Source organism: Gorilla gorilla, chromosome 20, assembly GCF_029281585.2.
Source record: "Gorilla gorilla gorilla isolate KB3781 chromosome 20, NHGRI_mGorGor1-v2.1_pri, whole genome shotgun sequence".
Lineage (NCBI taxonomy): Eukaryota > Metazoa > Chordata > Mammalia > Primates > Hominidae > Gorilla > Gorilla gorilla.
Genome location: NC_073244.2, coordinates 39,293,504 through 39,365,592, shown reverse-complemented (window position 1 = coordinate 39,365,592; position 72,089 = coordinate 39,293,504).

Sequence of the window (72,089 nt, the reverse complement as noted above, 5' to 3'; positions counted from 1 at the left end):
TCTTCACTACTTTAAATATATGAAAAGACCAAAATGACATTTGGGTGTGGCTGTTGAGACATCTGTCATTTAGTTCTTCTTCCTGTTTTGGTATCTACCTCTTCACTCTGAAGTTTTAAAGGTTTCTCTTTGTCCTTAATATTCCCAAATATCAATGTAATATTTCTTAAACTCTTGGCTTCAAGCAATACTCCCACCTTGGCCTCCCAGAGTGCTGGGATTATAGACGTGAGCCACCACACTCAGCCTATATTTTTCTATGTGAATTTTTAAAAATCTTTCCTTATTGGCACTCTGTGAGTTCTTTCAATATATCATCATATGGTCTTGAACATTTCCTTTATTCCTGGAAATTTTCAGTCATTTTTTTTTTTTTGCAGAAAGTATTCCCTCTTCTCCTTTTTCTTTTGTCTCTCCAGGTAGGACTTCTGTGCTATGTATGTTGATTCTTCTAATTCTGTGCCCCACATCCTGTAATTTTTACATTTTGCATCCCTATCCCTTTTCTAAGAGTCTGAGTCAGTGGTTCTCAAACTTGGCTGCACGTTAAAATGACCAGGGGAACGTTTACAGTTTCATACCCCAAGCTACTTACTCAGAAGCTCTCTGACAGTAAGGACCAAAGTGTAAGTACTTTTTAAAGCTCCCAGATCCCTCCAGTATGCAGTCAAGGCTGAGAACCATATCACTGCTTCTCAGACTTTACTGTGCATACACTTCACCCAGGAGTAGTGTTAAAGGCACATTCTAACTCAGGCGGTCTGGGGTGAGTTCCCAGGGGATGCTGATCAATGGGTCTTATTTTGGAGAAACACATGGCCTTCTGACTCACTGCCCCCTCTGCTCTACCATCAGCCCATCTATTGAGCTCTATATTTCCATCATTCTCATTTCCATTCTCCAAATTTCTAATTAGATCTTGTTTATAATGGCTTAGTCAGTAGCCTTTCATATGTTTTTGTGTTTATTTATTATGCTTGTCATAAATTATTCTGAATATCAACGATAAACAAAGCTGGACACTGATTAAAGTGGTGAGGCCAGATTTTAATCAGCAATAACTATCGCAGTAGGGAAAAGAGTTCCGCAAGAACTGAACGATTCTTTGATTTGTGCAGAGGGGAACGGGTGTTTTAAGAGACAGAGAGGGCATAGGGATGGGAAAGCAGAAGCTTAGCAGAGTTAGGGAAGTGAAAAATGCAGACTTTGTGTAAATGCAACTAGGTCATCTGTGGCTGAGGCTGGCAGTTACTGAGGTAGGATCCTGTCCTTCCTCAGAGAGCAGGAGACAGAAGCTCTATATTGTCTTCAGGTGTTGGCTGAAAAAAACAGTAAATCTTTTTGGCAGACTTGAGTTTTCTCAGGCAGGCACTTTAAGCGGGCCCAGGGTCATCCTAGGGATATGGCCTTGAGCTGTTAGAAACCCTGTGAACAGGCTGGGCACAGTGGCTCACACTTATAATCCCAGCACTTTGGGAGGCCAAGGCTGGAGGATCACCTGAGGTCAGGAGTTCGAGACCAGCCTGGCCAACGTGGCAAAACCCCGTCTCTACTAAAAATACAAAAATTAGCCATGCATGGTGGTGGGTGCCTGTAATCCCAGCTACTGGGGAGGCTAAGGCAGGAGAATTGCTTGAACTCGGGAGGCAGAGGTTGCAGTGAGCCGAGATCGTGCCATTGCACTCCAGCCTGGGGGACAGAGCAAGACTCCATCCCCCCCCCCCCCAAAAAAAAAGAAAAGAAAAAAGAAACCCTGTGAATGTTTGGTTGAGGCCTGGACGAGAAGAGGGTTCAGAGGAGCCTGGCTGGAGATTGGCTGAGGAGAGAGGCTTTGTCAGTGGAGTGCAGGTTGTTGGGTGTCATACTCTTTCTTTTATGGAGGAACATCCTTCGGTGTCTCGTTATCTTTCCTCCCAGAGTTCATATTTCCCTGGGGTAATCAGCCACCTTGGCTGCTAAGTGAATACCATGGAGTATATATTGGGCTAAAGCCCAAGCCCTAGCTCATGTCTCTTCTGGTAAATTTAGCAAGGGGGTGGTAGGAGGACTAGGGGCAGGCGATTTAGGAGGAGAAGGGGTGGTGCTTTGTGGTAGAGATGGCCCAGGCTTATCAGCCCCATTCTCCCTTTGACTTCCCACCTTATCTTATTAAAGTCTCGGCACTTTTGTCCTAGCCCCTCTCCGTTTCAAGAGCTGTCATCCGTGGCTGTAATCACCCAAACCTGAGGAGCAGGAGGGAGGTGGGCTGGGGAAGCGGGGAATGCACAAGGCCTGCTGGTCTACCTGCATCTGGCTCTGTCTCCTCCCACCCAGCCAGGCTCCTTGTCACGAGTGCCTCACCACTACCACTGCGAGACAGAAAATATCCCAGCAAGAATAAATGGACAGGCACAGACCACCCAGAGAAAGGCTGGCAAAAAAAAATAGCCGTCCGTGACCTGTCCCTGAAAATGACACCTAGTCCTTTGGGCTGCTGTCTCTCTCACGTCGGGACCCAAACTTCTGTGTTTCCTGGATGTCTGTCAGTTTCTCCTTCAGTGTTTCAGGTCCATCAACCCTAATCTCACAGCATCTGTAGATGCGGTTTCAGGTGGGGGAGCCAACAGCCTGCATGAGGTCCCCAGCCCATCAAGACTTCCCAGGGACCTGTCTCCGTGTGGGCCCAGCCTGACTTGGTGCAGGCAGCCTTCACAGGAGCTGTCACTGCAGCCATAATCCCAACCATTGCCACCAGCTCTGGAAACAGTGGTGACAGCAACAGTAGAGGTTCAGCCTCCACTTTCATGGAGCTTACAGATGGGTCAGGGAGACAGCCAGGCAATTGTGATCGCATATAGTGAATACTAGGAGGGTGTTACGGGAGCACAGAGTAGGGGCTTGAGTCCCAGGTGTGTGCATATGCGTGTGTGGGTAGTTATTGTGAATGTCAAGGAAGACTTGCCTGAAAAGGGTGACATCACAGCTCATGCCTGAAGGATGATTTACAGGGGAGTCTTCTAGGTAGGGAAAGTGGCACAGGAGGTGAGAAAGAGTACAGTTTGGTAAACCAGAAGGAGTAGGTAGGGCCAGGATTCAACTGTGGCAGGTGAGGCTGGAACATGTGAGTGCAGGGCAGATCATGTCTTTATTTTAACTTCTGGTATCTGTTAACCATGGATCTTTTGCACTGATTTTGATTTTTTAAAAAATATTGCATTAAAATAACATTTGTCTTGATCACTGAGTTTTTTGTTGCCCCTTTTAATTTTGCCCCTGAGGCGAGTGCTTCCCTTGCCTTACCCTAATCCTGGTAGGTGGGTGTGGTTGCAGCATAGATGTCAGAGAGGGGTGAGTGAAGAAAGATGAGGCTGCCAGGTGGAGTGGAGGCCAGGACATGAGGGCCTGCATGCCTTGCTAAAGATTTTGGACTTGACTGGGTGTGGTGGCTCATGTCTGTAGTCCCAGCACTTTGGGAGGCTAAATCAGGAGGATCACTTGAGCCAGGAGTTTGAGACTGGTCTGGGCAACATGGTGAAACCCTGTCTCTACAAAAAATAAAAAAGCCAGGCATGGTGGCGCACACCTATAGCTCCAGATGCTCAGGAGGCTGAGGTGGGAGGATCGCTTGCACCTCAGAGGGCTGTGATTGTGCCACTGCACTACAGCCTGGGTGACAAGTGAGACCCTGTCTCAGGAAAAAAAAAAAAAAAAGTATTTGGACTTTATATCTCAACTCTGCTGAAAGCTTCCAGTGGTAATGCATGGCTGCCCTTGAAGCTGAATTTGGCTTTGTGAAAACCAGGTTGGTTGTAAGGGGTTGGAGGGAGCAGCCTGGAGAAAACTGCTTTCCTCTTCCACCAACTGCCTCCCAAGGGGGCATTTGCTCCACACTCGGGCAGCCCAGCTGTCTGGCCTTGGATGTCACAGCCCCTGCCAGAACCTGAGAGTCAATCTTCTCACCACCCATTCTCCTGCTACGTGCAGCAGGTGGATGCAAGACTAGCTCATTGATTAACAGGTCGTTGGGGCTCATCTTTCCCATGCTGCATTTTATGTTGCTGAGGGCCTGTTAAAAGAATATCAATGACATTGTTAATGTAGCAATCAGGATCTTCTGGGGGAACTGAAGCTTTAAGAATCAATAAAACATTAAAAAAGGTTAAACACTTTACTGGATAAGTCAGAACATATTCCTTAATGATAGAGCTTTGAGGGAAAATGGAATATGAAAAGACAAGGCAATATCACTTTGTAATGGGGAAACACTGCATAAAAAAAGATTACTTCCTCAGTCTGATACTTGGATTCAGTGTGTACACTGGTGAGGACTGCAGGTAGAATAGCGGGATGAGGCCTCTGCGGGGAGCGTAGTGAGGGGACTGAAAGAGAAGAATGCCAGGCAGAGTCCAGTGCTTTTGCTGGCTGTGTGACCCAGGGCAAACCACCCAATTTCTCTGAGCCTCAGTCTCTTCAGCTTATAGATTCTGCTCCTTATGGGGCTGTTTTGAAGATCTGATGAAATAAAGGGTTTCAAGTGTCAAATGCACATTAGAGTTTTTGTCTGTAATCACAGTGAGTAGTAATCTTAGGACAGAGCCTCTGCATTTGCAGAGGAATTAGAGAAAAACGCTGTGTGGTGACACAGCTGCAGCAGTGGGGGCTCCTCCTCCAGCACCTGCAACGGGGCTCTTGGTGAATAGGAATTTCTGCTTCCATGTATGTTCAGTAAGATTCCCTTGAATTCCTTATGCATTTCCATCTGTGGAACCTTCCTTACCCATTGAGTTCCTTCTCCCGGGAAGCACTCCTGTCTCTCCACTTCTGATTATGGTTTGCAAACCCCACCCATTCTTGGGGCCAGTTAAGGCATGGGAGTGGGCTATGCTCCTGCCCCTCTCTCCCAGCTCCCCGAAGCTGGGAGGGGCTTGAAACTGTAGATGCCTGACGGAACTGTCAGAATGACGTTTTAGTGGCATTAATTGGGAAATGTAAGTTTTCATCTCTGACTTCGACATGTGTAGCAGTTGTAAAATGTATTAGAAAATAAAACAACAACAACAAAAAACCTATGGGCGAGTTGGAAAAACCTCAACATCAGCAAGCCTTCAATTATGCTCTCAGAAGCACCTTCCTCTCCCAGAGAATTCATCCTTGTAAGTCTGTGAGGGCTGAGGCTGTGTGCTCTCCCACCTCCTCCGAGAAGCCCTTCCTGGCAATTCCAGCCCGCCGTGGCTTGTGAACTCTTCAGCCATCTGCTGTTTTTATTTCACAATTTAGCCTTAAAGGCGACATAATTCTGAATGCATCTTTAGTAGCTGTGTAAGCACCAGTCTTGGTTTTCTAAGGAGACCGAGTTCTCCAAAGGCAGGACTGCATCTTCTCTCATAAACCCCAAGGTGAGCCAGGCCAGGCCTCTCTAAGCACATGTTAACTGATGTCCTGAAAGGGTCACAAGCTTCCAATGGCTTTCCACTGGAAGAAGGTTCTGGAACTACTTTTCTAGTAGTTCCTATCACTCTGGGAATGCTGAGCGGCCTTGGGATGCCATCGCTGATGAAGAGGCTGCCTCTGATGTGGTAAGACAAATGGACATGGAGAGGCACCTGAGCTCCACTCCTAACAGGACAAGACAGAGAAGAACTGGGTCTGAAGTTGCAGAGCAGAGGGAGGAAAGGGGCACTTAGGAAGCGTCTCATTCTCAGGGAAGAAGGGCTTAGAGATGGGTCATCTGCACAGGCCAGGACGAGCCTCTGGGACACTGCTCAGCTCTGTTTGCTTCTGACTTAGGTCCCACTGGGCACCCTGGTTTGGGTGACTTTTTCAAAGTTAGGGCATGCTACCCCCTGGGGGTGGGGTGGACTTTTGCATTTGGAGAACACAAGGTGTGCAACCGTGAGAAAAAGACAAAAGTCCCTGCTGTGGTGGGGCTCACATTCCAGTGTGTGTGTGGCCAGAGGGAGCCAACAAGCAAACAAAAATGAAACAGGCAATTTCAGAGAGCTAAGAAGGAAATAGAGGAGACTAATGTTACTGTAATTGGAAGGTCAGCAGGCCATGGGCTGATGACTAGAGGCTGAGTCCTTTCTTTTCAAGAGAGAAAGGACATGGTGGGGAGCGGCCCAGGCCGTGTGGGATAAGAACTTGTCCGTTGTGCAAGGTGCTTGGATTTCACTTCAAGTGCAAAGGGAAGGCAGGTTGCCCTGATTGCTGAGTGGTGGAGGAGACAGGTGGGTGATGATGATGGCCAGGGCCTGGGCAACTACCTTTCTTCTTCCCCCAACTGGACCTGCCCCATCCACAGCCCCTGCCTCCCATGAGCCTTGCAGGAACTCCAGCTAGCGAGGGCTACAGAAGGCCTTGACCAAATCACCAAGCCCCAATTTCCAGCTTCCTCGTGTAAAATAGAACTGGCAATGGTGTCCCTCATAGGGTAGCTGTGAAGATGAGATGAGGGCACACGTGCACCAGAGATGGGGACAAGAAGTGCCTGATGCAGGTGTGGCCACTCGAGTCCACCCCCACATCAGGAGATTCTGGAATTAAGATGCACTTTACCCTTGTGTCATTTAAGGGAGAGTTTGCATGAGTTTTGAAAGCTCATCCCCAAATTGATGTCTTAGAGTTGAGGAAATCCAGTGTTATGGACCCAGCCTGCCCATGTTTACCTCCGTTCCCTAGCCCTCCTCCTGCCTTTTGGAATCTCACTGTCCCTCCAGTCCCTCCAGTCCCTCCTGTCCCTAGCAGCCCTCCCTCACTTCCCAGCCTTTGAAGGGCCACCTTTGTGTCCTGCCAGCTCAGAGAGCACTCACCTCCTGGGCTACCCAGTGTGAGAGGAGCCACGCAGCTACCACGGAGCAATACCCTGAGGATCGGGCCTCGTGCGTTTTTCTCTGTCTCACACCAACCCTGAGCCCCAGGTAGAGATGGAGAAGCCTTTGTGAGCCCTTACCTAGGTGAACATCCAGGGAACCATTCCCACCAGAAGCAGTGCCCTTGTCTAGAGCATCCTGGGAGCCATTTCTGTCAGAAGCAGTGCCCTCGTCTAGACTCTTTCTGATGCGTTGCCAGTCTCCCCAGCTCCCACTTGCCAGCCACACACTGTGAGGAGCAGCCTGGCTTCAGTGTCGGGCAGGGTGGGGCACCCTCCTTCCTTCGTGGGGAGCTGGCTCTGGCGATAGAGCAGTCCATGATGACCTCCTCCACCTGGCACGTGGGCTTGCTTTCACACTGGCACTCTCGTGTCTTTTCATGGCATCTATTAGGCATCATAACAAAGTACTGGGGAAAGGCCCCCTGGTGGGTGCTTGCCATCTCCTCCCACTATGTGTCCACAGAGACAGTGATTTGAAGATGCACTGTGGTAGCTCTCACTGAGGTTGACATAGTACCGAGCTCCCATTTGGTCAGGGATGGCTTCCTGCAGGAGAAAGTGGGTTTAGGAACAGAATCTTCATAGGTGGAGGATATAGAAGAAACCATGGAGAAGAAACTGCCTAGGCCTTAGGGAGCACAGAAAAGCTCATAGCAGTTCCTACTGCTGTTGGCAAGGGGTTGGGTAGATTTAATAGCACAGATACGGCTAGTGTCACCCACTTCTCGCCCTTCCTGCCTTGAATGTGGATATGTTAGCTGTTTTGGCAGCCATCCCGTGACCAGGAGCAATGACTGTTTGCTGGAAACTCTGCCCAGGGCTGTATCTAATCCTTACTGCAACCTTATAAAGCAGGAGCCATTGTCCACCCTATTTTACCAGTGAGGAAACTGAGATTCGGAAGTAGAACAGCACACAGGAATTAGATGGTAGAGATGGACTCTGAATCCAGTGTGGCCCATCTCAGTCAGTGTTGTTAACCGTGAGCCCTGCTCTTCTGAGAGGTGGGCCAGCAGAGGCCTCCCAGCATGCACTTCCCACCCTCACTGCCACGCTGCTCCGCGCCTTCTTTTCCTTCTCTGGGAACAGGGGCCCGGATGTGGAAAGCTTGCGGGGAGAGTGTGGGGGACCCCCTGTGAGGCTGATGTTTAATCACTTGTCTGTTTAGCACCGACGAGTCAGGGAGCAAATGTGGCCCTAGGTGTGTTGTTTTAATAATAAATCAGAGGTGAGTGCTCACGATTCTTTAATTATGTACATTTTCCTCAGAAAAAGTTTCAGGGCCCCAGCAGGTGCCTGCTCTCTGGGCCTCATTACTGTTGACAGAGCTAGGATTTATGCGCTCACAGTGGCTTGTGGCAAAATGTGCACAGGGCTGGGAGACCGCCCGTGTTTTCCCTGCTATTAAAATGTCACCTCGGGGTAAATAATATGTGTTAACACACCAGACACATCTCCCAGGTTTGTTTCTTTTACCTAGTCTGAAAATAATTAACAGCTTGCAACAACTTCCTAACTAAATGTAGTGAGTTATTTAGCCTTTCTAAAAAAAAAAAAAAAAAAAAAAAAAAAACTGACACATTTTCCCACCATTATTATTTCATCTCATTTAATTGTGAAGCCCACAGATTACTGAAATAAGAACAACTTGGTTTCAGTACTCCTGGGGTGTGTTTTCCCAAATCATTGTGTTCAGCACACTCTGACTGCATTGTAAGTTGTCGATGTGGCTGGAATCGGTGTGAGAAACATTTCTCTCTGGTGGCCTTATTAACACTCCTTGGTCAGTACTGGTTGTTTCCTGTCCTCCCTCTTTCAGTTGTCATGGCTGCTGGGGATATGCTCAGTGACAAACTAGAATTTGGTTCAACAGAACACCTGTTTCCAACCCCCTGTTTCTCACCTGCTTCTCTGCTATAGGGGCTGAAAGGGATATATAGTCAGTTTCCCAGAATTCCTTGCAGCTGTGTCATGGGATCTGGTTCTAATGTGATATAATGTGGTTGGTGGAAGGTTTCGGCAAAAGCTTTTGCTTTCCTGAAAGGAATTAGATAGGTAAAGCTGTCATCACCTCTTCCTCTTCTTTCTGCTTGTGTGTAAATGTGATGTTTGAGCTGCAGCAGCCATCCTGTGACCATGAGGCAAGACACATCTGGGAGAGCCACCACACTGAAGACAATGAAGTGGAAAGGAGCTTGGGTCTCTGATGACACCATTAAACAGCTAAACTGATGCTAGCAACTGCCTAACATGACACTTATTATGTAAGAAAAATAGGCTGGGCACGGTGACCCAAGCCTGTAATCCCAGCACTTTGGGAGGCTGCAGTGGGTGGATCATCTGAGGTCAGGAGTCGAGACCAGCCTGGCCAACATGGTGAAACCCATCTCTACTAAAAATACAAAATTAGCCGGATGTGGTGGCAGGCAGCTATAATCCCAGCGACTCGGGAGGCTGAGGCAGGAGAATTGCTTGAATCTGGGAGGCAGAGGTTGCAGGGAGCTGAGATCACACCATTGCACTCCAGCCTGGGCAAAAAGAGCAAAACTCTGTCTCAAAAAGAAAAAAAAAAAGGAAAAAGAATCTCATATATTTTAGCTATTGTAGTTGAGTTTTGCAGCTTAATACATTTCTCATTGATATGTATTTTATGGGAAAACATTTCTGGCTCAAGTGGTGACCAACCCAGCCCCAAGCTGCAAGATCTGGGCAGTTCTGAAGAGGAATCAATCTTATTTCTATTCTCCCTTCCTCCCTCCCTCCCTTCCTTTCTTTTTTCCTTCCTTTCTTCCTCCCTCTTTCCTTCTATCCACTCATTTACTCATTCATCTACCCAACACACATTGTTGTAGCACCTATAATGTGCTCTCTTGGTGCTGGGGGCAACAGTAGTAAATAAGAGAGAAGTCCCTGCTCTTCGGGAGCATGAGCTGTGTTAGAGGCCGATAATATAAGCACACATATAAGCAGGATGAACTCACAGTAGCAAGTGCTAATTGGAAGGTAAAACAGAGTGATGTGTTAGAGTGTAGGGGCAGGAGTGACAGCCCCACTTTAGACAGGGTAGTCAAGGAAGACCTTTCTGAGGAAGTGACATTTTTGCTGAGTACTGAATGACCATAATGAGCCAGTAATTTAAAAATCTTAGGGACTATGTTCCAGGCAGAAGGAAGAGCAACTGCAGAGTCCCCCAGGAGAGCAAAGTCCTGGCCTGGTGAAAGAAATGGAAGAAAGGCAGTGAGTCTGCAGAGTTATGAGTGGGGAGGCTGGGGCAGCCTCAAGCATGGAGAGAGGCAGAGGCAGGTCATGCAGGCCCCTGGAGGACGGAAGTCATTTCTCATCATAGCCCCAGAAGCCACAGAGACTTGCCATCAAGTGTGAGCCTCTGGTTGAATGGTGGGAGTAGGGAGGCCAGCATTGTTCTCTTGAGCCAAGCCGTGTTGACTGTCATGGTGCTCAAGGGGCCTACCTGGGGTTTCTGTCCCAGCAGAGCCCTGAGCGCCCAGTGACTCTGTGTTGGGCATCTTGGTCCCTGATCAATTCCTGGAGAAGATGCTGTGGAAAAGCTCACTGAAATTAGTTGGGACTCTTAAATTACAAGGGCTACAAAGCCAGTTTGAATTAGTTTAAACAGAAAAGGAATTTTTTGGAGGTACCTCTGTTAGCCCAACTGAAGAGTGAAGGAGCTAAGGTATTTATCCACCAACTACCCATGTATCTATGATGAAGATCAGCCTTGTGGGGCAGCTTTCAGCTTGCCTTGTTTGGCCAGAAAAAAATTTCAGGCAGAGTGTAGGGTGTTTGCAGAAAGCAACTTTCAGTTCTAGAGGTGGGAGTCAGGGGACGCTGTGGGGCACACAGCATCTGCCACAATGCTGATGGGCAAAACTTCTTTGCCTACTCTCCTCTGTGTGCTAACTGTGGAAGTGGATGACAGGACAGCAGTCCTGCGTGGCCGTGTGTTTTTACAATGGCATTCTTGTGTCTGTTGATTTGGCTGACTGCTCTAAGACAAGGATTGGTACATTTTTTTCATAAAGGATCAGGTAGTAAGTGTCTTAGATGGTGTGGGCCCCAGGTCTTTGCTATCCTAGCAGGAAGCAGCCATGGGCAGTGGGTAGAAGAATGGGTGTGGCTGTGATCCAGTAGAACTTATGCATGGAAACAGGCAGAGCCTTGGGTTTGATGCATGGGCTGTAGTTTGCCAACCCCTGTTTTGAACAGTCTCTGGGTTCCTTATGTGGGAGGTTAATAGCGGGGGTTCTACAAAAGGAGAATCCTTCTTCAAGTAAGGTGAAGAGGCTTCACTGTCAAGGGGTGGTAGGTGCATTCTGTGGATTGCAAGTTGGGGATGTGCAAGTGAACCCCTTTTACTGATGGTGATGGTGATAGTGGTGGGGGAAAGGTTTCTTGAAAGGTGAACTCTAAAGAAACCAAGCATCATTAGGGTCATTATAGACCAGTCCCTAAGGAGATGACTTTGACTCATGTGCTATTCCTTTTTAAAATTCCTTTCCAAATTCTCTGAAGAGTTGGGAGGCTATGGCCATAGTTTCTCCCATGGGCCTTCCAGGTCATCCATTACAGTATCCTTTTGTGACTCTCCCTGAAAGGAAAGGACTGATTTTCTGCTGACTGATATTCTGTTGAATTAACCATCTCCTTAAAGCCCTGAAACACTGGAAAGACTTGTATTTAACATATTTTGCACCTCATGACCTGCTTGCCTTTGGTCAACCTTTATGGGTTAAATCTGTCCATTGGAACTTGATATAATAACAAGCAACTATGGCCACAAAGGTGGGCAGGTTAGGGCCATCCCACCTGTGCTGGCCACCTGGCCATCAGTATCTTACAGAGATACGAACCAACCTTTTACAGATTCCAGCAGTGAAGTCAACATGTGGGTGGGTTTTGGATATGAGTATAGGAGACCAAAGCACCCCCATGCTAAGGGATGTTTGTTAGTTGCATGCCACACCGCCTAGTCCTGCCTGGCCATGGAGCCTAACAAGAGTTTAAAAACACTTGTTCTACTCATCTTGCATTTCCTTATCGATAGTGATTTATGGCTGTGCCTCAAACAACCCTGTCTCCCCTATATGACATATAAAATTGGGGAAATTTGGAATCTTCAAGGCATAATGTTGGGTATAAGTTATGGCGAGTACTGGAAAATCTGGAATAATTGGACATATCCAGAATTAATTGGCAGTATTATCAATCAAGAATATCAAAAAAACAGATCAGATTCTAGAAAATATTCCCCAGAAGCCCCTCCTGGACAGGTGGAGACAGAATTCATATGGTATTGGAGAGGATAGCATAACTGTGGGTGAGTCTCTGAGACAGGCTGGAGGCATTGTAATGGTGTTGACCAGTGCCTTGTGAAGGCTGTATTCCGTCAAGGTATGTAAAGCAAAAGACCATCTCATCAACAAATCCTGACCGAGTGCCTACTGTTTTCCAAGTGCTGGAGATACAGGAGTGAACACAATACAGTCCCTGCCCTCATGGAGCTCACATCCTATTGCAAGAGGCATCACACATACACCAGTGAGTTCAGGACAGTCCGATGGTGAACAGTTAGGCCGGTTAAGTCAGCTGGGGGTGAGGGAGCCCAGCAAGTTGCTTTTTATGTAACGTAGCCAGGGAAGGCCTTCCTGATGAGCTGCCATTTGAGCAGACACTGGAAGGAAGAGAGCAAGCACCTGGCTATCTTTGGAAGGATGGAGCCTGGCAGGGGGAGCAGCAGGTACTGGACACTGAGGAGCAAAGTGGGAGAGCACAGGGCCGGTGTGTCAGGCAGCAGGCAGGGTGCAGATCACACAGGGCCTCCGGGCCCTGGCCAGGAGTGTGCATGTCCTTGTAGGTGTAAAGGGAAGCCGATAGAGGGTTGACAGCCGGGAGTGGCACGGTTTCCTCTGTGTTTTAGGAGTTCCCTTGCAGCTGCCGCCTGGAGACCCAGCCACTTCAAAGTCTGGGAACCTGTTAGGTGGCCGTGAAATGACATTGATGAGCCATCACTGGGCCTGACCCAGGGTGGCAACTCTGGGGGGAATAAATGAAGTTTTGCAGCCAGAGCCCATGGGTTACTTGGTGATGGGATAGTTGTGTTGAGAGTAGAAAGAGGAGTCACGTGTGACCACAGGGCTCTTGGCCTGAGCAGTTGGGGATGGAGTTGCTGTTGACTGAGACCAGGAGAGATGGCGGGGAGAGCAGAGTAGGATTAGGAGCTCAGCAGTGGGAGTGCTGAGCTTGAGATGCAAATCAAGTGGGGATGCCAGCTTGGATGTCGGATATGTGATCTTGGAGTTCAGGGTGAGATGAAGCAGGGACCCCTTCTTTTAGGGGCCTGCAGACCCTAAGCATGGAAATAAAGGAAAATCCTGAGTTATTTCAAGAGAAATTTCAGACACCTAGCCTGGGGCTGGGTCTTCAGGAAGGGGTATGTGGATGTGAAAGAAGCCCCAGGAGTAAATAAGCAACTTGTTAAAATAAAAGTATATCGTAGCCTAAAACGGTAGCCCAGGAAGTTAAAGCTCCAGAGATGTTTGGTTTCACTATAGAAACTAAAGGCTGCTCCTTAACCTGTATCCCTGAGTTGTCCTTCAGAGGTGCCGACCCCACCTAACGAGTCCAGATGCACACAAGGGGGAAGTGAGAACTAAGCTTCATTGCTTTGTTTCTTCCTGGGGGGGCTTAAAGAAAATCACTCTTAGCCAGTTAACATGTTTCCAGTAACCCAAAATTTGTAAACAAAGCTTCTCTTCCTTAGCCAATTACAAAATCAGAAAATCTTTGACTCTACCTACAACCTATAAGCCCCCTACTTCAAGGTACATTACCTTTTTAAGCTTTAACCCGTGTAAAAACCTCCATGGTGTATTTGATTTATTATTTTGCCTGTAGCTTCTTTCCTGAAATTTACCCTGCCTTTAAAAACCCTCGCCTGCAAGCCGTCAGGGAGGCCAGGATTTCAGCAATAGCTGCCTGGTTGTCTTCACCTGGCACCCTGCAAGTAAGCATCTTTTTTTCTATCACTGCAAAAACCTCGCTGTGGGCACCACATCAGGCAAGTGGGCCTCAGTTTGGTTGTGACGAGGGAAGAGACCCAGAATGGAGATATGTATACAGGAGTCACCACTCCTCACACTCTTCTTTGTCTACGCTCACTGCCCGGTGAATCTCATCCAATTTCAAGGTTGTAAAACCCATCTACATAAGTCTTGTTCATTCTGATGTTTAGAAATCAGGAGTTGAAAAGTCTGTAATGCAGAGGTTCTCAAGAGAATTTTGCCCCAGGGGATATTTGGCAATAGTTGGAGACATCTTTGGTTGTCACCACTGGAGATGGGAGTGCTACTGCCATTTAGTGAGTGGAGACCACAGATGCTGGTGACCATCCTACAAGGTACAGTGCAACAGACCCCACCACAAAGAATTATCTGGCCCCAAGCCTCAATCCTGCCAAGGTTGAGAAACTGCTGTAAAAGAATCAGAGGAAGAATAGCCAAGGGGAGGGAGAGAGCCAAGATAGAATCTTCTCTGTGGCTTGGTCAGGGGCCTTACAAAGCTCCAGTTCCTACATAGAGGAGATCTTGGATCGATAACAGCTTGCACAAGTTCTAACCACCCAGGCCCCAATAAGCCTCAGTAAAGGTTTTCTGAATTGAATTGAATTTTATTCACTAATTCTAGCGCCAGACAGGATCACATCAAGTGTTGGGCAGCCTTTCCCACCTGCAGCGTGCTCCCCTGCGGGCCTGTGGCAGTCTCCCAAAGGGGCTTTCCCACCTGCAGCATGCTCCTCTGCAGGGCTGTGGCAGTCTCCCAAAGGGGCCTCCACTCTCTGTTCGTGCTTTCATTCATTTGCTCGTTCATTTCATGTTTTCACCTTGTGTCTCCTGTGTACCGGGCCCTGTGGTTGCCCGGTGCTATGGCTCAAAGCCTAAGTAAGATGAGGATGGCCCCTTCTCCACACAGCCTCCATTTTAGTGTGGAACACAGAACGTGTGAAAGCAGAGAAAACAGAGATGATGGGGAGCACTGTGGAGGTAACTCAGAGTGGGGCAGAGAATGACAAAAGCTGACAGGCTTTTGTCTGAGGAGGCAACATTTCAGCCAAATACAGAAAGACAAGAAGTCAGCCCCAAAACAGGGGAGTGTGTCCTGAAGATCTGGAGCTCCCGCTCCATGGGAGAGGGCTTGGCTGTTGAAAGGGAGAGAGATGGGCCCAGTGCAGTGCAAACCTAGAGTGTAAGCGAGACAAGAGCAGCAGGAAAGGAGGGTGGAGAGGCAGGTGGCGCCAGGCAGGCTGGGAGTCCAGGGGCACATGTGCTTACTCCACGACCAGGGTCCCAGCAGGTGTGTCTGAGCCTGGGGCTGGGTCTTCAGGAAGGGGTATGTGGATGTGAAAGAAAGTAGATTTTGGGGACTCCAAATTCACTATGCCAAAGGACAAGTTAAGCTTGGGAGCTGAGTCACCTATTCTGCCTTCTTTTTTATGTTCCCAAGCAGACAGCTGTAATTTCACATGCTTACTTTCTCTTCCTATTATTTTTTAAATGTTTAAAATTATTTATTAATGATTTTTTTAAATAAATAGAGTTGGAGTCTCACTATGTTGCCCCAGCTGGTCTCAAACTCCTGACATCAAGTGATCCTCTGCCCCCAGGAGACTCTCCCTCCTTGGCTTCCCAAAGCGCTGGGATTACAGGTGTGAGCCACGGCCTACATGCTTACTTTATCTTATGTGAAATGTGGATAATTGACTGTTTCTCTACCCATCTTTTCACATGTAAAATGTAGATTCACTGAGCACTAAGCAAAGCCTCATGAGCACACAACCACTGGCCTCACTGCCTACCCTCCCCCCTTTTTTCATCCCTCCTTCTCTTCTATCACTCTTTCCCCTTTAAATATTGAAGTCCTCAAAACCATCCTGAAAAAGCACAGGTCACAAATCCTACTGGGACTTGTGTTTCTTCTTCCCAGGTGCGTCCTCAACCTTGGCAAAATAAACCTCTGAATTTACTGAGACCTGTCTTGGTAACTTTTTGGGTTGCATGGGATGTGCAGGAAGGGCCAAGATGTAATGAGACGGAAGCCATTGTTCTCCCTGGCTCCAGGGTCCTCAGGACCACTAACCCCCTACATTTTGGGGGTTAGTTTTCTTTTGCATTGGCTTCTTCCAGGAGGGGCTAGGTGGCAACGACCCCTTGGAAATACGCATCTAAGCTGGCACTGTCTATACACACACCACTCTGAGGCCTCACCGTGCTCTGATTTTCACACACATTTCATCACACATTTGTTTTATAATCTCATGATACCACTGTAAATGCTCTAATTAGACAATGTGGAGTCTGCATGATTCCGTTAAGAGTATTTGAGTGAAAATAAAAAGGGAATTAACTATCTTAGTTGAAACTTCTAATTGCTTGTGGGAAGACAGAAAACAAAAATGCCCACCTACAGGGGTTGTTCAGATCTTAAGATTAAAGACGATATTTCACCAAGTCAGTAATGATCACTGCCAGGACAGATTTTCTTTTTCCCTTCAAAACAGAAGGAAGACAAATCGAATGAGACTTTCACAGTTTTTCCTTCTGTTGCCATGCCAGTGTCTGCAGGCCACTGGATGAAAGGCTCGATTGGTGCGTTGACTCTAATAGCCAAGCTCTGTACCATGCAAGTGAGCTGGCAGGGGCAGGGAGAGCTGGAAGGAGGAGTTTTTCAGTGACAGCCCAGGAGGGTTCTAATGTCACAAGCACTGCCACTTCCCTTTCAGCCCCTGTCCTCCCACCCCAGCTGTGGTCCTGGCTGCACTTGGGGGCTGGCTGGGGCAGGGTCTGTCCCAGCCATGAGGGTCCCATCCCTGCAGGGCTCCACACTCAGATGATGCACATCTCTCTGCGGCGGTTTCACGGATGCTCTGATGGAGAGTAAGAAGATGTTTACCCAGCAGCTCAGATTGACATTCCATTCTCGGCGTGCACTGCCTCAGGCACACCATGAATGCATACCCATTTTTACAAATTCTGTAACTAGCATGTAAGCATCAGCTATATAGATAATTTTTTTCCTATTTTTGGTCTTAAAAACTGTCTTTATTTGCTGAATTTTAAATATACCTCAAGGCGATGGAGGTGGGAATAACAGATGAAACAGGGCTGTCAAAATGTTGGTAATTATTGACATTGAGTAATGGGTATAAAAGGGTTCATTATACTCTGATACTTACATGTATTTGAAAATACTTATAAAAGGTGAACATAAAATAAATACACCACTGTGTTTTGCATCTATTCAGTTTTTATTCTAGAAAGCGGCCTCAGGCCCCTGAAAACCTATGAGGACAAAGTGTAAGATTTTTGCTGATAGAAATGAGGGAGAACTTTCTGGAAGACTGATGGGTGTCTTGGGAAGCATTCCAGCAAGGACTTTGAGATGGGCTGTGGGTGCCAAACAAGCATGGTCTCCATTTGATCTTTCCCACCTTGCTGCCTCCCCAAGGGCCTGATGCACCTGCAGATATTTCCCCAGTGGCTGCTGGGCTGGTGGGGACCCCTGGGGACATCATATCACAGGGCTGGGGACATCGTATCATGGGGCCCTGGCTCTTGCCACGTGCTCCTCCTGGAAAACTCACTCTCCTCATCCTGTACTCTGTGCACTGAAAATCCTCCTTGAAGCCTTCCTGACTACCTCAAGTGAAAGTGGCTATTTCCTCACCCTTTGGCCCTTTCTGATGATGCTGGTTTCTATTTGGTATTGGAATTGGCTGTAGGGCTCCTGGGTAGGTGGGTTCTGTTCTTCCCAGAGAGGGTGTTGTTACCCGAGGCCGGATTTGTGGTCTCCATGAACAGCCCCTGGATGCTGTCTCCTCTGGGCCCCGTTTCCAATATTGAGCTTTCCTAACCCCGCAGGGTAAAGGGCCAGTGGCCCTGCCCCTGCATGACCTGGAGCCAGCCTGCTCCCCTAAGCCTCACTCGCCTGAAGTTAAGATCCAGAACTGCCGGTCTGTCCAGCTGGAAAAGCCCGCATCTAACGGCCATGGTGCTCCCAGGCCTGGCTTCTTGGCTTGTTTTGCTGTATCTGGCATCCAGTCCTACTTCTCCTGATACATGCAGGAGGAAGGGCCCTTTCCTGGAGACACTCATGCCGCTGCCTGCTGTGACACTAATCGCCAAGGACACATCTGAGCACATCTAGCATGCGAGGGACTGGCAGCCCGGCCCGAATCCAGCTCCTCCCCAGGGCTGAGCTGTCAAAATCACAAACCTTTTGGTGGTGACAGGAAGCAGGTGAGGCCTCTTCCATTAGCGATCACTCTGCAGCATCAGGCAGAGACATTTTCCACTTTTAAGAGAATTTATCTGAGGCAGCTTTGGCATGTCCCGGGGGGAGGCTCAGGGACAACCCCTGGGAACAGGTCTTCATCCTCTCTTCCTTAGGCTCAAGGAATTAAATGACATTTTATTACTCCAATAAATATTTCAAGGGCTTCTTTTGTCTCCAGAAACAATAGAGGATGAGAAGAGGAGACACATCAATGTCTCCCTGCTGTCCCTTTGAGGGGCTGGTGGCTTGTGCAGGGTCCCCCTCAGAGCTGTTTAGGAGAGTTGCAGCCTAAAGTTGCTTCAGGCCAGGAGACATCACTGACCCCTGCTGTGGTCATCCTTGCTTTAAACCAGAAACAAAATTTGTCCCAGAGTGAGCTTGGCATACATGGAGCTAGTGATGGTGGGCCTCCTTTTTACTGCTGCATCCCTGTTTCAGAGAGGTTGACGTGTAAAAAAATGTGAGTCTTAGAATCAAAGACATGTGATAATGACATGCTCCCGGAAGTGTTATCAAGAGGCAGGAACAAGGGAAGGGTGCAGGGGACAGGCCCTAGGGAGGGAGAAGTGGTGTAGGCTGGAGTGGTCAGGCCAGGAAGGCTTCATGGAGGTGGTGGGCCCAGAACTGGGCTGTGACAAGTTCTGCATAGGAAGGGGCAGGGCAGAGGCACTGGCAGGGAGGTGGGAGCAGAGGGCACCTGGATTGCAGAGGACCAAGGCATGTGGAGTTCGTCTGGGCATCAGTGAGCAGCCCCTGAAGTTTCCAGCCTGGCAGTGCTAAAGGGAAAGATGTTTTAGGGAGAGTACTCTGAGTTTTAGAGAGAGACTGAGGCATAAGTTAACAGGAGGTTATGGAGGGAGCTGAGTGTTGGAAACAGAGAAGCAGTCTGGAGCTGGGGACAGGGTTGACAGCGGTGATGGAGGCTGAGAACATGAGATAGTGATGGGTCTCATCATGCCCACAGCCATGTCCCTGAGCAGCCTCTCTGCCTAGAGGTCTGGGCTTCAGTTACCTCAGAACCTTGTTCCCCACCCACTCACCAGTCCCAGGTCCACCATGGACCACTCCCAAAGCCCCTTGGGCATTCCACACCCTCCATATATAGGACAGCATGTTCCTGCAGTGGGTCCAAGCCTTCCAGACACAAAAGGACTGATGTGGGATAAGGGGCAACCAACGTCACTGGAAACTTCTTCTTCCAATGAAACTATGATAATGCTTCTCTCCTCTAGGGTGGCGCCTGGCTGCACCTAAGGTGGTCTGCAAAGGAGCAGAGATGCTTCCTCAGGCAGTACCCTTGCAATGAGTCCCCCCAGGAATATCCTGCACCACCCTGCAATCACTTCCCCCAAAGGTGACCCAGATATCTTCCTGGCACCAGCTAGAAACACAAGCTAATTCTCCAATGGGCTACCAGTCTAGGAGATGAGGAGAGGGGAAAGTCAAGATGGCTACTGGAGAGCTGGGCATCTAGAGAGGCTTCTAATGGAACAGAATGGAGCTCACGTGAGGGATGGCATGGTCAGGAGCCCACATGGTGCCCCTACAAGCCCTGAGACAGTGCTGTGTCCTCCAGATCAAGGCCACCTGAGGGTTGGTGCCAGCCCCAATGGTCCCCCCACCCTCAGGTCCCAGTGCCTTCCCAGGGAAACTTCCCTGCCTTTTTGTGTGGTGCAGGCGGCTTTCCGGTCCGTTGTGACTGAAGACAGATTTAGTTCACCCAGAGGCAAGAGCCGAGTGCTGATTAGCTGTGCTGTCCTGCCCACGAAGAAGGGGATGGAAGGTGTGCTAACTGCTGAATTTTAGGTGGAGTGTAAAATAAACATCTCTTTAAGTTTTGAAGGTTTAATGAGTCATAAGATTATTCCAAATTACTTGCTGCTCTAATATTCAGTTTCTACCTTTCCCAGTGGGCCGGGGTTCCATTCCTCCTAGTTGTAAGGACTCAAGTTCATTGATGGTAGGAGGTAGTAGTGATTTGTCAAGAACAGTTTCTCTCGAGGTATGTACCATATGAGCTTGTGTGTGCATGTGTGTATGAGTGTGTGTATAAGTATGTGTGTGTGTGTAAGGGTACAGCTTTGGGGGAGTGTTGTCCTCATACACACCACTGTTGGCCTGTTTAGAAAAGGTGAGGCAGTCGTAGCTGTGACCCTCCAGGTGGATTAGCCAGTCATGCCTTAACTGCCCCTGAAGGTGTTTGCAGACCCCGACCTGGAATGAAATGCCAGGCCTAGTGGTATAATGCCTGTTGCTAAATCAGGCCTTGAAAAATCCCTTCAGTCACCACCAGTATAGCATACAGGCTTTGTTTGTGCAGTGCTATAGGGCAATACCTGTGCACATGGTGCTGAGCCAAGCAAAGTCAGTAAGCAGCTGGTGGCCTCTTCCCCTGTGAGGCCCATTGAATTGCTCCAAGAGAGCAAGGAGATGGCTGTTTATCCTTGCAGAGTTTATGCCATTCCATTTTACTATAAGCATCTTGAATGTTAATTTGGATAATAGACTTGTTTCTTGATGTGAAGATCAAATAAGAGAGTGGAACCGCATCTTCCACACCGAGCTGGAGCCCGAGGTCAGAGCAGTGTGCTCCACTGTGAAGCGCTTAGCACAACATCTGGTACATGGTCCACACAGCCAGAAGCCGCATTAGCGTTACGGAAGAGGAGTGTGCATTTCCTCCATGCATGAATCATGGAACATCAGAGGTGGCAATGGCCTTAGAAGGAGGGCAGGAGATGAAAAGGGTTTTGACAGAAGCAAGACTCAGACCTGGGCCTCCTGGCTCCTGCCAGGCCTGGAAGCTGCCTCCTTTATGCCTGTTTGCCATTACCTTCAGGCCATTTGGTTGACATTCCCCACTTTGTTATGGATGAATATCAAAATGACTGCTCAGGGCTGTCACTTAGGGGGCCATTTTGATCTTCAGAGATGCTTTTTTACCAGGAAGACTTCCCCATACTGTTTTCTGGCATATGGCCTCAATGCTGACATCAGCTGCCATATTTTTACATCGGATCTGCTGCAAACGCTGATCGCCTGTTTACCCAGTCAGGCAACCATGTGCCTAATTCTTCCTAGAAGAAGGCCTTGAATATTCATGAGGAATATGCCTTCATGTATATCGCAGTTGCCTGGTCTGTCACTGCTGTTCTCTGCATGCAGTTATTAGTATTTGCTATTGACTGTATCAGCAGGTATTTGGCCTTGAAGCCTTAAAAAAATTCTATATTCCTAATGAACTGCCACAATTACAGTGGCCTGTATTTATTTCATTGGGATTGATTTCTCAAATGTCCATACGGTGGGAGAGTGGAGGGCAGACAAACTGAAAAGTATCTGAGGCAGTTCTCAATCAACTTAGAAGTTTATTTTGCCAAGGTTAAGGACATGCCTGGAAGAAAGGAATACAGAATCCCAAAAACAGTCTGTGGTCTGTGCCTTCTCCAAAGATAACCCTGAGGGCTTCACTATTTAAAGGGGAAAAGCAGGCTGGAGAGCCAAAAGGAAGAGCATGGTCACGTTACTGAATCCACATGTGGCAAGGGAAAAGGAGGAGTAGTGCAGGGAGTAGTCAGTCACAAGTCCTCTCTCGCTCAGTAAATCAGCAGTTTACATAAGAAAAGCCAATCTTTAACCTTTTTTCTGTAGCTCTGCTCAGGAACAAATGCAGAGGCCACTTCTTGCCTGTCTCAGCTTTCACCTTAATTTTTTCCTTATGGCAGAATGCATTGGGGTCCTGAGTCTTTTTTTTTTTCCACAAGACATAAGGTCCTCCTGTCTTAGAAACACTCCATCTCAATGAGAATTGCATTTTGTTTTTAATTTCGTGGATGTGTCTTTGTGGATTCTTACTTGGTTTTTTTGTTTTATTTTGTTTTGTTTTGTTGGAGTCAGTGTCTTGCTCTGTTGCCCAGGCTGGAGTGCGGTGGCAGGATCTCAGTTCATTGCAACCTCTGCCTCCCAGGTTCAAGTGATTTTTGTATCTCAGCCACCCGAGTAGCTAGGGCTACAGATGCACACGACCATGGCCCAGCCAATCTTTTGTGTTTTAAGTAGAGAGGGTTTTTGCCATGTTGGCCAGTCTAATCTAGAACTCCTGGCCTCAAGTGATCCGCTCCCCTCAGCCTCCCAAAGTGCTGGGATCACATGTGTGAGCCACCATGCCAGCCACTTGTTTTGCATTTGACTTCCTTGAGTCTCAGTTCATGAAAAACGGGCGTGTTACTTCAGATGCACATGCGTGTACGCACAGTCACATGTGGAGCTATGCGGACAGCCCCAACACACAGGATCAGGGAAGGTTTCCTAGGGGAAACCTTTGAATCCAAGAGAGGAGGGCAAATTGTGGCAGAAGAGGGAAGGCGATTTTATGTGCCTGCGATGAGATGAAAAAGCTCCAGTAGAAGACAATAGGAATGACTTAAGCTGGAATTTGGAGAAGACTAAGGGGGAGGCCTGGGGTGGGTGAGGGCGGGGGGTCATACAGTGTTTACCAAGAGCTTACCTGCTGGACTGACACAGATCCCAACTGGAACACTCACTGGCTGTGTCATCCTAGAAAGTGACCCTACCCCCACACCTCAGTTCCATCGTTGGTAGAGAATCGCTACCTCCCAGAGTTCTTCTGAGACCAAGTGAGGTGAGGGGAGCTGGGCACTAACAACTCAGCTCTTGCTCTGTGCCTGCTCCAGGTATTATTTGGGTGTGCGGTGCATCTCAGTATTGCAAATGGGAGTTTTCCAGACTCCACTCTGAATAGCAGTTAGAAAACAAAAAAATTCAGGGCTAGAAGTAGATTCATCACCTGAGGGTGTGAACCCCCTGTGGTCTCCTTCCTTCAGTTTCTCGGCATAATTCAGTGGTTTTGCAGCCTTCAGGGTGCTGTGGACAGCTGAAATTGCAGTTGGCGAGATCTCCCATCACCTAGTTAGCTTTCTCTATCTCTTCCCCCATACACAATAGTCAACACCACCGCTGCTTTCCCTCCAATTTTCTCCCAGACTGACTGCTTACCTGTCACGCCTGCTACTTTGCCCACCGCTGCTGACTCTCCACAGAGCTGGTGGAATGCATGGAACTCAAGAACAGGGCCCTTTCTTACCCCAGGGGGAAAAAAAGTCTCTTCTATTTGCTAATTTGCCTTGTTTCGGCTTCCCTCCTATCCTGCAAATTAGCAGGTCAGGCTGCTTTAAAAAAAGCTGGTGCATGGCCAGGTGTGGTGGCTGACGCTTGTAATCCCAGCACTTTGGATCATTTGAGGTCAGGAGTTCAACACCAGCCTGGCCAACATGGTGAAACCCTGTCTCTACTAAAAATACAAAAATTAGCTGGGCGTGTTGGCGCCCACCTGTAGTCCCAGCTACTCAGGAAGCTGAGGCAGGAGAATCACTTGAGCCTGGGAGGCGGAGGTTGCAGTGAGCCAAGATCGTGCCACTGCGCTCCAATCTGGGCGACAGAATGAGACCCTGTCTCAAAAAAAAAAAAAAAAAAAAAAAATGGTGGTGCAGATGCTAGTGCCATGAGGCTGCTTCTAACCCTCCTGTGGCTTCCCATGCCCTCAGTCATATACCTTGTTCTAAGGGCCCTGTGTGTCCTGCCCTGTCTGCCTCTCCCTTGCCCCCGCTTGAACTCACTCCTTTCCTGGCTCCTTCCAAAAGCTCTCTAGGCATATCTAGCTCCCTCCTGCCTGAACCCCTGCTGTTCCCTCTTCCTGAAACACTCTCTCTCACTTTTTGCCTGAGTAGTTTCTTCTCATTCTTCTTTCTTCCAGGGAGATAGGCCAGGAAAGGCTTTCTGAGCAAAGACTGTACTAGGTTCTTTTCATCCACGGTATATACAAATATATGCATAAATACAAATTGCGGCATGTTTAGTCGGACATGGGGCTCTCTGGCTAATCCACAGTTTTGATGAGAGCAGGAACTGTGTCTATTTCACTCTTACACTGTACTCCCCTGATCACAGGGCTGCCAGGAGCCCAGATGGTGCCTTTCTGCAAAGTGGACAAGGGCCCTTCCTCAGGACTCTTCATATATCTACTGGAACATTGTTTTAGTACACTTTTTTTTAGAACAAGGCACATTATTACCATCTGCTAGAAAATTAGAATAATAAATACAGCATTTTATGCTGTTGTGGTGTGACCCAGATATGGTATTTTTTCACAGTGCACAAATTGTACAACTGTACTCGGCAATCCTCCATATCACCTACCACAGTGTCTACATCATAATTAATATTTGTTGAGTAAATTAATTAGTTAATGGGAAAGCCCTGAGGCCAAGGGTAAGAACAATGGATTCAGAATCTGGCTGCCAGGGCTTTGGGGACAAAAGTCATCACTTGCTAGCTGGCCTTGGTGAAGTCAGTCACTGCTTGGAGCCTGTTTCTTTACCCGTAAGACAGGGTTCATGATCCCTGGCCTCCTCTTAGGTTTGCTGTGAAGGTCTAGCAAGATCACAGTGCAAAGTTAACATACTTGTCTTATGGGCCCTCAGTGTAGCAGCCCCAGTTGGTGCCCATGCTGCCTCCTGCCCTGTCTCTGCCTTCATTTGCAGGCTGCAAGCTTCTCACCTCAGGCCATCCAGGCTCTCAGTGGTTCTCAGGGATTTCTCCAAACTGTGTACTTACTCAGCCCTCAAGGGCAGGTGCAGGGTGGGAGTGGCTGTGGTTGGTGGGAGGGAATTGATATACCAGGGACAGCAGCTCTCCATGGGGATAGGACCTGTGGGTAAATGCCCCAGCCTCCCATATCTTAGAGGGATGAGTCTGAGGTGTTTTCTCTACAGCTCCCCAGACAGTCCCTGGCAGGATGGAGCCTCAGTTTCCCACAGTGGCAACGAACCCAGCAGACCCACCGTAGCTTCTCTCCCTTTCCTTCCTCACCCTCTGCACTTCTTATTCCAGCTTCCTGGGATCAAATTCTAAAGAAACCAACTATACCCAAGTCCTCAGCTCAGTTCTACTTTCAGGAGAACATTAATAACACCCATATCCTAGAGAATCAAGTTGGGTTTTTTCCATTATCTTCTGCTAGAATACCCTGAGGAAGCAGCTGCAATTCCAGCCTAGTCTCTGGAATAACAGGGACCTTGGGGATGGATCAATATCCAGAAGAGGGTGCACAGATGGTGTGGCCCACAGGGATTCTGGGGCTGGGGTTGGGGGAGAGGGGGCAGAGATGAGGAGCAGGGTTAAGGGCAGGGCCTGAGAGACACCATCCTAATGGTTCTGCCCTCAGGAGAGGGCTGCCAGCTGCTCCAGGACAGCCCATTGTTTCAGCTGAGAGAGGCGACAGTGCTCCCTGGAGTGCCGACTGGTCTGCCCATTTCTTCTTGAATTTTTGTATTAGCTATTGCCACAGAAATGCTACATAGCAAAGCAACCCAAAAGCCACTGGCTCGAAACCCCAGCCACTGGTTCCTGCAGTTCACGTGGCTGGCACTGAGCTCTGGCAGGACAGCTCTTCTCTAAGTCTCTCCCTTCCCAGGTGATGGTAGAGGCACAGGCTGAGAAGCTCCACCATACAAGTGTAGCATGTGGGCCATGCTTGCCAGTGTCTCATTGGCCAGAACAAGTCACGTGACTGCATCCAACATCAGGGAATTTCCTTTTGCCCCTAGGCAGATGTGATGCAAAAATGTGGACACAGGAAAGGGGAAGAACTGGAACGCTTATGCATTCCACCACGTGCATGGGGAGGGTCTCCAGTAGTAAAACCTATTTTCTTCCAAGTGTCTGTACTTTCTGGGCATCTAACAGTGACATGAACAGTGCCAGTGAGCAACCTCTGCCTTTAGACTTCGGGTTCCAACTTAAAGCTAACCTGGCGAAGTCTGCTTCTTCTACACTTAGCCTCGCCTCTGTTCGGTTTTTTGTTTGTTTGTTTGCTATTTGTTTTTAGAGCTGGGGTCTCTTTGTTGCCCAGGCTGGGGTGTTGTGGGGCACGATTACACTTCACTGCAGTCTCAGCCTTGGGTTCGAGCAATCGTCCAACCTTAGTCTTCTGAATAGCTGGGACTACATGTGCCTGCCCTCACACCCATCTCTTTTAAAAAAAAAATTTGTAGATATGGGGTCTTGCTGTGTTGTCCCGGCTGCTCTTAAACTCCTGGCCTCAAGCGATCCTCCCACTTCAACCTCCCAAAGTGCTGGGATTGCAGGCGTGAGCCACCCCACCTGGTCTCTTGCATCTGTTTAGCGTAACCCATCAGCCTGAGGTGCAGGTGCAGTTCTTTCCTCTTCATTTCTGAGCATTTACCTGTCTAGCCTGGCAGGGAAGCCCAGTGCTTCCCGATGGCCTAACCCAGCTTCATTTAGAGTCCAAGGCGGCAGCAGGAGTCTCCTGTCAGTCACTGCCGTGCTTCCTCCTCTCAGAGAGAAAACACTGGGCCCAGGTGGCCTTCTTTTCCTGATGTCCTAGAACTGATCCTCCCACCCCACCGCTAGTCTGGACTCAGCTCATTTGCGGTTCTCTTCTGGGGCCCTGAGGCTCAGTGAGGACCATCCAAACCCCCCAGAGTTTCTCGTCATGTCAGAGCTCCAGAAGGAGGAGTTGGTCTTGATGCTTTTCCTCCCTGGAGGTTCCTTGGCTCCTTTGCAAATGTGTCCTCCTCCCCCACTCCTCCCCTTCCGCTCCAGGGGCACGATGCCACCAAATGTCCTATCCCACTTTTGCTGGTGCCCCCACCTTCCACTGCATGCCAGAGGGGGCCGCTCACGTGACACTTCTCAGAGAGACCTGCTCTAAGGTGACATTCTTCCACCCAGCCTGAGAAGCTGCTGGCAGCTTTTTTTGAAAATAAAATCACTTTTCATTCCACCCTGTTGGTACATTTGTTTATGTTTTCTGTTTAAGGTTGTGTTTGAGCTCAGGGCCTTGGGTGAGAAAAAGCTGGAGAATTCTAGGCCTGGATATCCCCTGGGGCCTGTTCTGCTGTGACTCTCCATGACTCTGCTGTGAGAAAGAATCCTTTCCCTCATTTTCCTGCCATCCTTCACAGGCCGGGGCTGGACTCACCTTGGGGGTGTGGTTGACCCCACATGTGCACAGCTGCCCTCTGTCCCTGTGCTGAGTTTCAAACATTGCTTACCCTGCAGCTGGCTTTAAAAAGCATCATAAATTTCAGGCTGGTGGGAGGAGAAGGAGGAGGCATGGCTGGGGGAACTTCAAAGCTATAAACATTTAGGCATCTGCGGCTGATTTAAGAGCATTCCAATTTAGCAGCTGTCTTGGCACAGCTGGCTACCCTGGTGCACAGTACCATTGAGCAAAGAATATATTTAATATGATTTATGCAAGCATTGCCACAGAAAGTTTCTAACCAAAATATGGCCTTAAAGTGAGTGGACAGAGGCCAACAGTGAGTGAAGCTTGTGGCATGGCTTGGGGCTTAGTGTCCCCATCACCTTTGAAGCTGTGTGTGAGGGGTGGGGTGGGGGGGCACGTGTTTAGCAAAATTGTCTCAAAATTATAAAGACAATTAGTTTGGTGTGCCTGAAGGTCAAACTCCATTTTCAACTTCCTTCTCTCCCAGGCACCTACTGTTCATCCTATTTTCTACTACATTCTTTTGCTTATTTGTCCATCCATCCATCCATCCTTCCATCCATCCATCCATCCAACTGTCCATCCATCCATCCATCCATCCATCCATCCGTCCATCCAAACATCCACCCAGGACTAAGTGACTGCATTGTGCTGGATGCTGGAGTAGTGTAGGCCCACCCTCAGGAGCTTGCATTTTATCAGATGCAGCAGATGCTGCCAGTGCACCACCCATATCCCGTTGGCCCACACCAGAGGCCACCAGCAGTTTCCATGCTTACTGATGCCATCCTATCTTGAACACTTGTGTCTCTGTCAGAGCACTTTCTCTGCCATTAATGCTTATGGCCTGTGGCCCATGGGGCTCAGCCCAAAAAGGCTGGGAGGTTAAGAGAGTAATCTTCAGTCAATACAGGATGGGAATGGGTGGCAATAGCCCCCAGACATATTGTGAGGGTTTGAATCCAGATTCTTTGGCCCTTGGTACCTTGTCAGGATAATTCTGAAGTGTGTTCTACAGAGTTCTTAAATGTTCAGTAGTTTGAATATTTGTTCCCCCAGATCTCATGTTGAAATGTAACCCCCAGTGTTGGGGGTGAGGCCTGGTGGGAGGTGATTGGATCATGGGGATGGATTTCTCATGAATGGTTTAGCACCATCCTCTTGGTGCCCTCCTCGCAATAATGAGTGAGCGCTCATGAGATCTCGCTGTTTAAAAGTGTGTGACACCTCCCCACCTTCATGATTCCACTCCCACCAGGTGGGACACCTGCTCCCCTTTTGCTTTCCACCATGAGTGGAAGCTTCCTGGGGCCTCACCAGAAGCAAATCCTGGCACCATGTTTCCAGCACAGACTGCAGAACCATAAGCCAAATAAACCTCTCACCTTATAAATGACCCAGCCTCAGGTATTGCTTTATAGCAATGCAGAAATGGCCTCATATAGCAGGTTCCCAGCAGGACTTAGCCAGTCACCACAGTGGTAACCTGTTCACTGTCACCCACTCATTCATCACAGTTATAACCTTTTCACTGTCACCCACTCACTCACCAGAGTGGGAACCTGTTCACTGTCACCCACTCACCACAGTGGGAACCTGTTCACTGTCACCCACTCACCACAGTGGGAACCTGTTCACTGTCACCCACTCACCACAGTGGGAACCTGTTCACTGTCACCCACTCACTCACCACAGTGGGAACCTTTTCACTGTCACCCACTCACTCACCACAGTGGGAACCTGTTCACTGTCACCCACTCACCACAGTGGGAACCTGTTCACTGTCACCCACTCACTCACCACAGTGGAAACCTGTTCACTGTCACCCACTCACCACAGTGAGAACCTGTTCACTGTCACCCACTCACTCACCACAGTGGGAACCTGTTCACTGTCACCCACTCACCACAGTGGGAACCTGTTCACTGTCACCCACTCACTCACCACAGTGGAAACCTGTTCACTGTCACCCACTCACCACAGTGAGAACCTGTTCACTGTCACCCACTCATTCATCACAGTTATAACCTGTTCACTGTCATCCACTCATTCACCACAGTGGGAACCTGTTCACTGTCACCCACTCACCAGAGTGGGAACCTGTTCACTGTCACCCACTCACTCACCAGAGTGGAAACCTGTTCACTGTCACCCACTCAGCACAGTGGGAACCTGTTCACTGTCACCCACTCAGCACAGTGGGAACCTGTTCACTGTCACCCACTCACTCCCCACAGTGGGAACCTGTTCACTGTCAGCCACTCATTGGCCTTTCTTGCTTGCTCATCTTACCTCCGCATGCCTTCATTGAGATTCTTGGGATTGCCTCTAAATTTAACTGCCTGCCCATGAGTTCTTGTCTCAGAGTCTGCTTTGGGGGACTCTAAGCTAAGACAAAAGACGGGCATCTAAAATTTCTTTCACCTGTCTCCTTTGCTAGATTCTATGTTTCCTGAACCTTATGTCTTACCTTTTCATAGATTACCCCCTCATTGTGGGGAGCACAAGCTCTGCTAGCTTGCTCAGGAGGCGTGTCTCATTTGTGCATATTTGAAGGCATTTAATTTCTGAAAGAATCTTAAGTCTACCCTAATATTTGTTTGATAGGTTGGTTGTATATAGAATTCTAGAATTGTCTTTTGGAATTTTAAAGATATGTATTAGTTTATTCTCACACTGCCATAAAGAACGACCGGGGAATGGGTAATTTATTTAAAAAAAAAGGTATTTAATTGGCTCATAGTTATGCATGCTATATAGGAAGCATGGCTGAGGAGGCCTCAGGAAACTTACAGTCAAGGTGAAAGGCAAAGGGGAAGCCGGCCTGTCTTACATGGAAGGAGCAGGAGGAAGGGAGAGAGCGAAGGGGAAGGTTCCACATGCTTTGGACAACCAGATTTCATGAGAACTCTATCATGAGACAGCAGTAGGGGAATGGTGCTAAACCACTAGCTACCACCCCCAAGATCCAATCACCTCCCACCAGGCTCCACCTCCAACACTAGAGATTACAACTCAATATGAGGTTTGAGTGGGGATGCAGACTGAAACTGTATCAACACTGCTTTGTCTTAAGGTTCTAGTGTTGTGGTTGGGGACTTTAAGGCCGTTTTGTGCCTGGCCGAGTGTGTACTAGTGTGTCCTGTGGCTGCTGCTGGTTAGGCACAGAAGCATCTCCTGAGCAATGCTAGTTGTCAGGAAGTTGGGAACAGCCTGCTTGCAAGGATCTGGGTGACTGCTGCAGTGTGAACACCAAGGCAACTCCTGCTACGTCTTTTTCTGGTCTCTTTGTTCTGTTCTTTATTGACCAATTGTTTAAAAATTCCTTTGCCACTGTTATCCTCTTTGAAGGATCATAGTTTCCAAATTTTACTTTGTTTTGTTTTATTTTATTTTATTTTGAGATGGAGTCTTGCTCTGTCACCCAGGCTGGAGTGCAACGGTGCAATATTGGCTTACTCCAAACTCCCCCTCCTGGGTTCAAGTGATTCTCCTGCCTCAGCCTCCCCAGTAGCTGGGATTACAGGTGCCCGCCACCACGCCTGACTAATATTTGTATGTTTAGTAGAGATGGGATTTCGCCATGTTGGCCAGGCTGGTCTTGAATTCTTGACCTCAGGTGATCCTCCTGCCTCGGCCTCCCAAAGTGCTGGGATTACAGGCATGAGCCACCAACCCTGGCCTTCCAAATTTAATTTTTTTAAATGTGGATTTGTGGATTTGCTTTGATTAAGTACTAATTCTCCATGACATGTCATTTAAATGGCACCTAGGGCTTATGGTGAAAAGTAGGTGATTCCTAGTGCAGCTTCTGCTTCCAGTCCTTGTGCATCTTTCAGACATGCCCTATGGGTGTGCAAGCATGTCGATGTGTGTTCCTTAAGAAGAAACATACAAAAACCAACTCAGCCCCAAACTATTGCATAGGTTACCATGCCTCGCAGGTTGTCTGTCCTTCTGGAGTTTGCATTTTCATGCAGGAAGATGCCATTTAGCCTGATGCCATGGGAGTCAAGGTGCTATGGGAGTCAGGCAAAGCCTGTCTGAGAAGTTGAGGCCTGAAGGGAGACAGGAACTAACATCGGGGAACTGGCTTGAGCTCCAGAGAGAACAAGAGCCAGGTTTGAGGGCTCGAGGAAGCAGAGAGGGGGCCATATAAGGTGAAGATATGGAAGCTGGAGAGATGGACAAGGGTTGGATTCTGGGGGGCTTGAATGTGTGGGCATGCCTGGCAGCCTTTTCTTTTTGCAGATAAAAGCAGTGAATTGCATCATTGACAGGAAAGCGCTGCCATGAGCAAACTTGAAATAATAAAAATAGACGTCAGTTGAGTGCCAGACACTATTCTGTCCTTTACCTGTATGACCTCCTTTTACCTCCACGATAGCCTTATGAGCTGGGTACTGTTATCATCATCATTTCCATTTTACCAATAAAAACCTTAAGGCACAGAGAGGTTTAGTGACTTGTTTAAGGTCACACTGCAAATAAGTGGCAGGGCTGGGTTTTGAACCTGTGTTGTCTGGTCTAAAGCCCTTGCTCTTAACCCCTGCACCTCCTGCTGCTTAGCTTTCCTCTTTCTTGCCTTCAGTCTCTCTTTTCTTTTTCCTCAGCCCAATGCACCTTCTAGCATCACCTTTGAGGATTCAGGGTCTTTTGTATTCCCAGGTTGCCTACTTTGTCTGCTTCCAGGAAAGGCACCTGGGTATCAGCCACCCACACCTCAAGAACTTATGTCCTGTCAAAGAGGGTGATGGTGCCTTTGGAAATTATCTGTCCAGTCCCCCATTTTCCCCATGGGGAAACTGGTATCAGGGAAAATGGGAGTGGGGAAGGTAGATAAGGGAGATTGTGACAGATGAGAGGAAAAGAAAAGGAAGGGAAGGGATGGAGGGAAAGCAGAGTGTGGAAGTGCCATGTGGGCACCGTGATCTTGCTCCCATACTTGTCCCCACCTGAAGTCATAGTGCTCTGTGAAGGAGAGAGCACCTTACATCTGGAGCTTGGGGTGCACACTTGAGTTCTAAATCAACCCCAGTTACATATGCAATTATGGGCAAGCCACTTCGGCCTCTGAGCCTCCATTTTTCTTATCTATATAACCTGTTTTATTAAGTTTTGGAGGAGATTCGAATGAGATCATGGATGTGAAATGCATAAAAGACTACCTTCATTATCCAGGCACAGTGGCTTTCACCTGTAATCCCAGCACTTTGGGAAGCTGAGGCTGGACTATTGCTTGAGTTCAGGAATTTGAGATAAACTTCAACAACCTTGTGAGATCCAATCTCTACAAAAACTAAATTAATTAATTGAAAATTTAGCCAGGTGTGGTGATGTGTGGCTATAGTTCCAGCTGCTCAGGAAGCTGAGATGGGAGAATTGCTTAAGCACGGGAGGTCAAGACTGCAGTGAGCCGTGGTTGCACCACTGCACTTTAGTCTGGGTCACAGAGCAAGACCCTGTCTCAAAAAAGAAAAAAAACAAAGGCCAGGCACGGTGGCTCACGCCTGTAATCCCAGCACTTTGGGAGGCCGAAGCAGGTGGATCACCTGAGGTCAGGAGTTCCAGACCAGCCTGGCCAACATAGTGAAACCCTGTCTGTACTAGAAATACAAAAATTAGCCAGGCATGGTGATGCACGCCGGTAATACTAGCTACTCCTAGGCTGAGGCAGGAAAATCACTTGAACCCAGGAGGCAGAGGTTTCAGTGAGCCAAGATCATGCCGTTGCACTCCAGCCTGGGAGACAAGAGCGAAACTCTGTCTCAAAAAAAAAAAAAAAAAAAAAAGAAAGAAAGAAAGAAAGGAAAGGAAAAAAAAACGACTATTTTTATTTATTCAATAAATATTTGTTGAGACATGAGACACTCCTTTATGCCAGGCCCATGAGTAACACTGAGAGGAGCCCTACCTTATTTCAGGTACTGTGCTAAGCATTTCATATGCATTATTTAATTCTTTCAACCTCCTTTGCAGAAGTACTGCTGCTATTGTCAATGATGAAAACAAAGACCACCCAGAAAAAAAGCAGCTTGATTTCTGAACTCTGGGAGTTAGGAAGGAAATACAAACCAATGAAGAAATTTACCAGGCAGTTTGCTAAGAGGGAAAAGCTGTGGTTTTGAAATGCTGGGAGAGAAGGGCATATAGTTCATGGCAGTTCTGTTGATTAGGGATTGGAAACCAGCACTCTGAATTAGATGGAATAAGTCCATATGTCTGAACATCATTGGTTTAAACAAAATCCATGGATGTTGCCCAGGAGAGCAACTGTAGACAAGCGCAGTACAGAGTCTAGAACTCCAGGATGCTCAGAGTTCATGGCCCTTCCGCAGCTCAAGCTGGGGAGGATAGAATTCAGGTTCACTATCTCCTAGGTAAGCTGTGCTAAGGTGGGGCATTTCTCGTTTCCATAGCATCCTCGACTTAAAGTTGAGGAAATAAAGGTGGAAAGGTGAAATAATGTGTCCCAGCTCACATAGAAGCCAGGATTTAGACCCAGGTCGACTTTTTTGGAGCCTGTACTCTAAACCGTGACTTTCTGTTTATTACCATTTTTTTAAAAATGGTATTCTTTAAGCTTAGTTTGCGGGAAAGGATTTTGGACATCAGAACACAGATTTGGGGGAGTCTGTATTATTAGGGCAAAGAAAACTTTTCTATTCACTGCCTTTCTAATTTCCAGCACAGAGAAAGCTGGGCCTGCGGGGTGAGAACAGAAACTGCCTAGAGGGCTGGGGGCTTGCTGGGAGACTCAGGGCTATCTCACCCCTGCCTGATGCCCCTCTCTTGGGGACAGCACCCCACTTCTTGGCTCATCTCCTTAAAGGCCCCAATTTTCCTTGAGTTACCATCCAATAATGGTGTCAATGGGAAGCCGAGGCTGCATTGTCAGCCTGGCTGCAAATCAAAATAATTTGACATATTCATTTTCCGGATTTCATGTGGATCATGATGTTCCCCAGAAGGAAATGAACAAAATCTATAAAAGGGAGAAAAAGAGTGTTTTTTTGCCTTGGATGATCCACATATGGTATAAATTATTGAGGAATTAGCATTTATCCACAATACCAGCAGCATGAGCAGTCAATAGAAAGTAATGAATCCCATGCAATCAATAGACAATAAATTCAAGGGTCAGAATGCTACAAGAATTTGAAAGCTTCCATGAGAGACATTGCATGGAGGAAGGGGCAGGTTGTGAGGGCCCTGCTGTGATCACGGCTGCACCTGGGAAGGCGGAGGAGCAGTGACGGACGGCCGTAAATGGGAGAGCAGTGGCACCAGAGCTACCCTGTGCTCCAGAGACTCCTGGAGGATGGAGCCATAAATCCTGCAAACAGCAGCCCCGGGCAGTGGGCCTCCAGGGCAGCCTGCCCAGTTTACGGACTTCAGCGGAGCATTGGTTTTGGATTTGGGGTTGGAGACTGGTTCTCAATTTTGATAGTTCATTATAATAAACTGAGGAGTTTTTAATTGAAAAATACACATTTCCTGAGCCCCTTTCCCAGAAATCTTGACTTAATTGATCTGGAATGGGTCCTGGCATTGGTTTATCTTATAAAAGCCACCCCAGGAGTTTCCAAAGTGCAATTGATTTTGGCCCCTGGGCTGGAGGCTGAATCGTGAGAGCACAATTTAAGAGACCTTCGTACCTAACAGGTGAAGATTTCATGGGCCTGGAAGTTGGGCATGCAAAAAAAAAAAGGAATTTTCTTTATAACCAGAATTCATTTTCCATCCTCACATTTTATTTAAAATTTAATTGTACCCAGTGAGGTAGACTCAGGGAATCTTGAAGCTTAAACTTCCTTCCTTCTGATCCCTCAACTTGTTTAGAAGTCTGTGGCTCCCCCAGGGAATCACTGTGAGCAGCTCAGGTGTGGATGGTGCAGGCTGCAGGGTGGGGTGGGAGTGGGGGAGGGAGGTCAGGAACGAGCAAGTGGCACAGTCACCTGAGATGAGAGTGGGTCTGACACTCGGGCTGGCATCTCCTGTATGGGCCTCGGTTTCTGTTGGGTCCACCCAGCAGAACTTCTGTGTCCTCTCCATAACTTCAGAACTTCTCAAGGTTCCCTGGCCTGTTCCACATCGCTGTCTTTCTCCAGGGGGCCTTAGCAAGGGGTTACCTGCCTAGACAGCCCCCTCTGCCCAGCCAGCTTCATGAAGCCTCTATGGGGGGCCTGCAGGCTCTGGCATCTGCAACCCCAAAAGTGGAAACTCAGGTCGCCTATGCTGTCAGATTTCCTAAACTTCTGGGGGGTCCTATGGACTTCCCTTATCACCCAGGGTTTTTTTGGGGGGAGGGTGTTTGTTTATTTGTTTGTTTTGAGACGGAGTCTCACTCTGTCACCCCGGCTGGAGTGCAGTGGCGCGATCTCAGCTCACTGCAACCTCTGCCTCCTGGGAGTAATTCAAGCAATTCTCCTGCCTCAGCCTCCCAAGTAGCTGGGATTACAGGCACCCACCACTACACCCAGCTAATATTTTTGTTTTTTAGTAGATATGAGGTTTCACCATGTTGGCCAGACTGGTCTCGAACTCTTCACCTCAGGTGATCTGCCCACCTCGGCCTCCCAGATCGGCTGGGATGACAGGCATGAGCCCCTGCGCCCAGCTTCACCCAGGGTTTTGATCTCAGAATAAGAAGGGGTCTGGCTCTTTTTACCCTCAGACACTCACCCTAAAGCTTACCTATTTTAATTCTAGATAAAATATCTGCCCTTCTTCCACTCAAGAGGTGTTTCTTTTTAATTTCCGTTTCATTTTATTATTTTCGAACCACCTCTCTCTGTGCAGGAGCATCTGGAAGGCATATGCTCCTCAGACCTGTGCTCGTTCTGCTGCCTTAGTTCTTGATTCTCAAGCAGCCGTTTCTCTGAAAGATCTCTGTTTTAGAAACAAAAAAGGTGTTCTAGAAGCTCAGAGGTCAGGAACTGACTCTTTGCACTGCCCTCAGGGTAGACATGATCCAGACAGAAAATTCAAGAAAGTTGAAGGCCTGGAAGAAGCCTCCATTAAGTCTTACAGTGTCATCCCATCAAGCCTGGTTATAGAAGCTCTGGAAAGCAGGAAGGAGAAATTGGGGATGAGGGATGGAAGTTGAGTCCTATAGACCCATGCCATTGCCCATGCCATGCCTCTGGCTTGGAAGCCCTGGTCCTGTCTGCACTAGACTGTATTTGACTATCTTGCAAGGCCTTCCTCTTCCAGGAAGCCCACCCTGCATCTAGGGGCCTGCTGTCAGTCCCACCCATGTCCTGTGTCTTGGGCTCTTGCTGCTTCATTCTCCTTCTCATTGTGAACTGCCTGGTGGTGTTTTTGTTTGTCTGTTTATTTGTTTGTTTTAAATCACTGGTACTGCTATTAACTCTCCTGTTAAGAATTATTTTTTTGTTAGAATGTGAGTCTCTGAGAAGCAAGGACTGTATTTTATTCAGATTGTGGTCCTAGTATCTAGCATATAGGGTGATAAGTCCTGAGAAATGGCAAGTGAGGACAGAAGATATATAAACATCTCTGCTCTGTCTCCTCCGTGAGACTAGGCATTCTTCTGTCTCAGTTTCCTGAAGTTATATCCATTCCTGCAAAATAAGATATACAACAAAAATAATTACATTTGTTTGGTGTCCCATGCCTACAGGGTAAAATTACACTTTGTACACTTTGTTGTAAATCACATAAGGCCTCTGTGGTCCAGCCCATACCTGCCTGGCCCCATCTCCCAGCCTTGAACATCCTACTCTTTCTTTCTCTGGGCTGCTGCACATTCTGTTCCTTCTACCTTGAATGCTTTTCCTCCAACTGTCCAGTTGACAAACTAGCAATCTCCCATCAGTCTCTGGGCCTTACCTGAGATGCAGCTGCTCGCTGGAGCCTCCCACACTCCTGCAGCCAAACATGAGCATGCTTCCTGTGTGTCCTGCTATAGCCAGGGCATCCCCTCTTTGCTATTCACAAGCCCACCCTGCAGACAGCCTTTCTAGCCATTTCTATTCTGATTGCTGGAGGTTACCTCCAAAATACAACATAAAATATAATTTTCTTAGACATGTCTTGGTACCCCAGTGTATCAACAGATGGCATTTTAAGTACGTCTCTCCTCCTTTCTGTTTGCTATTCCTATTATTATGTTTAGTTTTTATATTTGACTACTTTTATATATTTAAGCCTCTACATTTCTTGTTGCATCAACTTTGACAGTGACTTATGTTGGTTTCACAGCTCATGAGGTGAGGGCCAGGGCCCTGCCCTCCATTAATAATTATTACTTGGCGGGGCAAGTGAGGATGGTTAATAGGTACAGAAATATGGTCAGATAAAATGAATAGGAGCTAGTATTTGACAGCATAACAGGGGGACTATAATCAAAAGTAATTTGTTTTATATTTAAACATAACTAGAAGAGTGTAATTGGAATGTTTATAACACAAAGCAATGATAAATGCTGAGGAGATGGATACCCCATTTACCCTGATGGGATTGTGATGCACTGCATGCTTGTAACAAAATATCTCACGTATCTCATAAAAATATACACCTACTATGTAGCCACAAAAATTAAACATTACAAAAAAATACTATTAAAAAAAAAGAAGTATGGCCAAGCATGGTGGCCCATGCCTGTAATCCCAGTAGTTTAGAACACTGAGATGGGAGGATTGCTTGAGCCCAGGAGTTCAAAACCAGCCTACGCAACATAGCAAGACCCCATCTCTACAAAAAAATTTAAGTTTGAGGCTGCAATGAGCTATGATTGCACCACTGCATTCCACCCTGGGTAACAGAGCAAGACCCTGTCATTCATATATATATATATATATATATATATCTTGTTCTGCTAAAGAGTTGTACCAACGTAGATTTTCACCAGGAATGTGTAAAAATTCCAGATGGGATAATGTATATTTTTATCTGGCAACATAATTGTGATTAACTTTTGTGTGTCTGTTGCTCTCCTAGACTTTAATTACTGAAGGCAGAGGCAGAGGTGATTCGCCCAGGGCTTGGGAGGGCAGCATTCAATATTCATGTAACTATTAGAAGAATTAGCCCACACTTAGAAATAAGGGATTGCTGGGCATTCTTTCTGGGGAGTGCTGGATTGACACCTCTCATTGATTTTCTACTGACAGGGCTACTTTACAGTTCCACAGGGCAGAAGTGAACCTATAGATTTTGGTCTGGTTGAGATACAAATAATTTCTAAATGGTAGAAAGGATGACCCTGGCCAGGTGCAGTGGCTCACGCTTGTAATCCCAGCACTTTAGAAGGCCAAGGCAGGAGGATCACTTGAGCCCAGGAGTTAGAGACCACCCTGGGCAAGATGGTGAGAGCTCATTTCTACAAAAATAACAATTAAAAATTAGCTGGGTGTGGTGTTGTGTGCCTGCTATTTGGGAGGCTGAGGCAGAAGGATCGCTTGAGCCCAGGAGTTTGAGGCTGCAGTAAACTATGATGATGCCACTGCACTGCAGCCTGGCTGATGGAGAGAGACCCTGTCCCTAAGAAAAAAATAAAGAACAGATAACCCCAATGGTTATGGGTACTGGCCCTGAGAGCATTACCTAGTTTTGCATCTCATGTAGCACTCATCCTAATGTTCTTTTAAGTTGCCTAAAATACCCTCTTCCTCAGATTCTCATTTGGTAGAGTTTTGATGTCTTGCTGGTTGCCTCTTAATGAGTTAAGTAAAATCTTTGACACATATTTATCATATATTTGCATAAAAGTCAAATTTTTATCTTTTTGAAATTATACTATAACACAACAATATAGTATTAGTAGAAATTTTAGCTTCAATAGTTTATTATGGGAAGCTCCTTCAAGGCAAGACCATCTTTTCTTTCTTTAGGCAAATGGTGCTACAGTTATTATTTTGCAGGAAACAGGGCCAAGGTCTTGTTCATAAGAGAAATATGTCTACTCCTCTGGTGAGACTCGACTGACAGAGTCTTTGGAAGAAGGTTAATATTCACAGTAATGAAGAGGGTTTGCCCTTAGGTGAAAAGACAAAGACCTTTGTCTTTTCTGCTAAAGAAAATCTTAACTGGTTTCAAAACCCTTGTCATCTCTCACATTTATCTCTTTCCTGGATCTGCTTTTTATCAGAAGAACCCCCTTCCCTGGGCCATCTGGGGTAGGATGTCACCACTGCCAGAGCATTCTCTTTGATTCCCAAATGTCTGTCCTGCCAAACCTGGACATGTTCTACCCTTTATTCTACCTGGCTCACAAGGTGGTTGTAAGACAGTGGTTCTCAACTGGAGGTGACTTTGCCCCCTAGGGGACATTTGGCAATGCCTGAGAACATCTTTAATGGCTGCAATTCAGGGGGTGCTACTGGCCAGCAGTGCTGCTAAATAGCCCATGCACAGGACAGCCACGCATGATGAAGAATTATCTGGCCCCAAATGCTGAAAGTGTCACGGTTGAAAAAGCTTCTTGTAAGGGAGGTATGAAATAATAACTTTGCATTCTATTTACATTTTACAGATGAACTAACGGAGGCTCGGAAAGGTTAGTTGCCCCGCCCAAGGTCATACAGCAAGGAAAGAAACAGCGACCAGATCGCAGTTCTTTTAGGCCTGCTCTTTATTCTCAAGTATGCTGCGTCTGGGGCTATCAGTGGAACTGGGTAGGTGCCACTGCAGAGTGTGGAAGGGCACTGGATTAGGAAAGAGGAGAGGCTGCTGAGAAAGTGGGAGAGGTGTGAGACCCGCTAGTCTCATTTGATAAAAAATGAAGCATGTCAATGACTATGTACATTTAGCTATCGGTGCTGGTTCTTTGGCTGCTGCAGGAACCCAGGATTCCTCAACAAAGATCTCCACAGGTGATCACAGAGTGTGGTGGTTTAGTGAGAATCCAGTTCATCTTAAGGTGCAGCCCTGTCTTGGGCTCTGAAAGCAGTGGCGTGTGTGGCAGAGACTGAGAAAACTTTTCTCTGTGAAGTGGGAGAGGAGGTAGACAGGGGTAAGTTTAGTCTCCATTAATAAATGGAAGCTGGCCAGCACTCCCAGGACATGCACAATCGCCCTCTGCCAAACAGCCAGCATCAGCAATCAGTTCTGGGAGCCAAGTAGTTGAGGAATAAAAATGAGCTGTTGGCTCCAGGGAGGGACGGGCAGCTCTTTAGAAAGATTAAAGTTACCCAGTGCCTTTCTGTCCCCTAATTACATTCCTTCTAGAGGATATATCTGAATAACCTGAGAATCTGCCTTAGCTGTGCAAAGCCAATAGACCATTACGTTGTTCCACAGAAATTGTGGGAAGGGGCAGAAGGAGCTGGTGCAAAACCACCTGACCCCTAGCTGGTACCTGCCCAGGTCTGCACTTTCCTACCTCGATGCCTTTGCTGACACCCTTCCCCATGCCTGGCATTCCCTTCCTAGTGCTGACACCCTCCCCTTGCCTAGCCTCGAAACTGCTCTGTTCTTCAATGCCACTTCTGTGAAGGCTGCCTTTAACTTCCATCTGGAAATGACCACTTTGCCCCCTGAATTCTTGTAGCCTGTCTCTTTATCTGCCTGTTTCTCATGACTCTTATGATTCTCTTTGTATTGTGTTGTGGACTGAATGTTTATGTTTCCCCCAAACTTTATACGTTGAAATCCCAGCCCCCAGTGTGATGGTATTTGGAGGTGGTGCCTCTGGGAAGTAATTAGGTCACAAGGGCAGAGCCCCCGTGCATGGGATGAGTGCCCTTATGAGAAGAAGCCAGAGAGCTGCTCCTTCTGCTCTCTACCATGTGGGAGCACAGTGAAGACAAGAAGCTGCCAATCAGGAAGCAGCCCTCACCACACACTGGGTCGGCTGGCGCCGTGATCTTGAACTTCCCAGCCCCCAGAACTGTGAAAAATAAATTCCTGTTATTTATAAGCCACCCAGTCTGTGGCATTTTGTTAGAGCAACCCGAGTTGACTAAAACTTGGCAGTTGTTTGAGTTTATATCTAATTCTATTTTGTGGTTTCCTAAAAGAAAACACTCATACAAAGATATTTTGTGGAAACTAAGAGGAGGGTTGTCACATAGGAGAGCCTACCACTGCAGCCATGTCTTGGGTCTCTGTGCTCTGAATCCCTGCTAGGCCAGCCTCCTGGAGGTGAGTGGGCTTGTTTTTCTCTCTTCTCTTTCCCAACAGGCACTACCTTGGCTGACTCCTCTCTCTTCTATACTGGAGGTTACAGTTATCCTTGCTTGAGCTTCCGCCTCCATCTTGCTCACCCTGACCCTACTGGAAGTCAGTCTTGTGATCCTTCAGAGTCACCCTCATTCCTACACCAACCTCAAGCAGCACATCAGAGCATATCCCCACAAAAAACAGGGCTCTGGCTGCTCAAAGAGGAGTCCTGGCAATTAGAGGTTCCTCCTTTTTATTGCCTCACTCCCTGGATCCTTGCTTTTCCTCTCTGCTAAATCAGATGGAAGGTATTTGTCTTTGCCCTTCCACTTCTGTTCCAGCTCTTAACCTATGCAGGTGCTTAAGAGCCACTTAATTGGATGAATGAATTAGATATTTTTCTTGCTGGAGTCTCTGCCAAGATAGGCTGAGGACCCCAATTCCTGCCTGAAAAGAACATTTCTTGACCACTCTACCTGCCTTTCTCCCACGTCTTTGTCCTGGCTTCCTGAGGGGGCTTGTCTTATCTAGACCTGAGGGGAAAAGGACAGAAAGAGAGTGAATGGAAGGATTATTTTCTGAAGAATTCCCCTGCCCGGGAACCAAAGGACATGAGGTAGGAGAAGGGAGTTGTGATCAGTAGAGGAGGAAAATGGAGACACAAGAAAATTCTTATGTAAAACTTTCAAACTTTAGAAGAGGAGAAACTTTATATTTCTTATGTTGTGAAACCTTAGACAGTAGAAGCTGTGAAAAGAAATTCTCCAACTGAGTTTTAGCAGAATCTAAAGACTGGCGAACCGTTATGAAAAAATAGGTTTGGTTCTAGCAGTGAAATTTAACAAGAATATAGGTTCTGCTCATTAAATACGCTGCCTGCCTGTGTTCAAAATTGAAGGGTGTCTTTCTAAAGTTATACCATGCTTCAGTGTCATTCCAATGTATTTTCTTAGTCCTTGACATTTAATTATTCACAACTGCTTTTTACTGCCTCATTTATATTACCATCATGAATGTAATATTATCATGCAATTAAATGGCATAATATCTTGCAAAACTGACTGTCTGCCAAGTAGGTCCTAGGTACTGGTTAAAACAGTTGAGTTGGCAATCAATGGAACATTAAAGTATTTTATGGGAATTAAGAAAGACAAGATATATTGAATTTCAATGGCTGCTAGCTGAATCCTCTAACTCCTTTGTAAAGCTTGTTAGCCCAGTATCCAAATTAAGTCTCCAGCTCTAAAGTCAGACTTCAGAAGCAAAATCAAATCAGCTATACCTAAGAAAAACAAGAGCGGAAAATAAGAGGTGAAGCAAATTCAAGTAGGTCAGCTTGAAATCTTTAGTTGGTCTTTAAATTTGTTTAAAAGAAAAAAGAATTACATTACACATAAAAGAAGGGGATAAAGTATAGTATGTAAATTTAAAATGCTGCTTTTCAGACTTCTGGTTTATTGTCTGGCAGGTTGGAGCTCAGAAGTCTCCACTTTGTTCTAATAACAAGTGAAAAGCTGACTTTATCACAGGATGTTTTTCTCTCCACACACCTTGCCATTGCAGTACTAAACATCTGTTCACCTCAGTTCCTGTACCAAGTATACCATGTCCACCTTGCAACAAAAATTACAGGGCATACGACAAGGCAAAAACACGGTTTGAAGAAACTGAGCAAGCACCAGAATCAGAGTCTGGTATGGCAGGAGTGTTGGAATTATCAGCCCAGGAACTTTACAAATATGTACATAAGTAATATGCTAAGGGTATTAATGAAAAAGTACATAACATGCAAGAACAGATGGATAATATAAGCTGAGGAAAGATTCTTTGAGTTTGAGTATATAACAGTAGAAACTGCCAAAACTCAAAAGCAAACAGAAAAAAAAGACTGAGGAAAAAAAAAAAACAGAACAGAGTGTCTAAGAACTGTGAGACAACTACAAAATGTGTATCAAGGGGTAGAGGGAGGAATTAAGAATATTTTGTTATTATAAAGCACCTGCACTTCGTGAAGTGCCACAGAGTTATCAGAAAGTAGGCTTGGAGTAGTCATAAATGTATATCGAAAACTCTAGGACAACCACTAAACAAGTAAAAGAAATACAGCCCACCTAGTGGTGAGAAACTCAAAATTTTTCCTGTAGGATCAGGAACAAGGCAAAGAATGTTACCACCTTTTTTTTAACATTGTACTGAAAGTGAAGCTAAACATAAGACAGGAAAAAAAAAACACAAAAAGTATACACATTGGTAAGAAAAAAAAATACAGCTGTCTTTGTTTGCAGAGTATAATCCTCTCCGTAGAAAAATCTAAAAGATTTGGCAAGAATACTCTTGGAATAAGCAATTATAGTAAGGTTTCAGGATTCAAGGTTAATATGCAAAAATCAATTGCATTTCTATATACCAGCAATGAACAAGTAAAATTTGAAATTAAAAACACAGTGCCATTTACATTAGTACCCTGAAAATTGAAAATACTTAGGAAAAATCCAACAAAATATGTATAAGATCTATACAAGAAAAATTACAAAACTCATGAAAGATATCAAAGAGCTAAATAAATGGAGAGATATTCCATATTTATGAATGAAAAGAGTCAACATTGTCAAGATGTCAGTTCTTCCCAACTCATATATAGATTAAATGAAATTTGGATAAAAATCTCAACAAGTTATTCTCTGGATATCAACAAACTGATTTTAAAGTAATATGGAGACCATCTCTCTGGATTCAAGACTTAGTGTAAAGCTACAGTAATTAAGACAGTATGGTTTGGTAAAAGAATAGACAAGTAGATCAGCAGAAAAAATAGCCCAGAAATAGACCCACATAAATAGAATCAATTGATCTTTGACGAAGCAAAGGCAATACAGTGGAGTCAAGATAGTCTTTTCAACAATTGGTGCTGGAACAATTATACATCCACATGCAAAAGAAATGAATCTGGACACTATCTACTTACACCCTTCACCAAAATTAAAATGGATTATATACCTAAATGTAAAACACAAAATTATAAAACTCATAGAAAATAACATAGGAGAATATCTAGGTAAGCTTGGGTATGGTGATGGCTTTTTAGATATGACACTGAAGGTATGATCCATGAAAGAAATAATTGATAACTTGAGCTTGATTAAAATTAAAAACTTCTGCTCTATGGAAGACAATGTAAAGAGAATGAGAAGCCAAGCCATAGATAGAAAATATTATCAAAAGACATATCTCATAAAGGACTTTTATCCAAAATATACAAAAAACTCTTAAAATTCAATAATAAAAAAAGTAACAGCCAATTTAAACCTAGGAAAATGACCTGAATAGACATCTCACCCAGTAATATTTACAGATGGCAAGTAATCATATAAAAAGATGTTCAACGTTATATGTTACTAGAGAATTTCGAGCTAAAACATTGAGATACCACTGCCCACCTGTTAGGAGGGCCAAAATTGAAAACACTGACATCAACAAATTCTGGTGATTACATGGAACAACCAGAATTCTCATTCATTGCTGGTTGGAATGCAAAGCGTACAGCTACTTTGGAAGACAGATTGACAGTTTCTTATAAAACAAAACCTATAATTCAGCAATCATACTGCTTGGTATTTGCCCAAGGGAGATAGAAACTTACATTCAAACAAAAAATTGTACATGGATGTTTATAGCAGCTTTATTCATAATCGCTGAAACGTGGAAGCAATCAAGAATGTCCTTCAGTAGGTGAATGGACAAATAAACTGTGTGGTACATTCAGAAAATGGAATATTATTCGGTGCCAAAATGAAATGAGCTATCAGACCATGAAAAGGCGTGGATATTACTAAGTGAATATTACTAAGAGAATGCACATTACTAAATGAAAAAGGCAAATCTGAAAAGGCAACATACTGCATCACTTAACTATATGATATTCTGAAAAAGAAAAAACTTTGGAGTCAGTAAAAAGATCAGTGATATCCAGGAGTTAGGAGGGAGGGAAGAATGAACAGACGAACCCAGGATTTTTAGGGCAGTGTAACCATTCTGTGTGATACTACAGTGGTGGATACATGTCATCATACATTTGTCAAAACCCACAGAATGTACACCACCAAGAGAAACCCTAATGTAAACGTGGACTTTAGGTGATAATGATGTGTCAGTGTAGGTCCATCAATTAACACAGATGCACCCCTATGGTGGGGAATTTTAATAGTGAGGAGGTTGTGTGTGTGGAGACGGGGGGTATATGAAGACTGTGTATTTTCCTCTTGATTTTCCTATAAACCTGAAACTCCTCTGAAAAATAAAGTTTATTCGCTTAAAAATGATGCTTTAGATGAATATTTACTAACATTAAAAGTTGTTTGCAATGTTTTAAGCGAAAAAAATTTACAAAGCCAATTACTGTTATACATTTATACTTATGAATATGTATGTTTATATTTATGTCACTTAGGACAGTGTGGAGCAGATAATAGCATGTTTATATCTTTACTCACTTGTTTAATTGTCTTAATAAAACTATAATGTAAACATGTTATTACCAGTATAATCCCCTTTTTGTTTAAAAGTGCATAGAAATAGTTTTGGAAGAGTATGAAACCATTTTCAGAATTTTTGGAATCATGCCTGGAAGGATATGAAAGGATTCTCTTTGGCCAATTTTTCTTTTCTTTTGTTTATCTCTATTTTATTATTTCTCTATAGTGAACATGTATTGATATTTTTCAATAAAACAGTAATTTTTATGTTTGTTTTACTTTGTTTAAATTAGGCTTTTCAACAGGTAGCTCACACTGCACATGAGGGTATAGAGTGAAAAGCAAATCTTCCTGGATCAAGTCCCCGGGTCTCTTTACTTTCTCCATCAGAAGACAAAGATTTCACAAGTAAATAGTTCCTAGTGAATCTTTTCAGAGACTGTCTCTATATTGACAAGCATAAATGTATATGAGTTACCTTCTTTTCCCCATGACAAATGATAGCATCCTATACACAGTTATTTACCCTGCTGCTTTATTTAGTTGCACATCTTAGAATTTGTTCTAAATCCATACATACAAGCAGACTCTTTGTTTCTAATGTCTGTAAAATATATTATTGTTTAGATGCACTATGATTTATTTAACAACTCCCCCAGTACTGGGTATTTAGGATGCTTTGTCTTTTGCTTCTGCAGACATTGATGTTACAGTAAATATCCTTGTATAGACTATTTTTCTGCATACGTACAAGAATATCTGGGGTATAAATTTCTTGAAACAAAGGTACCAGGTCAAAGAGTTAATGCATTTTAAAATGCTGGCATTTGCCAAGTGGCCGTCAAAAGCATTATGCCAGTTGAAACTCCCAGCAAAGTGATTGAGCACCTGTATATCTAATGTGTACTTACCAAAGGTAGCCAAATATCTATGTATGCCTTTCCTCACCCAGCAAGGTGCTGTCAAATATTATTTTAAATAATGACAAAAAATAGATTCAGCAATCATTCATGTTAGACTTGATCTGGCATTTGTGTTGAGATTACCATGAGACTTTGAGACTGAAGTGAAAATATGCCTGGATTCAATTATTTTTAAAACACACTGAGAAATCACTTGATATATTGCTGAAGGGCCGTGCAGAGATATATTGTAGAGAACTGTTGAGAGAGATTGTTTGTTCTGAGTTCCAAAGAAAGTTGCATGCTAAGGTTTAGCAATTGGGGGCCTTCTGGCCAGGACTCATCTGTTTCACTACCTCTCTCCAGAATCTTCCTCCATGAAAAGAAAATTGGTGAACCCCACCATTTCACTGCTTCAACAATCGATTTAATCCTTTCAATGGGCTTTGACTTCTTGCAAGGACTTGGCCTTCAGGATAGGAGGAAATGGTCCAACTCCAGCAGCCTTGAGGATTAGGCTCCCAGTGATCATCAGGATTAATTATTACTCCATAACATCATTATAGTCAGGGCATTGATTTAGAAAAAAAAACAAGACAATATAATCTGCTTTGCAGAGGGCGAGGGAGTTGAGAGCAGGTGCAATTTAAATGGAATTGTTTTATTACTTGCTCATCATATTTGGCTACTGCCAGAAGAAAAGATGTCACAAACTTTTTTTTTCTTCCTCTCTTTTTTGAGACAGTTAGCTTTATTTTGTGTGATGCAAACGAGACCTATGTGACTCATTTAGACTCAGCTCAGCATTCAGATATCTAATTATTATTTTCTTGGATGTGTATTGGGGTTTGTGGACTTTTTAGAGATGGCTGTATGATGTGCTTGATAAGCAGGGAAGGCTGTGGGGGGAGATGGGGGTCCTGCAGCATTCTCTTCCATTGGAAGATGAAATGGGGTTCCTGCTCTGGAGAGGAATAGGAGGGGACCTGCCAACCTGCCATGTGCCCTCTTTCAGGGGTTTTGCTGCCTGCAGCTGTAATGGTTCTTTACAACAACCCTGAAAGGTTTTGGATGTGTGCCAAGACTTTCAGAGAGTCCTTGCACTCAGAGGATTACACATTAGAATGGGTGAAGACCCTGCCCCTTGGGTAAGCACCACATATCTGACATGTGGCCTCTGCTCAGGCACCTCTGGGGTCCCTGGGAGACCACACTGTTCCTTGTGTCTGGATCATGCGACCCCTTCTCAGGTTCTGGGAAGTGGGAGCCTGGCTGGTGGGTGTGAGGCAGTTCTCACATCCCACTCCCTTGCCCTCCTTGATTGATTCTGGAGTTAGCACATGACCCAGTTATGACCAATAAGATGCCACCAGGTTTTGCTGGGAATTCTAGGAGAGAAACTCTTGTTTTTTTTTCCACTTTGCTGGAACAGCACAGGTTGGGTGCCCTGGAGTTGCTGCCACCACTGAGGAGGGTCTGCTTCAGAGGGGAGCCAATGGGGAAGAGAGACAGAGGAGGCTTCCCTGAAACACACACATGCTCTTCCATCCCACTGTGCCTGAAGCTGGCATGCCTCCAGGCTGCTTCGTTGTAGCAGGCAACAAGGCCCACCTTGGGGTAGGGTTTCTGTCTTGTGTATCTAAAAGGTCCCTGATACCTGATTTTTTGTCCCTGCAGAAAATCAGAAGCGCCAAGTCGGCTCCTTAGTTAACTCGCACAAGCCGCCTTCCATCTCTATGTAGCCTCCTACTTCCTGCCTGACTGCGCTGAGGGCAATATCAAAATTTCCAGACTCTATTAGGAGCAAATTTCTACTTAAGGTTTTACAGCTTAGCACATTTTGATTGGATGTTTGTGGAAATTTGGGGAGGAACGTTGATGATAGACACAGGAATAGAAAATCGGTGCTAGACTACAAGTTCCCTGGGGGCAGGGCTGAGGCCTCCCCCAGTCCTCTTATGCCCCTGTCCCTGGCACTCAGTGCAGCGCTTGGCTGAGTTAAGGGATCGAGGTTTGGCTGGAATCAGGAACCCAGGGTTATCCTAATTCAACTTTCTCATTATCCATTTGGGATGGGAAGCGGGTAGGGTGGTAGGTTCAATGTCTGTTGTCCTTTGGCCTGATTTACTTTGACCCCAGAGCCTCATTCCTGACCTTCTCCCCTGGTGTCTAATGGTGCGTTGACAGTGCCTTTTATCTCTGATCTTGAGGGACAGCTGTGCTGAGAGTGGAAAGGATATAAGGACCAGAAAAAATTTGTCTGATGAAGTAGTCCATACTGAGGCCAAATGTCTCTTCTGGCCCTGATTCCGGCCTTGGTCAGAAGAGTCAGCAGCCCTTATTTGCAGTTCTGTCCAGGGCCCCTGGGCAAGTCACTGACCCCTCTGCTGAGGAAACTTAAAATGTCTGGTGCATAAATTCCCAGCCTGTTACATCTTGCTTCAAGGAATGAAGCCGCTATGCTGGCATAAATCATTTGAAAATTATAAAGTGCTTTACATGTGGTTGTTATTGTTAAAAATGTTATCCTTTTCCTATGCTAATAGCATGGATAACAACAATAACTAAAATGGCATTTTCCCTGATGGACAGAGAAAAACCACAGGAGAACTCAGTTTGTCTATGTGGGTTCCTACCACAGGGCTTCCTGGGCCAGGCAGGCAGGAGAATGGCTGCCATTCCTTCCTCCCAGGCTGTCTTCGTCCTTGAGGGGAAAGCTTGTCCTGCCGGTTGCACACCTGGGCAGCTCTATCCTAAGATGAGCCTTAACATTTACAGGCTGCCTCCTTCTGGCATGGGGAGAGAAGCTATAGGAGAGGCAGGGCCAGGGCATCCTGGCTGACACCCATGTGGAGAGGAGCAGGGTAGGGCAGTCTTCTCCAGGTAATGGTAGCAGGGCTTCTAAGCCTGTGGATTGGGGGTATAATAACTGGTTGGTAACTGGTAACCAGTTGGATATATGTGATTACACAGGGCCCCTCACTGTGGCCTTTGCATGCTGGCCTTAGGAGGGCCTGGCCCAGCTGTCTCTAGGATAGCCCAGCATCCTGGAGGAAGCTTTTCTTCCCCACCTTTAAAGGTAAAACAAACATGCAAACCCCTCACCACCTGCAGGGATCCCTTGGTCTCAGGAGGAGGAGGTAGGACTGTGGAGTTCTGGGCAGGGCTTACACCCTGTTTGTATTTTCCTGTTTGGTTCTCACCATCATCTGTGATATAAACACTATTGTCTCCACTAAACCAGTGAGAAAATAGAGACACAGAGAGATTAGATTGATTGCCCATGGTATTATTTTGCTTAAAAAGGGATGGAGGCAGAATTTGAGCCTGTGGATTCCAACTTCAGAGCCTGGGCCCCAAACTCCTGTGCCGCCCCTTCTCACATGCACATGTGTTTCTCTGGTCTCCTGCCCTAACATGCTTGGCCCAGGGCAGATGTTCAACAGGTTTGTTAAAAGGTCAGTGAAGGTTAGACATCAAATGATAAGGGAAATATTTTTGGTAGCTTGAATGCTTCTAGTGATTCTAGTGACGGAGACGGTTATGTGTTCACCAAGCCCAGGTACACAGGGGACTCATGTCTGACTGCTGCCGTGAGATGGGGTCTGTGAAATGTGGGCAGAAGTGTCATGGGCTCCCGTAGGCCCTGCGTATGGAACCTCCCAAACTCTCATTTTCCTTCCCTTTCCAGTGGGTTCATGGGGTAGATGTGGAAGGTCCAAGCAAGGCAGAACTGCAAGACAGAAGGAGCTCGGGCACTTGTGTCATCACATGGAGGAGGGCTGTCCGGGAGAGTGGCTCAACCACTGTGATCTGAGGAGGGATACCATTTTTTATTGTGTTAAGCTGTTGAAATCTTGAGTTTTGTTATAGCAGTTATATATCCCAACTGTACACTTCTTTAAGAAAGGCTTGCTTTAGACTTGTTTAGGAATCTTCAGCTATAATCTTCAGTATAACTTTGTGTGTGTGTGTGTGTGTGTGTGTGTGTGTGTGTGTGTATTCAAACATGTCACTTTGGACTTATCCAAAGCACATTTGCCCGTTTATCTCCACTCTGTTCCCAAGTTCAAAACCCTTAAATACCTATCTATTTTTTCTTCCCATAGCTACTAAGAGATCTCTCCACCAGACATCCAGAATTAAACATTATACCAGCTTATACAGTCTCCCTTCAAACAAACAGTCTTCAGCCAACTCTAAAGCTGTCCCTTTCATTTACTTTCAGTGAAGCTCTTAGCATGAAGCTGCATACGGTTGAAATCTGGGTGGCATGGCAGAGAAAACCATTGGTATTTAAAAGGAAACTTTTTGGGGTAATGTTTTTTATGATCCTCAGAAGCACAAAGGGTGTTTGATGCTACATCTGCTGCAAGCAATGGGCTGTGTCTGGGATGTGTGAGGCGTTCATGCCTGGGAAATCTTCAGAGTCTCTGAAAAGCCTGGGGGAGGCCGGCATGCCTGGCACAGCAGATGAAGGTAGGGTGTTTCCAGTGCCTGGAGACAGCCACGAATGGGGCATATGATGGAAGTCACAGCCATTTTAGAGGCCCTGCAACTGACACGGGAAATAGGAAAGCCACGTGATATTTGAACTGATGAGTCATCAGCGTGCTAAACTAGAATCCAACAGATTCCCCTCACCATCTTCAAACCACAAGAGTGGCTTAGTCTGATGTCTGTAGTGGCAGGGTTGGCTTTGTTACCCCAAGTGATCGATGGGGAAACTGAGGGAGCTGGAGTAATTTGCTCAAGGTCATTTATCTAGTAACTGGCAGAGCTTGGACTTGGACCCATGTCTGTCAGCTGCCAAAGCCAGGATTCGGGGCTGTGTCACAGTCTCACAGGGAAGTCTCATAGGAAAGGCAGGAAGTGCATGTGCGTCTGCTGGGATTATTCTGAGAGACCACCCTCTCACACAACATCATCTGGAACTTCCCTGCCAGGCTTTTTTTATTTTTTTTTCCTTTCTTTCGGTGGCATCTCTGCTTTCTTTGTATCCATTCCCAAGACCAAGGAGTGGGGCTGACGTGTTTGGTATACAGTCCCTGTCTGTATGGTTCTCTAAAGCAGGCCACAAAGCAGCTGTGGTGTTGAACCCCTGAAATCCTCAGCTGAGTGTGGTGGCTTGCCAGTACAGGGAGGAAAGAGTATCTTGGGAAGAGGAAAGAGCTTGCGGAAGGCCCAGGGATGTTAATGAGTGTGGTGTAATCGGGGCAAAGCAACTCAAGGGGGCTGGAGCTCAGCATGGATGGGGCCAATGGTGAGGATAAGGGGAGAGATGACAGCAAGGACTAAAGGATGAAGGTCTGTAAAAGACATGCCAAGGACCCTGGGTGGCATCTTGTAGGTAATGGGCATAGGTGGGAGGGTGGCGATCCCTGGTTTTGCCATGCAAAAGGGAGAGACTGCCTCGGCTCCATCTGGGACTGTTGCAGTGACCCACCAAGAAGACCAAGCATGTCGTTCCTTATATTGATGAAGCATTTTGTAGGTTTCAAAATCTATCCACATTCAGCATGGAATTTTAGGTACATGGGGAGGATGTTATTATTTCTGATTGACACATTCTGGCCCTGAGGCCTTTGTTGCCATGTGTATAATGAGTATACACTCTGCTCTCATGCTTGCTGTTTGCACTCTCCTAATGGTCTCTTTCGATAAACAGAAGTTCTTATTTTTAATATAGACCAGTTTGTCGAGTTTGTCTTATATGTTTCATGTGTGTGCCCTGTTTAAATATTTTTACTTACCTTAAGATCATAAAGATACGGCATTTTTTGAGTGTGAAAACCAGAAAGTAACTGAGACAGGTCTCAATCAATTTAGAGGTTTATTTTACCAAAAGGTTAAGGCCCAGGGGCTTGTGACACAGCCTCAGGAGGTCCTGAGAACATGTGCACAAGATGGCTGTGTTACAGCTTGGTTTTATATGTTTTAGGGAGTTAGAAGTTACAAGCAAAGACATAAGTCAATACATGGAAGATACACGTTGTTTGGCCTGGAAAGTGGACTTTTGGAAGCCAGGGGCTTCCAGGTCATAGGTGGAGTCAAAGATTCCTGGGTGGCAATTGGTTGAAAGAATTAAGCCTTGCCTGAAGAGTTTGAAGTCAGCAGAAATAAATGCTCAGGTATAAATAAGGGGGTTGTGAAAGCCCAAGTTCTTGTCATGTGGATTAAGCCTCCAGGTAGCAGCCATCACAGAGAATAGATGGTAAATGTCTCTTATTGGACATTAAAAGATGTCAGACTTGGGCCGGGCACGGTGGCTCACGCCTGTAATCCCAGCAGTTTGGGAGGCTGAGGCGGCTGGATCACCTGAGGTAGGAGTTTGAGAGCAGCCTGGCCAACATGATGAAACCCCGTCTCTACTAAAAATATAAAAAATTAGCTGGACGTGGTGGTGGGCACCTGTAACTGAAGCTACTTGGAAGACTGAGGCAGGAGAATCACTTGAACCCAGGAGGCAGAGGTTGCAGTGAGCAGAGATTGTGCCATTGCACTCCAGCCTGGGCAACAAGAGTGAGACACTGTCCAAAAAAAAGAAAGGTGTCAGACTCTCCAAAAAAAAAAAAAAAAAAAAAAAACCTACTAAGGGAAGGAGATTCTCTACAGAATGCAAATTTCCCCCACAAGAGACAGCTTTTCAGGAACATTTCAGACTATGTCAGAGAAACATCTTTGGGGGTAAGAAACTTTGATATCTGTTATCTGTCATGTGATGCTCTGCCACAGTCAGGTCGGAATTTAGTGTCTTATTGCTGCAGTCTGTTTTGTCAGTCTTAATATCTCTGTTTTAATGTTCATGCTTGTCGGTTGTACCTAAACTCCAAAGCTAGGCATGTCTGATGCCCTTTTTCCATCATGGGCTGGACTAGTTTTCCAGATTTCTCTGGGATTCCCTTGGTCAAAAGGGAGATACATTCGGTCATTTGAGGGGCTCAGAATTTTATTTTTGGCTTACAGTGGAAATCTAGAAAAGGCCTTTCTGAGTAAGTGACATTTCAGCACTAAAGGACACCAGGGAGAGAGCCAGGAACCCGGGCACACATCTCAGGTGACCATGCTGACCCCTCTGCTTGGGACGCCGAGGAGACAGCCAGGAACCCGGGCACACATCTCAGGCGACCATGCTGACCCCTCTGCTTGGGACGCCGAGGAGAGGGCCAGGAACCCGGGCATGCATCTCAGGCGACCATGCCGAGGAGAGGGCTAGGAACCTGGGCACGCATGTTAGGCGACCATGCTGACCCCTCTGCTTAGGATGCCGAGGAGAGGGCCAGGAACCCGGGCATGCATCTCAGGCGACCATGCTGACCCCTCTGCTTGGGATGCCTTTTCATTCAGTTGGACCCTGTCTTTGGAACCACAAATCCCTTTCCCCCTCAGGTTAGACTGCAGCAGAGAGGGCAGACAGCCAAAGAAAGAAATGCAGCAGCAGCACTGTTTGTCTTAGAGTCCTCGGAGTTCATGGACTTGTGGCTGGCAGGAAACAACAACATCAAATGCATCAAGAATTGCCTTAAGGTTGACAGAGGTGAAGGCAGGAAGTTGAGGTATGCTTTCAGGACAGCTTTTGGCCTCCTGAGCCATTTAGAAGAAAGGACACACCTTTAAAGCACTAGAGACAAACAAAGGGCAGTGTGCCTGCAACCTCCCGCATTTCCTAGTGAGTTTGATTTGATTTAAGAGGCTTTTGTGCAAAGTGAAAATCAATAAAAACAGAACTGGCAGGTCTCCCCTGCAGAGAGCCTATGAGTGCCTTCCATCAGGAACACGCTTCCGGGACAGCGGCTCCAGGTCCTCACTCGGGACAAAGAACGCTGGGCGTGTCTTCAGAGCTGCACTGCCCATTTCTCGGACCTCAGGCTGGGTTTATTCATCAGTGCCAAGAAGGGCCCTGAGCAGGTGTGAAGTGACGGTGTTGTCTTCAGAGCAGCAATAACTGTGGTCTAGCTGGTCCTAGGTCGGGGGCAACAAGCAGTGGTTTCAGGCTTGTCAAATTTTGGTCACTGCTCACCTTGGTTGACAGCGATTTGGGGATAAAGAGTGGCTAAGCACGAAGGCTCCAGAGCCAAGACTGTCAGGCTTGAATCCTGCCTCTGCCATTTACATCCTCTGGGACTGTGGGCAAGTGACTTACACTCTGTGCCTCAGTTCCGTCATCTGCAAAATGAGGATAAGAAACCAGCATGTTGAGTGGATTCATGGAGTCAATATGGGCAAAGCACCTGGAACAGCATTGACGTGGAGTCCACACTCAGCGAATGCCATTCGCCAACAGTTTCATGCAGTCATTACATCTACTGAAGCAAAAATGGATTCCTAGATTCCAGAAGCTATTTGAACTTCCTTAACTATCAGGTTGTAGCAACGGGAAAATTATTAGAATAAAGTAAAGAAGTTTCCTGGCTGTTAAGAAATTTAAGAAAGTTAACTACCAGAAAATTATTGGAATATTTCAGATGGCCAAGTGCATGTTTGCCTGAAACATTCTGATAAAGGAGGCAAAAGTAACTGGGATTGCAGGCACATGCTACCACATCTAGCTAATTTTTTTTTTCTTGTAGAGATGTGGTCTCCTTTTGTTGCTTAGCCTGGATTCGAACTCCTTAGCTCAAGTGACCTTCCCACCTTGGCCTCCCAAAGTGCAGAGAATACAGTTGTGAGCCTCCATTCCTAGCCACATTGCACTTTTTAATATGTAAATGTGAAAAATAATGGCCAGGTGCAGTGGCTCACGTCTTAATTCCAGCACTTTGGGAGGCCAAGGCAGGCAGATCAACTGAGGTCAGGAGTTTGAGACCAGCCTGGCCAACATGGTGACACCCCATCTCTACTAGAAAATACAAAAATTAGTGGGGCGTTGTGATGCACACCTGTAGTCCCAGCCACTCAGGAGGCTGAGACAGTCAAGTCACTTGAACCTGGGAGGTGGAGGTTGCAGGTCGCAGTGAGCCGAGATCATACCACCACACTCCAGCCTAGGTGACAGAGTAAGACTCCAACTCAAACAAAAAAAAAAAGAAAAGAAAAATACATCAACTCCATAATACATTTAAAGGTTTCCTTCTTGGTGGGATGGTCAGTCAAGGTTTTCTCTCTGCATAGAGACGAACTTATGACTCAAGAACTTTGCATTTGAGTGGGGTGATTAGAGAATAGAAGAAGGAGTTGGAGGTCATTCCCTGCAGCTCTGGCACCCTGACTAGGCTGTGGCCTTTTTCTGAGTCTGGTTCTTTGGGGTTCCTGTTGTTTTAGTTGGTCCTGATCTTCCATATAAATCTCTAGCCTCTCTTTCTGTTGCATCTGAGCAAAAACCTTGGGTTCTGCCCTCTATCCATGAGTGTCCTATGCCATTAAGCAAACACTGTCCCTTGAGGACTGAGAAGCATTTGGGGTCACAGATGGGCATCACTCCTGCCAGAAGTCCATAGGTGACTGCCATGCTAGAGGTCCTACAGCTGCCCCAGCAGATAGCATGTGAGCTTGGTGGCCCAGGATGCAGCTGATCTGTTCTGAGCTGCTGTCGATATAGCCGCAGACACACCTTCCTTCTCGTCTCTCCTTTCTTTCTTTCTTTTTTTTTTTTTTTTTTTTTTTGAGACAGAGTCTCACTCTGTCACCCAGGCTGGAGTGCAGTGGCACGATCCCTGCTCACTGCAAACTTCGCCTCCTGGGTTCAAGCGATTCTTCTGCCTCAGCCTCCCGTGTAGCTGGGACTACAGGCACACGCCACCACACCCAGCTAATTTTTGTATTTTTAGCAGAGATGGGGTTTCATCATATTGGTCAGGCTGGTCCTGACCTCGTGATTCTCGCACCTTGGCCTCCCAAAGTGCTGGGATTACAGGCGTGAGCCACAGTTCCTGGCTGGTTGTCTCTCCTTTCTTAACTCAACAAAGGAGAGAGTAAGTTAGAGCAATGTTTGCAAACTTCATTTGCCCAAACCAAGAATTCCCCAGGGATTCCCAGAACTAAAGGAGTGAGGAAGTGGGCAAGCAGCAGGGGTCCAGGGACCCTGGCATGCCTTTAGTGCTCACATTAACCCATTTAACGTTATGGGGTTTTCTGGAAAATTATTTTTTTAACATCAAGACTTCTGCAGCTCACAGGGTTTCTATGAAGAACCTTCTAGCACAGACATCCTATGTCCAAGCTCTATCTTGCCTGAAACTTTCTCAAAAGGCATTTTTTCCAGTGAGAAATATTTTAGAAAATTGGCCTGAAAGGGGTTTTAAAATATCTTCTTTGCATAAATATTTTATCTTCCAAAATCATTTGTTTCAAAATGTTTTTGGAATTATTTGGAAGAGGAGGGTGGGGAGTCTTTCAGTAGTGACGGTAACTTGTAACACTTGGTTCACAGAATGTCCCCTGCCCAGGACAGGGCCCCAGCTGACCTCCCTCATCAGGGGCTGCTGGCCCACTACCTGGCACCGCGAAGAGTAGCCCCCACAGGGCTGGCCTTTTTCTTTTACGAAGGACCCAGCCATGTGATGTCACTATCCTCACACAATCCTGTGGCCTGGCATCAGTTTACAGAAGACAGTTTGGATCCTCACATGGCAGGTGAGTTTTCTCTGGGTTTCACAGTGCATATCAGGGGATCTGGGCTCACATGCACGTCTTTTGAGTTCCAGCCCAGTGGTCTTCCCACGACATGCCAGTGCTGAGGGAGACCACTTATTTGGACATAATAAGCTTAGAAGAGAGGCCTTATAGAAGGAGTTGACTTGGAGGGCAATGGAGGAGGGTGTGTGCCGTGAGAGAAAGGCTCAGAACGAGGCCCTGACCACAGAAGGTGTGAGGGTCGGGCAGGGGAAGAGGAGCCAGGGATGGACTGAGAAAGTCTGACCAGAGAGCTGGAAGGAAGAGCACAGGGCCCAGAAGCCAAGAGAATATGTGTTGAGGAGAAGAGCGTGGCCACTGGTACACGTGCGTGCAGGACAGAAGATGCTTACTAGATAGAGAGGAAATGATAATTCTGGAGAAATACTTTCCTTGAGATTTCCATTTTTCTTCCCCTGGATGACCAATATCCTTCTCTTTGGAAAGGTGCGATATTGTGGCTCATAGCAAAGCCAGGGAGTGGGAAGGGAGGGATGCTGTTCTGCTGGGTCCTGACTTTGGCTGCAACGATCAGATTCAAAAACTATTCTTGCTGCAGGACCTGGGGGAAAGGTCATGTGTGGCCTCCTGGATTCCGTTTATCAGCCCTGTGCAGAGGAGCTCTCCGGACCAAGCCGCTTCTCTGTTTTTGTACCAGTCCCTGTAACAGGCTTCTGTGAGGTGGGAGCAGCTGAGGATTGCAGTTTCCTTCAAGGCCTAATGAGGTGAAAGGGGCCTGGGGGTGGTTCAGGTCAGTGTGCTTGGAGCGTGTTCATCTTCCAGGAGAGAATTATATGGACAGTCAACTCAGGTTTCCTTTGTAGACACGCTCTAAGGTGTGTTTAAGTTTGCGTGGCTAAAGGCTGTTGGGGCACAGGCTGGAGCCCACTCCAGAGCTCCCTGCAGCCGCCTGAAAGCAGGTCTCTTAATGGCGTCTCTGGGTGGGTGACAGCTGAGCCCTTCACTGACTGGCTAGATCATTGTCCACCTCCTTATGGTACTCTGTGTCCTCAGAACCACACAGGTTATTTAACTGAAGGCTGTAAGATCTTCTGCATCAAGGGTTTGTGCTGGAATCAAAGTCTTCTCCAGTTTGGCTATTTTATTGTTCTCACCTTGTTTTAACCTCATCAAGATTCACTGTTTGTATTTCTGTTGTTATGTTTCATATCAACAGTTTTTAGATGAGATTATAAAATCATCTGCTTGTGAAATGAAGGAGATGGTTAGAAGGCCTTTGGGTACTTTCAAACAGAGAGGGGAGAAGGGAGGGAGGAGGGATAGAGTGAGAACTGTGTGATATGTGTGTGCACACAGTCATGTGTGTGAAGCATGAGCATGTGGCCTGTGTTTAAGGTCCATGGGGAGGATTGTTTTTCTATCTTTTTTTTTTTTTTTGACTGATCTCGCTCTGTTGCCAGGCTGGAGTGCAGTGGCACAATCTCAGCTCACTGCAGCCTCCACCTCCCGGGTTCAAGTGATTCCCCTGCCTCAGCCTCCTGAGTAGCTGAGACTACAGGCGGCATCACCATGGCTGGCTTATTTTATTTTATTTTATTTTATTTTATTTTATTTTATTTTATTTTTGTATTTTAGTAGAGACGGGGTTTCACCATGTTGGCCAGGCTTGTCTCGATCTCCTGACCTCATGATCCGCCCGCCTCGGCCTCCCAAAGTGTTGGGATTCCAGGTGTGAGCCACCGCACCCAGCTGTATTTCTGTCTTTGTTTACAGTTTTGTTGATCTGCTTCCTAATTCTTTTATATACTTCTCTTCCATAATCTTCATAAAGAATCCTTTAGGGCTATTTCATTCCATTTCTATAGCCAGTCCTGTGCTTACGTAGTCACTGGGCTCCTGCCCACCCCCATCCCAGCTTCCATCCGCAAAAGGTCAAATAAAAGAAAGGCCTCCATGGGGACTGGTGCCTATCAGAGAGTCTCAGGCAACTGAACAGTTTAGGGCTAGATGTGGTTTAAAATATAGCTTGATCCGTGGCTCAAATGGTATGACAGAATGGAATCTCTCTCCATTTGATGACTTTGCTTCTTAAAGAACTGTCCAATTCCTGACATTTGTCATCCTTTGGTTGCAAAATGGCCATTAGCATTTTTTTTTTTTTTTGCAGCATTTACTTCTCGGCACAAATCTAGCCTTTCTAGCAATGTTCTGAGATCCACTCTGAATGGACTGACTTGAATTCTATGTCCACCTGAGCCAATCATATGTCACTGGGGGAAGGGGGTCGTTGATTGGCCAGGCTAGGGTTGTAAGCTCTGCCTCTAAACTTGTGGGGCAGTCAGTTCCAGCAACAGCTTACAGAGCAGGGGCGTGGTGGTCCTTCCGAAAGGAATGGTCATTGCTGAGCAGCACGATAAAAAAGGTAATTGTGCCATTTACCATCTCTCGGACTTACTATCTTATTTACAGACAAGGAAACTAATGGTATCTACCTCCTAGGGATGTTATAAAAATGAAATAAAATTATCCATGTAAAACATTTAGTTCATTGCTTGACCCTTAGGAAGCTTCTAATAGATGTTCTCTGTTATGCTAATTATTACCTCTTATCCTTAAAGATTTGGTTTCTTCCAGACAAACCACATCTGTGTGAATGAAACTGAGGCTAACATGAAGCTGCTCATCTCGTGGGGCCAAATTGAGGGGCATAGGCATAGTCGTTAGGAGTGATCCTTGGGGAAAAGCTTCCAGGAGGAGGTGCTCCTTGTTCTGAGCCTGGAACAAAGAAACAGGATGTAAGGAATCCTAGTGAAACCAGTGACCACCAATGAAAGAAATCCCAGCCAAAGTGGATTCAGGGAACAGAAAGTATTGGCTGCTGTAGCTGAACAGCTTGAGGGCTAGGGTTGACTTCAGGTGGTCTTATGGAGGGTAAAAGCCTCCTCAGAATTCAGCTTATTTCTTTATTTATGTACTCATTTATTCTTTTAGCTGTGGAGACAGGGTCTTGCTACATTGCTCAGGCTGGTCTCAAACTCCTGAGCTCAAGCGATCTCCCACCTCACCCTCCCAAGTTACTGGGATTACAGGTGCGAGCCATCACAACTGTCTCTGGACAGGCAGTTGACACATTTCCACCACAAACATGCTCATTACAAAACCCAGTAGAAGGCCGGGTGCAGTGGTTCCCGCCTGTCATCCCAGCACTTTGGGAGGTCGACGCGGGTAGATCAACTGAGGTCAGGAGTTCAAGACCAGCCTGGCCAACATGGTAAAACCTCGTCTGTACTAAAAATACAGAAAATTAGCTGGGCATGGTGGTGGGCGCCTGTAATCCCAGCTACTTGGGAGGCTGAGGGAGAAGAATCACTTGAACCCAGGAAGCAGAGGTTGCAGTGAGCCGAGGTTGCACCATCTCAAAGAAAACCTCCATCTCAAAAAAAAAAAAAAAAGCAAAAAACAAAAAAACCCCACAAAACCCAGAAGAGGAAAGTTCCTTGTAACTTTCCCCTCTTCCTTCCCAACCCCGGGGTAGTCACTGTGAGCAGTTGCTACTGTGTTTCTCCAGGTGCTCTCTGGGCCTGTGGTAATATATGAATGGTAGGTAATATGGTTCAGTGAGATCATCTGTGAATGTTGTTAGGCAATTTTCTGTTGCACTTCATAGACCTTGGTTATTTTACTGCCTTACTAGTGTAGATATGCTTTGTCATATCTAATGTCCATATGGTATTCTCAGGAATGAATGTAGCCTAATGTGTTTAATCAGTGCTGGGCATGGGGCATGGTTTGGAATGATGAGAATGAGTGAGTGATCACTCAGGTGAGTGATGAGAATCCAGTGCAGGCTTGGGGAGAGAGCTGCATGCCATCTCAGCCATGAAAATGTCAGCATTGTCACATCAGGGGAAGGACGGGGCGTAGCTCATGTTGTCCAGGCCACAGTTTGCTGCCCCTTGACAAATCAGACTCCCCAGAGGCATCAGTGAAACCTCATTACCTGTGGTGGGTTAATGAGCAGCTGGAGCTGCTGTGGTGGAGCTCAAAAAAATTACAAAGATGTCATCAGAGAAGCTCAAGGCCCTTTCACAGGTGTCATCCCCTGTACGAGATCTGAAAGGATGAAAATGTTATGATCATTATTACTCTGCTAATAGCTAAACAATAAGAGAAAAAAGAAATCACCTACCAAAGATCCTTGCAACTCAAAATTGTGCTGGAAGGACACTGTGGCTTTATAAAAAGCCACTGCTCAAAGTCAAACACCATAGCTTGCTGAGAGAGAAGTAGAAAATCAATTATTAATGCAGCCCTAGCCTGGCTTGTGCTTCTCATAGAGAACCAGATCTTTTAATAAGGGAGGGAAATCGGTGAGGGTGTAGGGGAAATGGTAATAAACAAAGATGAAAACCTACTGCAATCATGTGCTGCCTGTCATGGGAGAGCAGAAACAACGTTCAAAGACCGAGGAAATAGTAAAATGGAAACAAGCAAAAGAGCCTTGCATTGAGATGAAGTAGTAATCAGGCTGCCTTCATGAGCCTTCTTGGTCATTTAGCTAAACGCATAAACACACTTCTAATGTAGGGTCCTTTCCTCCGCTTCTAAGTAGCTTCCCTGTAGCTATGTAGCTTCCCTGTAGCAAAAGGGGAATTTTTAAAACATTTTTCTTTTTTAAATTTTATTTCAATAGCTTTTAGGGGTACAGGTGTTTTATGGTTACATGGATAAATTGTATAGCAGTAAAGTCTGTTCTTTTAGTGCACTGTCACCCAAATAATGGAGCATACCCCATAGGTAGTTTTTATCTCTGCCCCCTCCCACCCTCCCCCTTCTGAGTCTCCCATGTCCATCATACCCATCTGCCTTTGTGTACCCATAGCTTAGCTCCTGCTTATAAGTGAGGACATGCAGGATTTGGTTTGGTTTTGTATTCCTGAGTTACTCAGGATAATAACCCCCATTTCCATCCAAGTAGCTGCAAAAGATATTATTTCATTCTTTTTTATGTCTGACTAGTATTCTGTCGCATACATGTATCACATTTTCCAAAAGGGGAAATTGAAGGTTATTCAGGGCACATTTCCACCTCAGCACTACTGGCATTTTGAACTGAACAATTCTTTGTTGTGAGGAACCATGCTGTGTACTAGAGGATGTTAAGCAGTGTCCCTGGCCCCTATCCACTAGATGCAGTAGCATTCTCCCGGTTGTAACAATTAGAACGATCTGTGCACATTGCCAGAGTCCCCTGGGGGGTGCAGAATACCCCTAGCTGAGATCCAGGGAGGCTGCTGTGCACACAGTGTTTGAGGTGGCCTAGACCCTAGCCTTTGCTCTGGGTCAGGAGGAGGAAAGCCAGGCTTCCCTTTGCTCTCCCCTGCCAACCCAGTGCAGCCATATTCCATCTCACCCCATCAAACCACCTTGCAGAACAGAAACAGTCCCTGCAAACACATCCATTTTCAGAAGCCCAGATATGTTGAGGTCCTAGTAGCATCTAGCTGAGACCTAGGACCTCCAAATGCTAGAACCCTGCTCCAGCACAGCCCCTGCTTTGTGTTCTTGGAAGCTTTGGGTTCTTGGGAGCTTGGAAGATACACCAAATGTGAGTTCTGTAGTAGCATTAGGCCCCAACCCGAAAGTCATCCTCTGGTGATCGAGGCAGGACTGCTGGGAGGGCTTCTATTACCAAATGTAGCCTGAGCCTGTCTTTTCCCTCTTTATGGACTCAGGCCCAGTAACCACTCAAAGATGGAGACATACTGTTTCAGAAAAAAGTAAGGTAGAGAAGTAGGCAAGGCAGAGAGAGCTTTTCTCCCTAAGGCCTAAAACTGGTCTCCTCTTCTCAAGTGGAAGCAGCCCCAGGGACTTGTGCACTGGCCTCCAAGACCAGGGTGTCTCCCACTCTGCTCACTGCAGAAGAGCTGTGGTCGGTGGTCTCCAAGGAGGGCTGCCATCAACTCCCTGCCTATTGAATTACCTTGGCAGCTTGTTGAAAACCGAATGAATCAAACATGTGTAGAACTCTTTCTGGATTCCCTCCTCTTTTCTGTTATCTATTTGTCTATTCTTATGCCAGTATCACATTGTCTTATTTACTATATGTTTTATGGTAAATGTTGAAATCAGTTAGTGAGACTTCTCCAATTTTTTTCTCCTCATTAAAAGTTGTTCTGATGATTGTCAGTTATTTTTATTTCGATATAAATTTTAGGCCTAACTTGTAATTTCTATTAAAGTTCTTGTTGAAATTCTGATTTGTATTGTATGAACTATATAGATCAATTTATAGGAAACTGACATATTCATAATATTGAGTCTTCTGGCTGGGCGCCGTGGCTCAAGCCTGTAATCCCAGCACTTTGGGAGGCAGATGCAGACGGATCACCTGAGGTCGGGGGTTTGAGACCAATCTGGCCAACATGGCGAAACACCATCTCTACTAAAAATAGAAAAATTAGCCCAGCATGGTGGTGCGCATCTGTAATCCTAGCTACTCCAGAGGCTGAGGCAGGAGAATTGCTTGAACCTGGGAGGCGGAGGTTGCAGTGAGTGGAGATCATGCCACTGCACTCCAACCTGAGCAACAGAGCAAGACTCCATCTCAAAAAAATAAATAAAATAAAATATTGAGTCTTCTAATCAATGACTATTTCATATCTCTTTAAATTTTTCTTACTTTCTCTCATCAGTGTTTTCCGTTTTCAGTGGTCTTGCCTGTCTTTTGTTAAATTTACTCTCATATATTTATATTTTATGATATTATTATAAATGAAATTTTTATAAATGAAGTGTTCATTTATAAATTTATAATGAGTTAAAAATTCATTATAAATTTTATAAATGAAATGTTTAATTGTTTGCTGCTAGTACACAGAAATACAGTTTTTTTATATCGACCTTGTATCATGTGATCATGCTAAATATTTGTGTAGATTATTTAAATTTTCTATGGAAACAATCAAGTCTATGAATAAAAACAGTTTTACTTTGTTTTCAATTTTTATGCATTTTTGTTTTATTTATTTGCCTTACTAAAGTAGATAGGATTTTCAAGACAATGTTGAATAAGAATAATGAGAGTGGATATCTTGACTTTTTTATTCTTAAAGGGGCAGTATTTAATGTTTCACCTTTAAAAATGACTTAGCTGTAGGTTTTTCTCAGATACTCTTTATAAGGTTAAGAAAGTTGCATTCTAGTCCCAGTTTTCTGAAAGCTTTTTAAAAATGTGTTGAATTTTGACATTGCTTGATTTATAAATGTTAAACCAATCTTGTATTTCTGGAGTAATCATAGTTGGTCATTATACTTTTTAAAATATCACTAGATTTTATTTTCTAATATTTTGCTTAAGACTTTTTTAACTATAGTCCAAAGCAAACTCTTTCCTGATTCAGCACACAATCTGTAATGTTCATTGCTCTATAGATTACTCTTTTTATTATTATTATTATTATACTTTAAGTTTTAGGGTACATGTGCACAACGTGCAGGTTTGTTACATATGTATACATGTGCCATGTTGGTGTGCTGCACCCATTAACTGGTCATTTAGCATTAGGTATATCTCCTAATGCTATCCCTCCCCCCTCCCCCCACCCCACAACAGTCCCCGGTGTGTGATGTTCCCCTTCTTGTGTCCATGTGTTCTCATTGTTCAATTCTCACCTATGAGTGAGAACACGCGGCATTTGGTTTTTTGTTCTTGCGATAGTTTGCCGAGAATGATGGTTTCCAGTTTCATCCATGTCCCTACAAAGGACATGAACTCATCATTTTTATGGCTGCATAGTATTCCATGGTGTATATGTGCCACATTTTCTTAATCCAGTCTATCGTTGTTGGACATTTAGGTTGGTTCCAAGTCTTTGCTATTGTGAATAGTGCCTGTATAAACATACGTGTGCATGTCTTTATAGCAGCATGATTTATAATCCTTTGGGTATATACCCAGTAATGGGATGGCTGGGTCAAATGGTATTTCTAGTTCTAGATCCCTGAGGAATCGCCACACTGACTTCCACAATGGCTGAACTAGTTTACAGTCCCACCAACAGTGTAAAAGTGTTCCTATTTCTCCACATCCTCTCCAGCACCTGTTGTTTCCTGACTTTTTAATGATTGCCATTCTAACTGGTGTGAGATGGTATCTCATAGTGGTTTTGATTTGCATTTTTCTGATGGCCAGTGATGGTGAGCATTTTTTCATGTGTTTTTTGGCTGCATAAATGTCTTCTTTTGAGAAGTGTCTGTTCATATCCTTCACCCACTTTTTGATGGGGTTGTTTGTTTTTTTCTTGTAAATTTGTTGGAGTTCATTGTAGATTCTGGATATTAGCCCTTTGTCAGATGAGTAGATTGCAAAAATTTTCTCCCATTCTGTAGGTTGCCTGTTCACTCTGATGGTAGTTTCTTTTACTGTGCAGAAGCTCTTTAGTTTAATTAGATCCCATTTGTCAATTTTGGCTTTTGTTGCCATTGCTTCTGGTGTTTTTATACATCTTTCTGTGACCTATGTGAGCCTGGAGTTTTCTTTATGATAAGTTATTTTGATAATGTACTCTGCTTCTTTAATAGATATTGGGCTATTAGATTTTTTTATCTCTTTTGTTTTAGTTTTGGTAAGTTGTGTTAATGATATCCCCTTCTTTCACTGACAATGTTGGTATTTGTGTTTTCTCTCTCTTTTTCTTTATTTGTTTCACTTGGGTTTATCAATTTTATTAATCTTTGAAAACATCCAGCTCTTAGTTTTATTGACTTTACTGCTTGTTTTCTATTTATTGATTTTTGCCATATTTTTATTATTTTCGTCCTTCAACGTACTATTTTTTTCTAAATGTATATCACTTCAGGTAAAATATAAAAGAAGTGTTCTACTTATTTTGGGCATACTTTGCTTTTCTTTCTCTAGCTTTTTAAAGTGGAAGCTTAGATAGTTGTTTTTAAGTCTACTTTGCTTTTAAACATTTAAAGCTATACATTTTCCTCAAAAAACTGCTTTACCTGCATCTCACAGATTTTTATATGCCTAATTTTTTAGCATTCAGTTCAAAATATTTTATTATTTCCATTTAGACAGAATTCTTCTTTGTCTTACACATATTGGCACTGGCAACTTTAGTTTTAGGCTACATTTCAAGGAGGTTGAATAACAAATATCATTAGAAAATAGAGACAGCACTTCTCTGGAGTAGAGAGAAGACTTGTTTGCTGCCTAACATAATAAAGATAATATCTCCCTCTGGAGAAAATGTTGGACAGATTTGCCTACTGAATTTCCTAGCTTAGGGTTCTTTAAATGTGATGCAAAACTACTGTGTGTATAGCATTTATCTGGGCAGCTCCATATCTCTCACTGGGACTGGAGGGGTAAGAGGGACTTGGGTAAATATGAAACTCATGCTGCTTGCTGTGCTATGGACAATTAATTTCTTTACCTCTGACTCAGGAGTTTTGTGTCCTCTGCCACCATCTATGAAATTGTGGCAGGCAAACTTGTTAGCTTGCAAACAGAATACAAACTCAGACCCTTCATGGTTCTTGACAATTTCCTTTGAGATCTTTTTTTGACCTATGCATTAGGTAGAAGTAGTTGTTTAATTTCTAAATATTTTGTATAATTCCAGGCATGTTATTTTTATTGATTTCTAATTTAATTCTGTTGTGGTCAGAGAACATACTATGTAAGATCTCAATCCTTTAAAAACATTGAGACTTATTTTGTGTCCCAGCATATTGTATCTGAAATATATGTTTCATGTGCACATAAACAAGTTATATATTTATAGTGTATGGATGCAATGTTTATTGTTAACCTGGTAAAATTGGCTAATAATGTTATTCAAACAAATAGTTGTTTTTCTTAGGCTTGCTCTTTGTGTGGAATATTTATTTGCATCTTAGTACTCTCAAACAATCTGCAGTTTTATATATAAAGTATGCCTCTTATAAGTAGCATATGGTTGGATATTGCTTTTAATATCTAGTGTGACTTACTGCATCTTAATAGGAATGTTTAGTACATTTACATTTAATGTAATTATTGGTATGGCTGGGTTTAAGTATATCTATCATATTGCTATTTGTTTTTTTAGTCATCCCAACTATTTTTTTCCTTTGTTCTTCCTTTCTTGCCGTCACATGGATTAATCAGATATTTTTAGTGTTTCATTTTAACTTATCCACTGATATTTAGCTTAACTTCATTGTATATTTTAGAGATTTTTCTAAGTATTTATATACACATATACTTATCATAGTCTGCTTAGAGTACATACTGTGCCACTACTTATACAATGCAAGAAACTTCTAACAGTAAAACTACTCTCCTCTTACAGTCCTTTATGCTATCATTGTATATATTTTGTATCTATCCACATAATAAATGATATAATGCAATGCTATTCTTTCTGGTTTAATCAGTCAATTTTATAAATTTTTTTTAAAAAATTAGCATACACCATCCTGGCTAACACGGTGAAACCCCATCTCTACAAAAAATACAAAAAATTAGCCGGGCGTGGTCATGGCGCTAGTAGTCTCAGCTACTTGGGAGGCTGAGGCAGGAGAATGGTGTGAACCCGGGAGGTGGAGCTTGCAGTGAGCCGAGATCACGCCACCGCACTCCAGCCTGGGCGACAGAGAGAGACTCTGTCTCAAAAAAAAAACAAAACAAAATTAGCATACAGTAGAATTGGCCCTTTTGGTATTGGTATACAGATGCATGCATATTAACACATGTATGTTGTTACTGTTATATTAACTGTTATAGTAATACTGTTATATATATACTGTTATATTAACTGTTATATTAACATATGTATGTTGTTAATATGCATGATTGGCCCTTTTGGTATATTGGTATACAGATACATACATATTAACACATGTGTAAACACCACCATAGTCAGAATTCAGAATAGTTCTATCATCCCCAAAACTTTCCTGATTCTGTTCCATTGTAAGTCACACTCACCTCCATTCCGAATCCCTGACAATCAGTTATCTGTTTTCTATCACTGTAGTCTTTTGGAAACTGTTATATAAATGAAATCTGTAGTATCAACTTTGATTCTGGCCCCGTTTACTGAGCATTCGGATTGCTACGTGTATCAAGTTTGTTGCTTTTTAGTGCTAAGTAGTGTTTCATTGTGTGGATGTACTAAAGTTTGCTTATGTATTCACCTAAGGGTTTTAGGGATTTGGGGACTGAGCTAGGAAAAACATATTACAATGAGAGGCAGTAACACACAACTTTATTGAGTGGCACTAAGACAGGGTTGCATGAGACAGTCTAATGAGACCACCAATGAGAAAGGGAATAAGGCAAGAGAACGCTGGAGGGAGGGTTGAATATGGGGCTTATGTATGTATCTCAAGGGTGTCTCACAGCAGCACAGCAGGAAGTCTTGGGTCAGGCAAACCAAAGGCAGCAGGAATTTTGGGTTTTATAACTGCAAGGCCCTATTTATCAGTAGGTAACAGCTGTTGGGTGAGGTTTCTTGGAGTATGCAAAGCAGGAAAGCTCTAAATAGCTAAAAATTTGCTTGTTCAGGCAATTTTATAAATAACTCTGTATGTACAAATTATAGTTTGGTTTGGGCAGGATTTTGAGCTAACTGGTCTCAACCTATAGTAAAGAAATAAACATAGGGGCCAAAACACAGAGGCCATCTTTGGCTCATTTATGTAACCATTCATCCCTTGAAGAACATCTGGGTTGTTTCCAGTGGGCAATTATAAATAGAGCCTCTATCAACATTCCTGTACCAGTTTTAGTATGAACATAAATTTATATTTCTCTAAGTACTCAGGAGTAGAACTGACGTTCTGTCATATGGTAAGTGTGTGTTTCACTTTATAAGAAACTTGCTGTTTCCCAGAGTGGCTGAACCATTTTGCATTCCCACAGCAATGTTTGCAGTTCCAACTGTTCTGCATGTTCACTCTCACTTGACATTGTCGTTATTTTTATTTATGTGTGTAATTGCATTTCAACAAGGTTTTAATTTGCATTTTCATAATGACTAACGATGTTAAATATCTTTTCATGTGCTCATTTGCTCTCCTTAAATACTGTTTGGTAAAGTGTCTGTTCAGCTCTTTTGCCCATGTTTTAATTTGGTTGTTTGCTTACTTATTGTTGAATTTAAAAATTTCCTTTTAGATTCTGAATGCAAGTCTTATGTTGGATATGTGATTTGCGCATATTTTCTCCCAATCTGTAGCCTTTCTTTTTACTCTCTTAGCAGTGTTGTTTCAGAGTTAAAGTTTTTAATTTTGATGTAGTCCAATTTGTCCAAAAATTAATTTTCAGTTTTTATATTTTGAAGGTTTGTTTTTAGCTTCCGTATACATTTAGGGTTTTTATGTAATTCTTATAAATGAACTCTTTTATTATTGTATGATATCCTGCTAAATTTGTTTGCTCTGAAGTCTACTTTGTCTGATATTAATATAACCACTTGAGCTTTCTTTTGGTTAGTGTTTGCATTTTGTATCTTTTCTCATAATTTTACTTTTAATGTACTGATATCATTATGCTTGAAGCAGAATTTTTATAGAGAGTATATAGTTGGATTATGTATTTTTAAAAACTTGTTCTGACAATCTCTTTATTTGGTGCATTTAGATCATTTACCTGTAATGTAATTGTTGATGTGTTTGAATGTAGTTCTATCATTTTATTCTTTGTATCTCTTTGTTCCTCTGTTTATCATCCCTGTGTGTTCCCATTCCTGCCTTCTTTTGGGTTATTTAATAATTTTTTTTTTGTTTTTTTTTTTTTTAGACAGAGTCTTGCTCTGTCGGCCAGGCTGGAGTACAGTGGTGCAATCTTGGCTCACTGCAACCTCCGTCTCCCTGGCTCAAGCGATTCTCCTGCTTCATCCTCCCAAGTAGCTGGGATTACAGGCATGTGCCACCACAACCAGCTAATTTTTGTATTTTTAGTAGAGACGGGGTTTCACCATGTTGGCCAGGCTGGTCTTGAATTCTTGACCTCAGCCCGCCTCTGCCTTCCAAAGTGCTGGGATTACAGGTGTGAGCCACTGTGCCTGGCTTATTTAATAATTTTTAATTCAATTCTATATCTTGTGTTTTTGAATACATCTCATTGTGTACATACTTTTTTTAAATTAAAAAAAGTGGTAGCCCTAGGAATTACAATATTTTCATTTAAATGTTCACTATGTACGCAGAATCAGTATTTTACTGTATCATGTGTTTTGAAATCTTACCTCTCTATAGGTTCCTTCTTCCCCCTTTATGTTGTAATTTCTTATATGATTTTTTTTTTTTTTTTTTTGAAACGAAGTCTCGCTCTGTTACCCAGGCTGGAGTGCAGCGGTGCCATCTTGGCTCACTGCAAGCTCCGCCTCCCGGGTTCACGCCATTCTCCTGCCTCAGCCTCCCGAGTAGCTGGGACTACAGGTGCCCACCACCACGCCCGGCTAATTTTTTGTATTTTTAGTAGAGATGAGGTTTCACCGTGTTAGCCAGGATGGTCTCGATCTCCTGACCTCGTGATCCGCCCACCTCGGCCTTCCAAAGTGCTGGGATTACAGGCGTGAGCCACTGCGCTCGGCCTATATGTTTATTACGTATTGCATCTACATACTTTGAAATTTCATTTAAAAATATTGTTTTACTTTGAAACATATAACATATTTTAAAGAATTCAACAGAAGAATAGTTTACTCAATTTTTTCGTATATTTTAAATTTCTTTTGCTTTTTTAAAATTTCTGCTCTGAAGTTTCTTTCTGGTACCATTTCCTTTGTGTCTGTTGACTACTTTAGCAATTCTCTTAGAGCAGGTCCACTGACAATGAATTCTCTTGGTTTTACTTTAAATGAGAACTTCTTTATTCTCCTTTTTTTTGGAAACATACTTCACATACCATAAAATGTACCTTTTTAAAGCACACAATTTGGTTTGTTTTTTTTTTTTTTTGCATATTCTCAAAGTTGTGCAACTATCACCATTACCTAAAGCTAGAACCTTTATATCACCACCACCATCCCTAAAAGCCCTGTATACATTAGCAGTTCATTCTTCTTTTCTACCTAGCCCCTAGCCATCAATAATCTTTCTGTCTCTATGAATCTGTCTATTCTGGACATTGCCTACAATTGAAATCATAGAATATGTGGCGGTTTCTTTCTGGCTTCTTTCACTTTGCACAGTTTCTTTGAGTTTTATCCATATTAGCATGTATCAGAACTTAAGTATTTTTTACGGCAGAATAACATTTCATTGTATGGATATAACATATTATATTTATCTACTCATCAGTTGATTGATAGTTGGAGTGTTTCTATCTTTTGGCTATTATGAATAGTGCTGCTATGAATATTCATGTACAAGTTTTTGTGTGAATATGTGTTTTCAATTATCTTGGGTCTATACCTAGAAGTAGAATTGTTGGGGCATATGGAACTCTATATTTAATTTTTTTAGGAGCTGCCAAACTGTTTTCCAAAGCAGCTGCATCATTTTATATTCCTATGAGCAATGTGTAAGGATTTCAATTTCTTCACCTGCTCGCCAACATTTGTTATTGTCTCTTTTTTATTATAGCCATCCTAGTGGATGTGAAGTGGTATCTTATTGTGGTTTTGATGTACATTTCTGAAGAGTATTTTTCTTGGACCTAGAATTCTTGGTTGAAATTTTTCTATTATTATTATTTTGGTATCAGAAATTTTTGATGAGAAATCCACTGTCTTGTGTACTGTTTTTATTTTTTAAGCAATGCA